This window comes from Megachile rotundata, chromosome 12 (genome assembly GCF_050947335.1).
Source record: "Megachile rotundata isolate GNS110a chromosome 12, iyMegRotu1, whole genome shotgun sequence".
NCBI classification, from domain to species: Eukaryota; Metazoa; Arthropoda; class Insecta; order Hymenoptera; family Megachilidae; genus Megachile; species Megachile rotundata.
The window spans coordinates 7,583,979-7,656,067 of NC_134994.1; the positions used below are offsets into that span (position 1 = coordinate 7,583,979).

The 72,089-nt window shown below is 38.0% G+C and overlaps 3 protein-coding genes across 3 annotated transcripts; 1 reads left to right on the forward strand and 2 right to left on the reverse strand.

Moving 5' to 3' along the window:
• Window positions 1-15,566: 15,566 nt before the first annotated feature.
• On the reverse strand, window positions 15,567-22,707 carry LOC100880106 (trophoblast glycoprotein). Its single transcript, XM_012279771.2, has 4 exons — window positions 21,573-22,707; window positions 20,190-20,546; window positions 19,507-20,108; window positions 15,567-17,666 (listed from the first exon to the last, which is right to left on the reverse strand). Exons 1-4 carry the CDS (start codon window positions 21,630-21,632, stop codon window positions 17,372-17,374), a joined length of 1,314 nt encoding a protein of 437 aa, XP_012135161.2. The 5' UTR covers window positions 21,633-22,707; the 3' UTR covers window positions 15,567-17,371.
• A 2,371-nt stretch (window positions 22,708-25,078) lies between these two features.
• Window positions 25,079-29,301, reverse strand: LOC100878623 (FERRY endosomal RAB5 effector complex subunit 3). The gene is made up of 9 exons (XM_003700811.3): window positions 28,865-29,301; window positions 27,558-28,114; window positions 26,885-27,106; window positions 26,611-26,814; window positions 26,037-26,289; window positions 25,854-25,974; window positions 25,667-25,785; window positions 25,461-25,586; window positions 25,079-25,332 (listed from the first exon to the last, which is right to left on the reverse strand). Exons 2-9 carry the CDS (start codon window positions 28,061-28,063, stop codon window positions 25,219-25,221), a joined length of 1,665 nt encoding a protein of 554 aa, XP_003700859.1. The 5' UTR covers window positions 28,064-28,114; window positions 28,865-29,301; the 3' UTR covers window positions 25,079-25,218.
• Window positions 29,302-29,623: 322 nt separating this feature from the next.
• Window positions 29,624-31,334, forward strand: Aos1 (SUMO1 activating enzyme subunit 1). The gene is made up of 6 exons (XM_003700812.3): window positions 29,624-29,837; window positions 30,002-30,173; window positions 30,234-30,490; window positions 30,565-30,746; window positions 30,819-30,951; window positions 31,032-31,334. Exons 1-6 carry the CDS (start codon window positions 29,740-29,742, stop codon window positions 31,192-31,194), a joined length of 1,005 nt encoding a protein of 334 aa, XP_003700860.2. The 5' UTR covers window positions 29,624-29,739; the 3' UTR covers window positions 31,195-31,334.
• The last annotated feature ends 40,755 nt before the right edge of the window (window positions 31,335-72,089 follow it).

Genomic DNA, 72,089 nt, shown 5'->3' on the forward strand with positions numbered 1-72,089 from the left:
ACGTTTTACTGCCACATGTACATTAACATTTTAAATCGCCGTATTACTTTATTTTACTCAAGCGTATTACTTTTGTAACACGTACTACTTTTGTATTACTGCTCGTTATATTACAATAACCCGTTATAACCTCGTATTACAATAAAAGTCCCCAAAGAAGATAATCCCGACAACATACCAAAGATCAATCTGAAAATTACAGCCAACACAAACGCACAATACCATTCAGGACAAAAGCAGTCCTAAAGGTCTAACTCCGTGGTTTATCAGGAGCGATCAGCTAACAGAGACGGAAGTAAGGTAGCGTTTGTACAGGAGGAAAAGTTGTCAGAGTCGAGAAGTCGATTTTTGGGTTAGGTCGAGGGTTGCAAGTGGCGCCCGGGATGTTTCTCCTCGCGGTATGTTTACAGAGGAAGCTCGGAAGCCGAGGATGAAATTTGAGGTTTTGAGACACGAGGGGTCCGGTCGGCGAAGGAAAAGCTGGCTCGGATCGTTGGACCCCGGAGCTGTTCTGACGGGACTCATCTGCGCGATGGCGCCACGGCCATTTGTTTGTTTTACTTTTCTGGGCTGGCTACCTTCTAACCCGGCCCTCCATCGACTCTAACCGTGGGTTAATGAGGTCGTTAACGAGGCTCCCACTAATTCCGCTATCTTCTCCGGGGATGCTGTGCCGCGCCTTCTTCTGCCAGATAATATCGTGGCTTGTTGCGGTCGAAGGAGGAGCATCGTATAATCGAGCTGGCAAGATGCGTTAGCGGATCGACGTTTACGTACGATCCTTTCACGATATCGACCTTTGAACCCTCTTCTTCCATTCTACGATCCTTAATTCATCTCTCTGGATCTTTTTTGGTTTTCGTGGTGGATCGCGACATTTTGACGGGGGAAACGGTGCGTATGCGAACTTTGATAATTTTTTGTGATTTTATCTTTCGTGCAATTATGTTATGTAATAGATATGATGTAAGATTGATGGATTTCGTTAAACATACGTCAGGAGACCTCACGATGGTTGAAACACCGATTTCGATCAAACTTTATAGAATTATATATTGAAAGTATCTTGCAAAACCATAACATACAAAATAATTGCAAAACCATAACATTAAAATAACGAAGAAATTTACATATATGTTTCTGTAATAAAATATGTGAATTTGCCTCAAACTTTTGTATAATGTTTAACTGTAGTTTCACTGTAATAAGTAACAGTATTATTCGTTGAGTAACATTCAATATTTGTTACAATGATCAAGATAAATACTTCACACACATGCTTCCATAGTCCTACATATGCAATATGTGACTTATACATACATACATGTATAACGTAACATACCAGAAACTAGATTAAGAGTGAAATTTAGTTTAACCTTGCTTATGTTACAGTTATAACAACCATTTGCAAAAATGCCATAGAGATTAACATCAAGAGAGCTCGTCCTTTTCACTTATACGATAACGTGTTTTGATAAACATCCCCGTCAGGCTCCATCGTCGAACTTTTAAACAGCGCACGTCGTATCCTGATGCAAAATGGATCTATTAAAAAATTGTTCTCCGCGGAATTCTGTTTGCGCGTTCATCCCTAACATCGCCACGCTTTTCCACGCCGCCGCAGAAAAAATCTGATCGTTCGCGTTATATCCGAAACGCGGTATACTCGTCTCGACAGGCTTTTTCAACGCGTCTTTTTCAAGATATTCCTCGAGAGAGGTTGCCCGGTGCGTCGATTAAACGTTCCATGCTTTTTTTCATCCTCCCTTCGATCGTTCGTCTCTTTTATATTTTTCTTTGCCCTCTATCTCCCTCTTCCTTCCGCCTCGATTCGTTATTTCATATTCTTTGTGCCTACCTTTGCCACACGTTTCGTTCTTTCTTTCGATTTTTACCCCCTTATCGCGGTCCTCCCGATTCCTCTTCACCACCCTTCTTTTTTCTCTTTATCTCTTCCTGTCTTTCGATTTTTATTCCCACACACTTCCATTATCTTTTTGCCATCGACGCATCCCATTGGCGTAACCGAGCGCGGGACAGGGGGCTTGGCCACCCCTAAAATTCTTCTTGCCCGTCCCTAGTCTATTCAATGTAAGGATGCGTGTGGCGATATGTTTAACTGTGCGATGTATGGTGATATGTACGATGATTTGTGTAGAACGTGGGTTAATTTGACTTGAGAGACGCAAAGTGTGGTAATATGTAATACAACGTTTGGTAATTTAACGCATGATTATACAGCGGGTGGTTACGCAATGCGTAGTTACAGCGGGTGATTACACAACACGTGGTTATTCAGCGGATGATTCCACAACACGTGGTTACAGCGCTTGATCGCACAATGTGTAGTAGTACAGCGCATGGTAATTCCACGCGTGGTAATTCAACACTCGGTAATTCAATACGTGGTAATTCGACACTCGGTAATTCAATACGTGGTAATTCAAAGCGTAGGAATTCAGCACATGGCAAAACACAACGCATGGTACTTCCACGTGTGGTAATTCAACGCTTGGTAATTCAATCTGTGGTAATTCCACGCGTGATAATTCAATGCATCGTATAATACAGCGCGTGATAATACCACGCGTGGTAATTCAACGCATCGTACAATACAGTGCGTGATAATACCACGCGTGGTAATTCAACGCATCGTACAATACAGTGCGTGATAATTCCACGCGTGGTAATTCAATGCATCGTACAATATCGTGCGTGATAATTCTACGCGTGGTAATTCAACGCATCGTACAACACAGCGCGTGATAAGTCCACGCGTGGTAATTTGACGCATCGTACAATACAGCGCGTGATAATTCCACGCGTGGTAATTCAACGCATCCTACAATACAGCGCGTGATAATTCCACGCGTGTTAATTCAATGCATCGTACAACACAGCGCGTGATAATTCCACGCGTGGTAATTCAACGCATCGTACAACACAGCGCGTGATAAGTCCACGCGTGGTAATTTAACGCATCGTACAATACAGCGCGTGATAATTCCACGCGTGGTAATTCAATGCATCATACAATATCGTGTGTGATAATTCCACGCATGGTAATTTAACGCATCGTACAACACAGCGCGTGATAATACCACGCGTGGTAATTCAACGCATCGTACAACACAGCGCGTGGTAATTCAACACGTCGAAATTCAGCATGAGGTTATACAGCGCTCAGTAGCACAACGCGTAGCAGTACAAGCACGGTATAATGCAACGCATGGTAATTCCACGCGCGGTAAATCCACGTGAGATAATTCCACGCGCGGTAATTTCACACGTGATACTTCGACGCGTGTAAATTTCACATGTGATACATCAACGCATGGTGATTCGACTAGTAATTTAAAATATGACGATTCTATCTGCTGTGATTGAGTGATTCTATGCTTTGTGATGCAATACACAGTGACTCAATGCACCATAATCTAACTTATGACAATATAACATAACTATACAGTATGTGATGAGTTCATATCATGAACATATAAAAGTATAACTCGTTGCAAACTAACGTGCGGCAATAACAACGAATCATCGCTCAAAATTTACTAATTAAATAAAATAGCTTTCTAACTCGTATTTCGTGCAATATAATGCATGGCAATATGATTCTAACCTCCTCAAATAAAACTCCCATTAACTTCAACAATCCTCTCCCGTCCACCTCCCTTTTTCCATCACCATTTTTCTCTCTCTCCTGCATCCTCGTCCTCTCATTATAACGCTTTTTCGTGCCTCTCGTCGCGGACTCATTACTATTTTTCGCACGGTTCGCTACGCGTGCCGTTGCTCGAGCGACCGATAAATTTTGCCGCGATATTGCGTTCGGCATTATCGCAATCATGAGCGGACAAGTACCTTCCTCGCCGCCCTGTCCCGTTGCCGGCCCTCTCGCTTTATGGCGCGAGCGTGTGCGTGCGTGCAACGTTGTGCAGCACCGAATTTACATCGCGCTTTTAACATCGTCCTCTACCAGGCATAATTTCCCTGATGGTAGGCAAAGCTGACCGTGCGGAACGAGCACGCGGCTCATTACGTTTTATCCCATGCACTGACACTCGAATTTTCCGGCGAAATATGTGCAAAGAACGCGGCCATAATTCGCCGACGTGACGCTGATTTTACATTCGCCGGGAAAATTGACGGCGCCGATGATTATCGCCGGCCAATCTCCCGTCCCTTGATTCCGCTTGTTGTCCCTGCTCCATATTTCCCATACTCTCTCTCTCTTTGTGCTCTTGTTTTTTTTTTCGTTCTTGTTTGCTGTTTCATCTCGACGACAATCCTTTCGCTTCCGGGAATATTAATGAGATCGACGCGGGCTTGCGACGGATTTTGTTGCCCGGGATTATCGACGTACTTCCGTTCGGCTCGCTAGGGTAATTAATGCAACCATCGTATCGACATATTGGAACGTTTTTGTAACGTGGTAAAAGAAACATTCTAAAATTCTATAATTCTATCATTTCTGCTGGATAATCAAATGCGTGCACAGCATTTTTAAACTTGTTATTCGATGATCAAGTGATGTTGAGTTTATGGAGAGTGCAGGGTGCTGCCATAAGAATATTACTATTTCAAATTGGAAATTTAGAAATTGGAATACATTGAAAGGAGGGTTCAACATTTTTTCAAATTTAAGCTTGAGAGTTTGAGGTTTTGGAATTTTTGTATTTGAAGAAATTGTTAAATTGTTAATTGGAAGTTAAATAATTATGAGCTCTGAAAGTTGGAGAATTTAGGTTCTGCAATGTTTGGGATTTTATGTACGCTACTTTGATAAGTTTTCGGTTTGCAATTTTGTTAATTTATTATTATTTTATATTAATTTATTATTTTCATTTTAAAAATTCTGATACACAAACCTTAAACGAGTGAAATAAGACAGTATTTTTTATAAAAACTCAAAAATATCTTGTTTGCAAACAGCAACACAAGTGTCCAAATTTGCTATTTCAGTCCTCCTAATTCCGTAACCCTCTCGTCTACAGTTTCCAAGTATATATTTTCGTGCGTTCGCTTTTTTACCCCGTGACAGAAGCAAAACAAGAAAAAAAAGCGGCACGGAACGAGCGAGAAGTAAAAAGAATACACGTTCGCGACTAAATGCACTCGTGAGAAGGTCTATTCCTGATGCCGTTCAAGAGTGGCACTCGTCACGTTCGGTGAGATGTCAGTTCGGCGAGTGCAACGGCGCCACGGCCGAGAACCCGACGAAGAAGCGCAGGAAGTGGCCGGGAACTCGATCTCGCCCCCGGGCAAATACGTTTCCTCGGGCTGTTTGTTATGTTACATCTTTGCTCGACGAACGGGTGGCCTTTTAAAACGTCTCGTTGTCGCTCCGTGAACGCGACGCTGCTACGACCAACGGGAACGACGTTGCTTTTCATGGAAACGCGAAAAGGGCTGTCTAATCTTTGAGAAATCCGCGAGCTTTTCCGCGCGGATTCGTCTTTCTTTATTCCAAAAAAAAAAACCGTTTAACGAGCTGAAATTAAATGTTACTTCGTTACTATTCACATTTTTACAGTGACAGTAAAACCATTTTGTCTCGGCGTGCACAAAATGGCTGCGCTCTTCTGGAAAATGTTTTGCTCTTTTCTGAGAAGGAGGAAATTTCGACTCTCTTAATTGTATTGCTTGACAACTATATTTATTAAAAATTGTCATAGGAAATAATAGTTATTGTTAATATACATTTTGTATTTTATTTCTGAGGAATAGAATTATGGGAAAATAAATGAATGTAGTCTCGACAGAGTCTTATATTATAAATGTGTTTGATTGATTTATTTAAACATTTGCAGTAATGTATGCATATATGTATGTAATAATAAGTTAAAAAAAGTACAATAATCTATTTGTCAGTTGGAACTTGTTGCAAGTAAAACAATTCCAGACAAAATATTAATCATATGAAACGACAAATTCATAACCTCAATTTACGTCACTCTCATGTCATTTTCTGATCTGCTAACAAAAATCAATTACTGTTTTTAAATTAATTTGCCAGTCCACTTATCTTGCTAATAAAAATCCTTGGCATAAATGTCTTTTATTTCTCAATATAAAATCCCTAAGCGATTATTCTTATTTCAACGATTCTTATTATAACAATCGTATTTAACAAAGATCATGAAGACAATTGTTCCCAACGCTCTAAAATCCTCCTAAAATCCCATAAAATTAAACACTACCAGATGTCGAGAAACTTCGAAATATCGAAGCCACAAAGTGAACGTAGACGGATTTCAAGTTTACAACCGCCGTTTACCAATAAAGTTATCGATCTGAAGTGGGTCTCAGGGTACCCCAAAACTGCACGCGACGAAGCTCAATGCGGCTTTTCCAGCAGGTTCTAGAAGCAATATATACCGAGTTTCGACAGGTCCGGGATCCAGTACTTTGTTGGGCCCGAACGACAATAAAGTCGAATGACGTACTTACTTTTCGGCTGCATTGCTCGAAGGCGAACGACCACATCTGGAAGTAATTACGAAGGATAGGGCCTTGTGCTCAGGTGTACGAGCCTTTCAGGTTCTTTCGGCAAAAGGTGGATGTAGAAAGTGCAGCTCGCGGAACGAACGTGACGATTCCTGAGGTACCGGGATTAGCGACCGATGCTTTTCGGTTAGTCGGTTGCTTGCGGAAGAGCCAGAAGTCGTGATACCATCTCGAAATGGTGTACCGTGACCATTTGTAACTGTATACCTACAGTAAGCCGTATTATTCGCCCCCGGAGAGATTGCGTGGCTGTTTTACATCGACTTCGACTATGTCTTCGATCACCTAATATTTGGACTGTGCTCTTTAACTGATCTTCTTTTAAATAAGTCAAATTAGCTCCTGAAGTTTGGTTCAGATTGTCAAATTAATCGCTGGAGTTTGATTAAGATTAATTACTTTAATTTGGACTTTTCATGGCACTTTGGGAATTATAAATTTTCAGGTTCCAGAATTTCTGGGTTTCTCACGTTTCTAAGTTCACAAGCTTTTGAATTTGTAAGTTCATAAGTTTCTACGCTTCTAAGTTCATAAATTTCTAAATTATTAAATCTCTTCCTTCACAAATTTTTAACTTTCTAGATTTCTAAATTCACACATTTCTATACCTTTAATTTTCCATGAATGTTTCAAGGTTACAACTTCCTTAGTTCCCAAATGTTCTCAAATCTAAATTTCCAAATCCTCAAGCTTGGAAATCATCAAGTTTGCAATTTTCCAAATTCCTAAATCCTCAGTCCCGCATTCAAAACTACGAAGTCCCCGATAAATCCCTGAATTCGCCATTTTCCCCAAAAGAATCTCCCGCATTCGTACACGCGAATAGTGCACGAGTCAACACACAGTTGGCGCCAGTATCTCATAAAACGCAAGATATCCAAGCCGTGTCGATAAATTTGTCTCTGGAATTCGTTTTGATTCACAACGCTAACAAAAAGTAGTAGGTGCCATCTTGAGATTTCACGATGGACGTTGAAAGAGGAGAAAAAGTTGACGGGCATATTTATCAGGTCTCGCCAATTCGAATTCGATTCGCGTTGCGATATTATTCCGCGGCCGGAACGTGCCTCGGCCTGAATTGCGAGGGCTTCAGGGAGCCTCTCATCCCGAAGAAGTGCCCGCTGGGTATTTAAGAAGCATATTCCGTCCATTTGGCATTGTGCGCCGTCGAATGGACACTTTCGAGACTAGGTGAGATCGAAGGATCGAGGTATTGATCGTAAGCCGCTTGGCAACGCGGGGATTTTACCATTGTACTTCGCCAACACCTCTATTCGTACGCCTCGTGAGTTCACACCTTGGCATAATCGGAGTATCCCCAAAAAACGGAATGCGTTCGACCATTATAGCTCTTCCGACATTTACACTAAGCGGATATCGTGCTTGTTGAAACTGGACAATTCGGGGACTTCCATAGCAATTCATGGATTGCTAAAAATTGTATTATTAGTATTAGGCTGAAACTCATATTTATATTTTGTTGTGAAATTACATTTATTTTAGACTCTGTATCTGTACGTCAATTTAGCATAATCTTGTAGATATATAATTAACAGCTAATAGATTGTAACAGGTTAATTACTGCAAATGGGATTTAATATTGTACATTTTGAAGTTGAGCTCCTAATAAATTTACAATAGAATATATATACATAATATATTTTCTAACAGTTAATTTCAACTGGTTTGACATCAAGTTTTGATTGTAATTTAAAGCAGATTGTTTTAAATTGTTCAAGCTTTAAAACAAAGCTTGATTAGTTCAGAAATACAGTAGTAGAAAATGCATTTAATGTTGTCACAATTAATGCTACAAAAAATAATAATGAAACTTACGAGTTTTGTTAAAAAAAATTATATGATGCAAAATTGTAATTTTTTGAGAAAATATGACATGGAACTATAATTACAAGAAAGAAGTGTTTTAGATAATTTTAATAAACATTCAATTTTTCAGCTATGAATGTGTGACAGAGTACGACAATTTCATAATTTATGACCACAAGTTAAATTTATAATAAAACGCAAGGATTAATTCAAAACCATGATGACCAAAAATACTTCAGACCACATGATCACACAAGACTTAACAGCAAACTTAACAACCTAACAACGTAAACATAACTGAAAATAAAAAATAGAATATAAATTAGAATAAAAATTAATTCCTCCCCTGATCGACTTTAAAAGTCCTTCAGTAATTTAAAATAAGAAACCAGCAAACTTCCAACCAGATTTCTACATCACCAAAAACATAAGGATAAATCTACAGGTAAAAATTATTATCGATCACGTAGTAATCCTAGGATACTTATCGAGGGATGCAGCAGCCATCGGATCGATTGTTCCCGGTTGAAAAGTCGTGCGAGGGAAAACCGCCATTTGTAACAGCAAGAAATAACCGCGGAACCCCTGATTTGCCGTTTAAATCCGTGCCAGTCCCGACTGCTATGGCAGGGGCTGGTAAAACGTGGCACGTAAAAAAAAAAGTCTGTTTTCTTTGCTGTCGTGAGACGCGCGAGCGCGTGAACGCGTAACGTACGATGTGACGAGCGTGTGCACGCGTACACGTACGAGAACCACTCTTTACGGGGGACTCCATAATGTAAGTTCATCGCGGCCGCGCTGATGCGTGTGTAATCCCGTGGTGCTTACCGATACCATCGTGGGTTTTATTTTCATTATTCATTTGTTCCGTCCTTTCCCCATGGATAGGCGGGAAGCTTACACGCGTAACCCCGTGTTTCTATGTGGCTTTAATCAGATAAGACCCTGGAACGCCAAAAATCGCCGCACACTAACCGGCATGGGGTTACTCTTTCCCCTCCTTGTCAGAGGAGACCCGCTTCCGACCCATATTTCCTTGTTTCGTCGCCTCGATTGATTGTGGCGTTCAGGATTTCGTGTTGACACTTCGTACGGAGGATGTTTAGAGTTTTAAAATTTTGATGATGGCGGGTGATGGTCTGAGATGGGGAAAATCTTGGTTTAGACATCGGTAAACTTGAGAACTTAGGAATTTTATATATTTAGGAAGATGAGACATTGGGAAATGTGGAATTTGGAAACTTGAGAGTTTTGGAAATTAGAGAATTTTGAAAGTACAACATTTCTTAATTAAGGACTTTGCGAATATGGGAATTTGAAAACTTGAGAATTTAAGAATTTGAGAGCTTAAAAATCTGATAATTTAGCTGTTTGAAAGTTTGAGAATCTGATTTTCTGAAAGTATAGAAATTTGTAGATTCAAGAATTTAACCAAGAATCTAATCAAGTACTAATAAAGAGAACCTATATTCTAATAAAAGTCGTGACAGCTAATTTTTTTCGAGTTTCTATCCAGTCAGACAATGGTCAAACAGCAGCCTCCGGAATATCGGAGGAAACGAGTGAACAATTGAAGGTGCGTTAATTAGCAGGTCAGCTCAGTTAATTCAAGAGCATCAGCTTAACGAATCGTAATGGAAAGTGTGATATTTCGAAAATACGTTTCATCGAGTGTTGAATAAGCTGGAGCTTCCATCGCATTCGATTAATGAGCCACGTGATTCTTTCGAACAGAATTAAAAACAGAGGTCTTCAATCCTTGTTCTGTTGTAGAACGATTCTTTGCAATTGTAATTATGATGAGAAGGTTAACATGACCTAAACTTATGACCAGCAACTTTTGTTGATGTAGTCTTACTGTAGAAAGAGGTTGATCTAACCTTATGGTCAGAAGCTTAAGTTGATTCAACTTTATGATGAGAAGTTTGAGTTGATCTAAGAGGCTCAAGTTAATCTAGCCTTACTATAAGAGCTTAAGTTAACCAAACTCACTATGAGAATTTAAGTTGATCTAATCTCATTGTGGAAAGCTTAAGTTGGCATAACCTCGCCACGTGAAGTTTAAGTAGACTTAGCCATATTATAGCAAGGTTAAGTTGATCTAATCTCACTATGGGAAGCTTAAGTTGACCTAACTTCATTATGAGAAGCTTAAGTTGACCTAACCTTATCATGAGAGCTTTAAGTTGACCTAGCTTCATTATAGGATGCTTAAGTTGATCTAACCTCATTATGGAAAGCTTAAATTGACCTAACTACATTATGAGAAGCTTAAGTTGACCTAACCTTATCATGAGAGCTTTAAGTTGACCTCGCTTCATTATAGGAAGCTTAAGTTGATCTAACCTCATTATGGAAAACTTAAGTTGACCTAACTACATTATGAGAAGCTTAAGTTGACCTAACCTTATCATGAGAGCTTTAAGTTGACCTAGCTTCATTATAGGAAGCTTAAGTTGATCTAACCTCATTATGGAAAACTTAAGTTGACCTAACTACATTATGAGAAGCTTAAGTTGACCTAACCTTATCATGAGAGCTTTAAGTTGACCTAGCTTCATTATAGGAAGCTTAAGTTGATCTAACCTCATTATGGAAAGCTTAAGTTGACCTAACTACATTATGAGAAGCTTAAGTTGACCTAACCTTATCATGAGAGCTTTAAGTTGGCCTAACCTTACTATAGAAAGCATAAGTTGACCTAACCTTACGAAACTAAAGTAGATCTACTTATGATATAAAATTACATTAATTTTGTGTTTCATGACACAAACTAAAGAACAAGTTATTGTTAATTTTCTCTGCGTTGGTCCTTCAAGCCCTCATAGGTCGATTATAAATTTCCAAGGACATAATCCACCTCGATTAAAATCTGTTCGTTTTATCTGGCAGTATCATCTATCCCGAACGCAGCTTCTTCTTATTTCCCGTCGAAAATATCGGCAGGGCTATCGAGGCGTCTTAAGGGAGGATCTCGCGTTTGCTTGGCCGGAAACACGATATTCCCGATATAGCCGGGGAGTCCAGGGCTCTGCCCACGTGTTTCACGTTGACCGTTAAAATTCGCTTGTCCGCGTTCTCGCGACGTCTGCCTCGTTGCTGGTAGGCGGTGTATTATTTTTCCGTTGGCTCGGCAAATTGGCTCGCACGGGTCCTCTCGAATTACGGACACTCGATATCCGCGACGTAAAACTTCCAGCATCCTATCCCCGTGCAAAGCTCTCGACCCGGGAATATCCAAAAAGGAGTTCCACAATGTTCCATTGAGCGCGGATCGGTATAATCGAGCAGGGCCCCCGATCTCGTCTTGCCTTTCGCTTCTATCATGCGGTGAACCACCCGCACCTCGATTCTTCTTCGATTTTCACGCGAAAACCCTCGTGAAAAGATCGATGCTACCGGCATACACTTTATCTCAAATTAAAAATAGATACACAAAGGATAAATTAATTCTTTATTTTTATATTTCACTCTTTGACGCACATAATTTTTTTCTTTATTTTTAAAGAAACATCAAGTTGTAGAGAATTTTTTTTTAATATGAACAAATGGAAAGGACGTTAGTATCAATTATTTAATGTAAAAACAACTTTCAGTTTTTAGGATCATATTACTTACTGAAGTACTACAACATAATAATACGCCAATTTTTAATTACAATTATTTCAACGAATTTGACTATATTAATATTATAGAAACACTGCATATATTATCTATCTATATTTTCTTCCATCTTCAAATTTTTCCAACATTTTTAAATAATTTTGTACGTAATGCTTAAACGAAAGCATTTGTCTTTATTTATTACTTTGCTATCTTTTATCATATTTCAAAGCAGTAAAAAATATTTATGGCGCCATAAATCTTTCACAAGTGTCACAGATACTTTTAATTCTCCCGATAATATTCTTGTCACATAATTTACAAATTATCCAATTAATGTCATACGAAGATACATAAGAACATTCATAGTAATATCCAGATAGTTGGAATTCTTTTGTTCTTCTGTCATTCACTATTCTATTAATATTTCACGATATTCACGCCTGTGTCATATTTACAATATTTGCCCGGATAATCGAACGTTCCGATAACTCGCGTTCAGATAATCAAGGTCTCACCGTGTAAAGTTCAAACGTACATTGTAGTATTGTTTACGTTAATTTGTCGAGGTTGTTCCAACGAGTTAGAGAACGAATAAAAAAAAAATAGGAATAATCGAAACTCGGAGAGAAAAATATTCGATGTACGCTGGAAATATCATCGTTCGGAGTCAGATAAACTTTTGGAATATCCATTTATAGATTAAAATGGATCGGCCAGTGTCAGAATTTGGAACGAAGGCAGATTGTTAATATCGGAATATCGGTTTTATTCGATCATTCGCTTTTTAAATGTACATTTCTGCTTGCTGGTTTTTAACTTTCATATATAACGTTTCATTCCTTGCTGTTATTTTTTAACTTTCATATGTAACATTTCATTTCTTGCTGTTCATTTTGAACTTTCATATGTGACATTTCATGTTTTACATACTTTACTTTCTAGGACATTTATTTACTGTTCACAAGATGTTGAAAATTTCATGCTATGCGTTGGGTCATAAGTATGTTAATGCGCAGTGCAAGTGCGCATAATTACAGGTGCGCAGTATAGGTGCGCATAGCTACATGTGCGCAGTAGAGGTGCGCAGTGATACGTATTTATACATTGCTATGTACAGTGATAAGTTTCACAAAGATTTCACATTTTGAAACTTTTAATCTTGATACATAAACTTTAAAAAATTACGAAGAACGTTTATAAAGTTTGAAATGTTAGAAAATAATAAACTTGATGAAAATTATCGTGTAATATTGAAACACAAATATTCGTCCAATACATCAATTGCAAGAATTTTCCACTGTAAGCCCACAACATGTACTCTACTGTGGCAGTAATTATCGGCACACGTTTTCACACTCCACTATCGCCTCGATAAAATTCATAAAATTCATAAATTCATAAAACTCCAATTTATCGTAAACACCCAAAAAAGTATCTCCTTAATTAAAAAAAAATTTCAATTACATTACATCCATTACGTTTTTTCACAATAAAATCGAACAATACGTATCGCATAATTATAGTTGTACGATTAAACACGATGTGTGGTAAAATTCATTCAACAACAATTGTACCTATCGCGCAGTAAAGATTAAGTAGGGGTTAAAAGCGACGAACAACAACAGAAAACTGGATAACAGGGAGTCGATATTGATATTAAAATTTGTTATTATTTTGCGTGGATTATCGTGCGATTACGTTCGAAAGTGTTCGAGTTGGTGACACACGCCGTGATTTTACTCGTTGACCATAGTTTCGTTGCTGCAACGTGTTCTTCCATATGGAAGGCTCTCTCCTCTCGTAACCCAATAGGCTTCCCGTAGGAAGATCATACTTCGGTACAAAGGCTGATCGCTACATCGCACGCGATCACGGTGCACGTCATGGAAACTGACGATCTTCATAGCACCATTTGCTCGTCCTCTGCCTCGCCAATATCGCACTCCCTTTTTCGAACAAAGTACACGTCTTCGAGCATACTTTGCTTTCGTATCGCCGGGGTGAACTCTCGCGTGGCACCGAATCTAAGCTTCGAGAATCTATGCTTTGAGAAATAGCGGTTTTATACTACTTTTATGACGGTTAGGTTAGTTAGGTTAGTTTAGTTATTTTAATTTAATATGGGAAATTTGTGAAGGAAATTTTGGGGGATTAGCAAATTTGACAATTCTTGCAAAGTTAGAACTTGAAAATTTAGAAGTTGGGAGTGTAGAAGATAGGGGGTTGAAAATTTGAAAATGTGGAAATTTTGAACTGTGAGAAGTTGAAGAGTTGGAAATTTGAGGTTTTGGAAATTTTGAACTGGGAGAATTTTAATAGTTGGAAATTTGGGGATTTGGAAATTTTAAACTGGGAGAATTTTAATATTTGGAAATTTGGGGATTTGGAAATTCTAAGCTATGAGAATTTTAATATTTGGAAATTTAGGGATTTGGAAATTCTAAGCTATGAGAATTTTAATATTTGGAAATTTGGGGATTTGGAAATTCTAAGCTATGAGAATTTTAATATTTGGAAATTTAGGGATTTGGAAATTCTAAGCTATGAGAATTTTAATATTTGGAAATTTAGGGATTTGGAAATTTTGAACTGTGAGAATTTTAACAGTTGGAAATTTTGAACTGTGGGAATCTTAATAATTGGAAATTTGGGGATTTGGAAATTTTGAACTGTGAGAATTTTGATAGTTGGAAATTTGGGGATTTGGAAATTCTGAACTGTAAGAATTTTAATGCTTGGAAATTTGGGGATTTGGAAATTTTGAACTGTGAGAATTTTAACAGTTGGAAATTTTGAACTGTGGGAATCTTAATAATTGGAAATTTGGGAATTTGGAAATTTTGAACTGTGAGAATTTTAATACTTCAAAATTTGGGAATTTGGAAATTTTGAACTGTGAGAATTTTAATACTTCAAAATTTAAGGATTTGGAAATTTTGAACTGTGAGAATTTTAACAGTTGGAAATTTTAAACTGTGGGAATCTTAATTGGAAATTTGGGGATTTGGAAATTTTGAATTTTGAGAAGTTAAATACTTAAAAATTTGAGCATTTAGAAATTTTAGAATAAGAGAATTGGACAACTTGAAAATTTGAAAAATTGATAATTCAAAAACTTAAGAATTGAAAAATTAAAAAATTTGAAATTGTGATAATTTAGGAATTTGCGAATTGGGGATTAAAAAACAGAACATAAGAATACAAGAATTTAAAAAATCCAAAATTTGACAATTTATAAATTTTAAAATATAGTCACGAATTTACAAACCTATAAACTTTACAACTAATTTATAATCCTGAAAATGTACAAATCTAGTAGTACAAAAAAGACTTACCGTACAAAGAAACTCCCCACAACTAATTAAACCCCCTCACTACAAAAAGAAATCCTTGAAACCTTCTTCAGAAGCCCACAGTATAAAACTTCAATTAATTTCCCATAGAACTAAAAAGGTGCGCATATTCATCGATGCGTAGATTGAAATTTCAAGACATCGTTTCAGAGGAAATGAGCCATCGGTTGCTTTGTATCCATTTCCTTTTGTGCCCGCACCGAATGAAGGTAGTAAAGGGTTTCGAAAAAGCAATACTTGCCAACAAAAAGAAAGAACAGAAAAGAAAAAAAAGAGACGTTTTATTCGATTCACAGAGGTCCCACATTGTTATTGCGTACACCAGATGATGCTCGAGTACTCGAAGCTATGGTGTTTCGAGTTTAAGGGATGCACTAGAGGTAACTAAACGTTGCCTCCGTGTTTACAACGCGTTTTTCTGTGTTTCGACACGTGGCGATTCAATAAAGGCTATTGATGTTCTCTCGCTGTACAATGCCGCTTAAATGCGTTTACATCGCAGACTGTTTCGGAGTTAGAAGACATCGGGCGTTAGACAATAATAAAGTAATATATTAATCGTTGGAGATTGAATGTATAGGACGGTTCGAAATTAGAGGCGTAATGTAGGATGATTCGAAGTTAATCAACGGAGCTCATTTTTTCTCGTATCGTTGACTTTTCGCGCGAGATATCGATATCTGGAGAGTTCAAGGCGTCAACGACACGCGCCCCATACTTTGACGCCTTGAAAGAGATATCTTGTCGCGAATTTGATTATTTCTTACGAAAGCATCCCTACGGAGAGTATTCTCCCTTGCTGGTTCGGAAATTTGGTTTCGATTGGGGAATTTGGAAATATGGGGTTTTAGGAATTTGGAGGTTTCAGAATTTGGTTTTTGAAATTTTGGGATTTTAGAGATTTGGGAATTCAAGAATTGGGGTTTTTGAGATTTTGGGGTTGTAGGGATTCGGGAATTAAAGATTTGGGGTCTTTGAAATTTTGAGATTTTAGGAATTTGAGAATTCAAGATTTGGGGCCTTTGAAATTTTAGGGTTTGAAGGATTTGGGAATTCAAGAATTGGAGTTTTTGAAATTTTGGGATTTTAGGGATTTGGGAATTTGAGAATTTGGAGTCTTTGAAATTTTGGGATTTGAGGGATTTGGGAATTCAAGATTTGGGGTCTTTGAAATTTTGGGATTTTAGGGATTTGGGAATTTGAGAATTTGGAGTCTTTGAAATTTTGGGATTTGAGGGATTTGGGAATTCAAGATTTGGGGTCTTTGAAATTTTGGGATTTTAGGGATTTGGGAATTTGAGAATTTGGAGTCTTTGAAATTTTGGGATTTGAGGGATTTGGGAATTTGAGAATTTGGAGTCTTTGAAATTTTGGGATTTGAGGGATTTGGGAATTCAAGATTTGGGGTCTTTGAAATTTTGGGATTTGAAGAATTTGGGAATTTGAGAATTTGGGTCCTTCAAATTTTGGGGTTTTGGGGGATTTGAAAACTTGAGAATTGGGGTCTCTGAAATTTGAGGATTTCAGGTATTTGGAAATTTGAAATATAGAGTTTTTAAATTTGGAGATTTGAGAATTTGCCAATTTATAGATTTGGAAATTTACTATTTGAAAAATTAGGAACTGGTAGATATGGAATTTTGTGTAATTTAAAAATGTAGTATTTCGGGAATTTGATCCGAAGCCTAAAAATTTGTAAAATTCGTTGTTTTGGAAATTTAGAAATTCACAAGCTTAAAAATGTAGGAATTCTATTTCCTTGGCAGTTTAGAAAATCAAAACCTTGAATGAATCCTGAAAACTTGAAAATCTCAAGAGTCAACGATACAGGCTCCATCTCACCTCGAATAATATTAATTCTACCAACATCTTACAACAAACTTCAACAAACCTTGCAACAAATCTTACAACAAAAGATGCAATCGTTATTTGATTCATCCCCAATTTTGAAGCGTCCTATACAATGTACCTACGACTTGGCGCGAAATTCGAATCTGATCGAACGTCCCGTTCGACTTACTCTAATTGTAATACGTTTCTAGTACTCTAATTCTGCGAAGCGCCTCCGCTTATTCGTCGTTGCGCTCAATCGCATCGTTGACCGCCAGAATTCTCACCATATCGTTGTTAGACTCGTCCACATTCTTATAAGTGACCGTGTCCCTGTTTTTTCTTCGGATGTCCCAACGGCCGAGCGGTCGTCTCAGCAGGAAGAAACCCATCGCCAGGATGATAGCCACGAGAAGTATCAAAATGCAAGTCCAAAGAACTGGTTGGAACAGCGACGCCTCGTCGTCGCACTCCAGCTCGTAATCTGGTATCTCGCTCAGTCTCTTGTCGAAATGTCTGTCTGGTGTATGGCATCTGGAAACGCGAGATTAAGAAATTAATAAGCGAGTCTTTGTTCCAGCTCCTAATTAGGGAGCTTACTTTGTGTAAAGGTGTTATTAAAATCGAGAGCGGAGAACATTCTGATATCACATTAATGGTGAGTTTTAGGTGAAAAAGTTTATCGGAGATCGACTTAATTATTGAGGTAACCTTGGTGGACTTTGTAATTCGGAGATGTAATTCGAGGCGATCTAATGTGTAGACGTGCAGCGCCATCTGGTGGGACGCCGTATTGTACTGCGATATAACACGTGTCTGAACGAAATTTTGAGAAAGAAATTATTGGACGTTTCGAAGTTCATAATATTTATTAATAATATTAAAAAGTATTGTCAATGTTTATTGGAAAACTACAGTTACTTGTATAAGTTAAATATTTGTTAATAAAAAATGTGAATTATAATTATTTATTTTATATGTTGGAGAACATGAAATGTATACGAAGGTTAAAAATACTTTTTTTGTTGATATCGTGGTTTTTATCAATTCATTTGGTGATTACATTAATTGCCTCCTCAATATATTTCCAACGTATTGGTTGTATAGAAATATGAAATTGATCTTTTACAACTATGATATATTGACGACAACCTTTGATGAACAAGTGTGTATATCGACCGAGGTCTCCGTAGCACCTGGTTATACAACGCATGATGATTGAACACGTGGTAATTCAGCACATGGTAATACAACGTGTAATATAATCTGTGATAATAGAATACATAGTAATGGAACACGTTGTGACATAATTCATAGGAATGCATTTCACAATAAAAGTTGTGGATGATAATTAAATGCGTTGAAACTAAACGCGTGATAATTGAACGCTGTGTGACTGAACGCGTGATAAGTGAACGCGTGGTAATTGAATGCTTTGTGACTGAATGCGCGATAGTTGAACGCTTTGTGACTGAACGTGTGGTAATTGAACACTTTGCGATCGATCATGTAATAATTGAACGTTCTGTGATTGTACGAGTGGTAGTTGAACGCTTTGTGACTGAATACGTGGTAATTCAATACTTTGTGACTGAACGCGTGATAGTTGAACGTCTTATAATTGAACGCTCTGTAAATAAACGCGTGGTAACTGAACACGTGGTACTACAATATTGTACAGACTTTTGGTAATAAAACACGTGGCAGTGTAACATGTGGTTTAACACGAAATATTCATCAGGTGTATACGTGGTTATACAATGACACGATAGACTGTTAATATATAGAAAGTGTGACAATACAACATACAACCATACAATGTATAATAACACAGCGTATCATACTTCACCGTATCATATACTTTCAATACTTGCTAATACAACAAAATACAATGAACTCAACACATGGTAATAGAACGCGTGGCGACTTAACGTGTAACGTTCATGCATGTCGATTCCAATGCATTATAAGAAAGTGTCACAACATGAAAACCCATGCAACGACCATATATCAAGAGCGTACTAAACTAGAATTCAAACAATTTCCAAAGGTTTAACTTCAACTAGTTCAGGCAAGTGGAGACATCTGTGAGCCCTTCATTCAAGCTTTCTTAAATGACCGACTGCTTTCTACTAATAGTATGCGCTCGATTAATGCACGAGAAGCTTTAACCACCTGTCTAAAAATATATTGAACAAACTCTTATGACACATCCAATATTTTCATAAATCCTTTTTTTATTGATTAAATGTGACATGCTAAGAGACTGTGAGATGGCACTCATATGTTAATAATATATACGAACGATAGTATCATGCATTAAGCGCACATGCATTAAACCAGCGTCCACCATAATCACTCGTGCTTCACTTACTTGATCTCCCGGCTAAGTGACCTGGTGACATTCGACACATTTATCCACAGCATCCTACAGTCGCAGTTCCAGGGATTATTTGCCAGACTCAAAGTCGGTGTTTTCTTTATTATCGATATCAGACTGTAGTCCAGAGTCGTCAAAGAGCTGTCGTTGACAGAAAGGCGTTGCAGTCGTGGCAACAGGTACGCGTTGTACGGAAACAGTTTCAGGTGTATCAGTTTCTTTGAACCGTCTAAGGAAAGCACTTCCAGACTGGTCAAATTTTCGAGATCATTTAAAGACAGTTCCCTGAGTTCTTGCATGTTGTTTAATCTCAGTTCACGTAACTGGGGTAAATAGACACCCCTTAAACTCGACACGTACGTGCTGGATAAGTCGAGCACTTTCAAGCTAACCGGTAACAACGGAACCGTACTCATGGGATTCTGCGATAAATCTAGGACGGATAAGTTGTTTAACGTTTTGAACATGTCCGAAGTGAAGTGGGATATCGACACGTTGCTCAGGTTTAAATATTGCAGCGACGTTAGGTTCCAGAACGCGTTCTCGTGAATCCCATCGTAGATCGGATTGTTTGCTAACGTGAGATACTCTAAAACCTGCAAAAGACCAAAATTCATTTAAACTCCAAGTTTCTTAATTTTTCTTTTCGTGTTTCATAGGACTCAAACGGTAATTACTCTGAAATATTGGAACATAGTCTCGTTAACGACCGATAACCTATTCCACGAGACATCCAGCTTTTTGAGCTTCGGGATTCGGTCGTTGAAGGCATTGTCGTCTATGTACTCCAGCTTGTTGTGACTGACATTCAACACTTGCAAATTGTACTCGTCCTTGCAGAGGAAGAAGAATTTCTGCAGATGATTCTGCGATAGATCTAGTACATGCAGACTTTCGAGGTTTGTGGAACAATCTAGGAAACTGTCGAACTCGTTCCCTCGGAGGATCAGCTCATGGATGTCTGCTAGGCTGACCTGTTGCTGTAACTTCACGAAGAATTCTTCTTTCTTCATTCCGCGGTTTGAGAGGTCCAGCTGAAACGCAGAGGTGAGTCCATAGGAACATTTATTTATTTTATAAAATTGGGATTAGAATTAGAAATTAATTACTACGGAATAAGGATGAAATTAAGTATAAACTGAGGTGAATAATGGATAGATCAAGATTGGTACATAGGGGGAGAAAATACGAATTCTTCGCGCGCTTCGAGGGACGCCATACTGTAGCGTAGGAAATGAGGAAATTCTCGAAATTCGATTTGAAACAGGGGCTTTGGAATTTGAAGAGTTGGGAAGTTAAGAATATTAGAACTTGAGAATTTCAGAAGTTTGAGAATCTGAAAAATTTAATAGTTTGAAGGATTTAGTATTTCAATGCAATAGACTTTGGAAATTTAGAGATTTGGAGATTTAAGGATTTAGGGATTTAGGGATTTAGGGATTTAGGGTTTCAGGGATTTAGGGATTTAGGGATTTAGGGATTTAGGGATTTAGGGATTTAGGGATTTAGGGATTTAGGGATTTAGGGATTTAGGGTTTCAGGGATTTAGGGATTTAGGGATTTGGGGATATTGGTATTTAAGGATGTTGGAATTTAGGGATATTGGTATTTAGGGATGTTAGAATTTAGGGATATTAGTATTTAGGGATGTTGGGATTTAGGAAGATTGGTATTTAGAAATATTGGGATTTTGAGATTTTGGGATTTTGGTATATATAGATTTAGAGATTTGTAGATTTTGAGATTGATTGTAAGTGTTTGGAAATTTGGAGATTCAGAGACTTGGAGATTTGGGACTTAAAGGTTTGCAACTTTGGTAATTTAGTAAGTTGATGATTTGGAGATTTGAGGATTTCAAGAACTTTCAAATTTGGAAATATGGTGATTCAAAAACAAAGTTTCAGACATTTGTAAATTTGAAAAATAACAATTTCAAAAATATATTACGAAAACAATAAACTTGATGATTTACGTATTCCTATGTTTGAAAGTTTGTAAATTAAAAAAAAAATATCACAAAAATTCCCCAAAATTTTCGGACAATATTTCTCATAACCCACCGTCTTCGCCGCGATGGAGGCAACGATAAAAACGAATATCGCGATCGTTGATGACCACATTGTCCAGGTAGCTTATTATCAGTCACAGTAATAAACGCGACACAATGTCGATGAGAGCGTCTAGTTTGAACTATGCTTCTCACACAACGATCCAATGGAATGGCACCGAAATCATTCGCAGCATACTCTGCTTACGATTACAATGCCGAATTAAGAGGGGAGCAGGAGCCTCAGCATTCTTGTGCAGTTACTCGATCGTTTCTGATCTTCTCTTTTTATTCTTCTCAACCCTGATGATTTTTCGTTCACTCGATGCTCTATCCTTGACACTTCCGTTGGAGCTAATTGTAATCTCTTCAGGACAACTAAACTTTGCTCACGATTTACTATACAATCAGAAATTTAAAGTATGATACTTTGAACACTATTTTATTCTTGGATCTTCCGTGAGGTCACACTTGTACAATTTTCTTTTTTAATTTATTTTCTTCCTCAAATTAATTTTCTTCCTGAAGATTTATTTTATTTTTAAAATTGATTATTTTATTATTTAAATTTCTTTGTACAGTCCTTTGTTAGAAACGGTCCAGGATCGTGCACTTATTAGACACCTGCGTACGGTGACTCGCGTAGCACACCAACTGGACGCGAAATGGCGAAAAAATTGAACAAAATGGTTCGCGAGGCGGGCACCGAGTTAATCCATTCCCGGCCAGTTCAGAACCCGCGAGGCTAACGCACCACTTTTTCGATAAACCGAGATTACGTATCCGCACGTATATTCTACTTTCTGTTTACTTTTTTCCCCCGGTGAGCCACGTTTTAATCGCCACGTATTTTTTCAATTAATTTATGTTCGCACCGAGATATCGCTAGACGTCTCGTGAAACTCGACGGGCGTTATTAACGAAACGAGAATAAAAAAATGTCGGATAAGTCCGACAATCACTGCTGGCACCTTGCACCACGCTCGAGTGCGATGCACGACAAATTATTATGCAGTCGACGGAAACGTTTAAATGTATCTGTTGAACTTCCACGATTGGAAAATAAAAAACAGCTGGTCGCGATAAACGAGACTTGAAGCATCTAGCTGTAGTCTCCGCCCACGATGCATGATTGCAACTTTATGCACCGACCCTTAGCGGGCGGACTGTGGCCATTCTTGGTTAATGTTAATTGATCAGTGATTAGTCAGGGTTTGATTGAGTATAGTCGTAAAATATAGTTTATTGAATAGAATCAAAATTGAATATGGATATAGTTAAGATGTAGTTTACTAAATATATAATTAGAATATAGACGTTCAATTTAAACTGTTGTAAAAAATTTTAGATTAAATGAGTGTTGTTTCATTTGGCATTAATGGAATAGTCATTAATTTTTATAAAAAAAAATGACTATTCCATTAATACCAAATGATTAATTTTTATACAAAAAATTAATGTAATATGAGAAACACTAAGGGTGTATTTTGGGAGAAATTATTGAGGGTTGAATAGGAAGAGTACTGATGTTACTGAGTTACTGATGTTTTCGATTTTTTAATTTAAGAGTTTGGAGATTAGACAATTTGAGGATTTGGAAATTTAGAAATTTTTGACATTGACAACTTGGAAATTTAGAAATCGGAAAGCACCACATTTAGAAATTTAGAAAGTCAAAAATGCGGTTGATAGCTTATAGAAGTAGTAACATAGAAATTTTGGAAAATGAGGGATTTGGAAATTTTGAAATTCGGTCATATAGAAATTTGAAAATTTGGTAACTTGGTAATTTGGAAATTTGGAAATTTGGAAATTTAGAAATTTAGAAATTCGATCATATAGAAATTTGAAAATTTGGAAATTCGGTCATATAGATATTTGAAAGTTTGTAATTTGGTAATTTGGAAATTTGGAAATTTGGAAATTTAGAAATTTAGAAATTCGATCATATAGAAATTTGAAAATTTGGAAATTCGGTCATATAGATATTTGAAAGTTTGTAATTTGGTAATTTGGAAATTTGGAAATTTGGAAATTTAGAAATTTGGTTATTTGGAAATTTGGAAATTTGAAAATGTGGTAATTTGGAAATTTGGAAATCTGGAAATTTGGAAATTTGGAAATTTAGAAATTTGGAAATTTGGAAATTTGGAAATTTAGAAATTTAGAAATTTGAAAATTTGTAATTTGGAAATATGGTAATTTGGAAATTTGGAAATTTGGTTATTTGGAAATTTGGAAATTTGAAAATGTGGTAATTTGGAAATTTAGAAATTTAGAAATTTGAAAATTTGTAATTTGAAAATTTATCAATTTAGAAACTTCCCAATTTAAAAATTTATCAATCTAGAAACTCGCCAATTTGAAAATTTATCAATGTAAAAACTCACCAATTTAAAAATTTAAGAACTAAAAATGAAAAAATACGAAAACTTGGAAAATTACAAAAATAATTAAGGGTCTTAAAAATATGGATATGTCAAATTTCTATATCTGACAGGCGCCTCAAATTAATATCGCTCGTAGTTTACGTAAAAATTCTTATCGGCGTGAAGAATCGATTGCTCGCAGAAAAATATTTATTACTCGCAAATCACAACAAATCACTCTCTACCACATGGAAAATTACTTCAACTTGTGATAAATTTAAATGTCTGTAATAAATTTAAATAATTTAAGTGTCTGTCAGACATTTAAATATCATCTCCTATTTTCAAATTTTCTCGACTTCAATTTCGAATTATCAGCTTTCTGATCTTCTTAACTCTTAAGCTTATAGTAAACATTTATCACAATGCAGTCCTCTTTCACGGATTTTTCGAATGAAAACCAGAGCTTACAATTAGGTGGTGAATTCCTATCTCTATCATTCGTTTCTTTGATTCTCGCCAGTTCTTAAAATAACGACGGGTTAATTAACTCTGGCGCAAAAACGATAATAGGTCAATTGCACGCGTTGCAGGCGGAGTAAAGGAAAGTTGAAATTCTTTGAAAATAATAATTGTTCAATGAAAGAGAATTAAACAATGGAACTATAAGCACGATCACTGACTTATGAGCATAATCGGTTCATTATATTGAGGCTACTGATAATCTATGTAGAAAGGTCAATGCAAGCGATAAATTGTGCTATATGATTTGATATACACATAATATAAAGTGTAGATCTTGACCTTTCTTTTGTAATATAATATAAGAAGAGAAAAGAGTAAGAAAAGATTCTTAACACAGTAGTTGTTGTGTCTTTAACAAGTACAAAAGTTACCCCGTGCATATTTAATATAATTTATCTATAGTAGAACATTAGTGACACAGATAAATCTAATAGTTTGCAATTCGTGATTGATGTTAATTGTGTAAACTAGTGATGGGCAGATTTAGTGCCCAAACACTTCACAAACACCGGTATGTGTGACAGTGTACAACTGTCTGTGTACGCTCTTGCAGTCTTTTGCTCATCACTGGTACACTATCAGTTATTAAAAAATAAATCGTATGACAGTAACGTAAACAACGTAGTTCAATAATCAGACGTTTATTAACAGAATGGTATCGCGTTCGCGCCCGCGGCGAACGATTGCGGTCGGAGATACGTGATACATAGTAACATTATTTTAATATTTTTAACGCGTTTACGATAACAGTGGCAAGATGATCGTTCACTTTTTCGGAGTCTGAGGTGTGCTGGTAGCTTTGAATACTAATGGATTTGATACTCGGAATATGCTTGGTAACATCGTGGCTAGTGTGCCAAATACTTCTTCAGACATTCCCTGCAAGAATTAAATACAAAGAAATAATTTAATAGATATAAATACTCAGTAATAAAAATGTATGAGATGAAGAAACAGGTATAATCATTTTTACAGTATCTTTAATGTAATTTAATTTAAGCAATTACCTTTGGTACAAGGAATTGCAGATTCTTCAATTCTGCGCCACCCCATGAAGCCATTTCTATCATGAAACCTTTCACGCATTTGAAAACTAGCTCTGCTCTCTTTGTACACCAAGCCACAGTCATTTCCTAAAGCATACATACAGAGGATTAATTATAGAATACAGTAGTAAATAAATAAAATTTGATTTTTATTAGTAGAATCGTACCTCCGTCATTTCGTGAACGAGCAACACAGGAATGGTCAGCGTGGTTACATCGTTGCAACAAGCAGTTTTCAAAATATTTCGTAATCCTAAAATAACTGGGTGTCTCGAATTGATATCGCCTGTAATTTACACAAAAATAATCAGTGTGAAGAATCGATCGCTCGCAAAAAATTTACTCATTACTCACCAGATCGCAACGAATCGTTCACTACCATATGGAAAATTACGTGGACTTGTGCTAAATTTGAATGCCTTGTAATATAAACGTCGCCCGTTTGCAAACTCTTGCTGGTGGTCGACTTTTTCGACTGTAAAATAACAAATGTTAGCTACAATTTTAACATTAATATTTTAATTAATCTCTTCGTACTTGTGACTCGTTTCCTTCTTTGTGATGCGCTTGCCTCCAAGCAACCGCGTCCTTCACATCTTCACGAATTTTTTCCAATTGTTCATCAATTGGCGGAAAATGAAACTCCGTCGTTAATTGACATATCGAACATAATTCTTTCGTTATTCCCGAATAAGTTCCTAAATGATTGTCGTTCAATAATACTAAACCACATAAATCATTAGAGTATAATCCTAGAGCTGTCTGTAGCCTTTGAGGCGTGGGATCCATTCTATTTGCAACAAAAAATTAAACATTCTTATTTGATTCTACGCAAAATACGGTAGAGCTCTATTTATGCTAATGAAAGTTTACTGAAGCTGCTACTGAATTATAGAAAATTTGTACAGGATATCATTGATACAATTTTTAAAAAATAGGTCCAGGCTAATATAAAATTCTACCACCGAATAAAATTATATAAATTGAAAAATAAAATAAAATTTTGTTCTCAGATTATCATCACCTAGTTATCTATAATCACCTTATCTTTAAACATATATAGATAAATGAAGCTCTACCGTAGTTGGCGATATACATCTAATCAACCCACCCAGATTCGCTCTTCTTTGTTCTACAAAAATCCAACACATCTCCAGTCAATATACGTATATTGTGCATCTGTTTCATTTGAGAGCCTAAATGGATGGTAAAACTTTCTTCCAAGATAGGATAATCAGCCGTGTTTTTCTCCTCGCTATGAACAAAATTGTCTAAGGCTGGACGCAACGGTGGCATCGAAAGCATCGGAGAACCCCTAATAGTCACATGATATATAATTATCATATTCGTGGTACTGATGTTTGTTTCATTAAAAATAAACGTACACTGGCGTTGGCGGCATGTTGGTTTGTTGTTCTTCTAGTAATCTCATGATCCAGTTACGATACTGTCTTTTTTGTTCCAATTTCAAAGCGTCAACTCTTGATCCCCAGTGACCTTGCAATAAACTTTGTTCCTCAAAATGACGTCCTGCCATCTCGTTTATGGATTTTTCGGTAGAACCGGCCTCGAGAGCTTCGACGGCGACCCGCATTTCCTCAGTTTGTCTGGAATTCAATTAATTATCTTCTTTGTTTCTCGTGTGTTCTTAAAATATCGACGGGTTAATTGATTTCATTCCAAAAAAGGAGGAAAGTGTAAAGTCCTTTAGAAATTGTAATTGCTTAATGAACAGGGATTAAACGGTTGAACCATAAACATGATCACAGTAATCAGCATTATATTCAGGTTACTGATAATCTGTGTAGAAAGGTCAATGCAAATGATAATTTGTGTTACATGTATTGACTCTACATCCCAAATGTTCTGTAGACCTTTCTTTTGTGGTACAATATAAGGAAAACAAAGTATGAGGAAAAATTTTTGAAGCAGGTTTATTACGTCTTAAGCATGCACAAAAATCATGACACAACAAATAGCTTAGGTATAGATTAGTAAGTTTAACTGGAGATGCACGATATATTATTATAATATAATTAGGAATTAATATGTACTTACTTTTGTGTAAGTTGTTCATAATGTGTATCTCTCATTTGAATGACTTCAGTAACATCTCTTCCAAATTTATGCTCTGCCTGAAGAATAGGTTCTAATGATGGGGAATGCACTAATCTGTGATACGCAGCAGCAAATAATTCCTCGTCAGTTGTGCCAATAGGATCAGCATACTCTACTGTCTTTTGTTTATAAACTTTTTCCCAACCTTTTATTATCTCTTCAATGTCTAGGGTCTCTGATTTTGCATTCTCAAGAGCCTTTTCTGCTTTTTCATCATAAAATTCTATGGTTAATATTTTAATGGTACTTTCCAATTGTGCTAATAAATCTGATTCCACATAACATGGCAGTTTAAATGATGACATTATACGATGCATGAGTTCTTTGATAGAACCATAGTATGGTATTTTTAACGGTATTTCCAGAACATATTCTTCATTTGTGGTGCATGTTGGAAATTTATATACAAATGTTTTTTCCACATATTCTTCTTCAGGCATATTCATATCTTTTGCAGTAGATTTTCATTATATTTGGTAATTCATATATCTATTTTTCTATAAGAATTATTATTATTTATACATATTTACATGGTATTATTTTATTTTAATACAGTAGTTAATGATACATGTAAAGTGTTAAGTGTATTACAAATATATGACAAGTACAAGTGATATGGATTGGACATATATTATAATATTGAGTTAATGTGTAGACTTGGTTATTATGATAGCCAAGAAGGTCAGCATTATTTCTTTTTAATCAATATATTTTTTTCATAGGTCAACTTTCACAACACACAGATCATAATGTCATTGATAAGCTGCAGAAACACCTCTGATTGCACTTTTTATCTGTGTACTTTTAAAAATAATTATTTCCATGTATTAATTGTAATGGCTTTAGATTTGTATTTAATATAAACTTTGCTATCGCGTACAAATTCATTTCTCATAAAACGTGACAAAACATAACAACATCTTTAAACTATAATTACACATTTTTTAAATACAATTTATTACAACAATACATAATGAATGTTCGTGTTTCATGATTGTATATCAGTGGCTCATTCCACAAATATTTATCTGTTGCTTCATACTATATAAACTTGTTTTCTATAAAAATACAAAAAGTGGATATATAATATTTGTGCATTAAGCCACTGATGTATACTTGGAAACACATTTGTTACAGTTTATAATACATTCAAGGGAGATAACATGAACAATGTGGTTTTGTTTGTGATTAATTATTGTGGAGAATGTTATTATTGTACAGTAAACCATAAATCAAATAACACTTACTATCCCACAGTTCTGTGCAACGCAAATACTTTTAAAAATCTCAATAGTTTGTGGAAACATCACATTAACTTAACATGATTGTTACATTTGTTCATTGCCTACTTAACCTAAATCTTGGAAATTGCACTTGCAAGATTTTTGTACTTTCGTTGTTGACAAGCAGTGCCTTGTCAAGCCATGTGTTGACATTTGGACAGGTGTCTTCTAATTTGTTTCAAATGAAACATTTCAAACAAACATACAATTCACACACATAATAATTGTCAAGAACTTTCAACGCCCCCAGTCATTTAATCCACAGTTTCGCCAACATAATCATATTCTATCAGCTACATTATTATTTGATTACTTTGTTAAATGCCTAACATATAGAAGTAATAAAACAGTCTTTCATATTAATCATTTGTGTTCAATATTATATTTTGTTTATTGCCCATTTGTCTTCATTTGTTATGTATATTCGAATTTGTATATTGTTGATTGGCTACACTGTATTATTGAATGGATTAGAGACCTCACACGGTAAAACTGGGAAACTGAATGGGGAATCCTTGTCTCTCCCGCGAGGAGAGACGAGGATGCCAGCAATTTCGTTGTTTAAAGATTTCGAGATGAAGAAGTAATATTTCCTCTTGCTTTCTTTTCCCAAATATTCTTTATATACTAATGTAATGTAGTCAACCCCACAAGTTTGCAATTTAGCTTTCAAAACTTATAAAAAAGACAAGGATTCCCAATCCTGTTCCAGAGTTTCTCAATTTTACCGTATGAGGTCCTCAGTTCGTTTCACTGTATCATTCACTAATAGTGTCGGTAAAATTCAGAATAAATTTTGGCGGTAGTAGTTTTCTCAAGTATTAAATAAAGTATTGAGAATGGTTGAAGATAATAATAAAAGTATGGAACTAACAGATCACGAAGCTGAGTTATATGATAGACAAATCCGGCTATGGGGTTTAGAATCACAGAAGCGGCAAGTATAGTGTATCTTAACCTATAATATTAGCGGTATTCGAATGACAATCTGTATCTATGCAGAAATGAAAGAAAGTAATATAAATAATCTGCACAAGTAGTACAATATGAATATTGGATTTATCAAGGCTGAAACTAATGCGTATGTTCATATATTTGCAGCTTGAGGGAAGCTAGGGTTTTATTGATAGGCCTAAATGGTTTTGGAGCTGAAATAGCGAAAGATATTATTCTAGCTGGTGTTAAAGCTGTCACATTTTTAGACCACAGAAATGTAACTGCAGAGGATCGTTCTTCTCAGTTTTTAGCACCTAAGGAATTAATTGGAAAAAATGTAAGTACAAAAATTAAGTAGAATATGTTCAGCAGATTTTTACACAAATTATGTTCACAGAGAGCTGAAGCGTCACTGCAGAGAGCGAAAAATTTAAATTCAATGGTGATAATTGAAGCAGATACATCAAACATTGATGATAAACCAGATACCTTCTTTAGCAACTTTGATGTTGTCTGCGCTACCCAATGTACCATCACTCAATTGAAAAGGATTAATGATCTATGCAGAAAGTATAAAGTAAAATTCTTTGCTGGGGATGTGTGGGGAACCTTGGGCTATACTTTTGCGGATTTAATAGTACATGAATATGCAGAGTAAGTGGAATCTTTGGATATGTTTTGAAGAATAATAGTAATAATATGTATAAGATGGAATCTTTGCTTTGTAGAGACGTGGTGCAAACTAAAAAGATACAGCTCTCAGAAACCGGTGAACCTATGGAAAAAGAGAAATTTGAGAACATAACTGTGACAGAGAAGCATAAAGATACATTTGTACCATTTGAATCAATTTTAGATGTTCCAAAGTCTTCCCTTCCAAAAGAGTCAGAGATATATTATATGATGTTAAGTAAGTGTATAGACAAATACTTTAAAACCAACAAACATGAAAAATGTTGAGTCTGTATATTTCTATTTTCAGTAATGCTTAATTATCGCGAGAAGTATAACAAAGATCCATTACCTAGTGAAAGAGGTTCTGAGGAGTTCAAGGCAGAAGCTGCCAAAATTATTAAAAAATATGATCTGGAAGATAAAATAAATAACTTAGTAGAGTATGTATTAGACTATTAAATTTTATAAATTAATTAAATTTTGAATTCACTACTAAATTAAACTATGTAATTAATTTTAGGGGTGACATATACGCTCAGATTAGTCCAGTTTGCGCGATAGTCGGAGGTATTATGGGACAAGAAATAATTAAAACAGTTTCACAGAAAGGCGCACCACACAATAATCTGTTCATCTTTAACCCCGACACATTGTGTGGGAAAATCTTGAGACTGGGTCAGTAATGATCATCTTGTATCATGCTGTGTGACGGTATGCTTGAATATCTCTGTGTACATGTGATTGTCATAATTGTCAACTTTCATAATTTCTTATTCCACCTGTTTTGCTACAAAAATACAATAAATGTATGCCAAAAATAAAATACTGATTTTATTCTTTTAATTTTATTCAATGTTAAATACACATACATATGTGTTTACACATTTGCCTCAGGAAAGAATGTTTCTTGAGACTTTCCTGACATTCACCAGACACTTCACATTCTACATTCCTCTTCAAAACCGAAATAATTATATCGCTCGAGTTTTGAAGTTGTATCTTCAATTTGTAACATTACTTGATGTTTGCATATACACACAGACACATATGCTACATTTGCTATACTTTCGAAGCATAACATACATATAAATGTTGAATGTGCATACTGTTGGTAAATGTCTCTCATCACAGGCTCGTGTACAGTGGCGAGCATGGTGGACCTTCCTAGGGAAAATGGCGATCTAGGAAAATTTTATTATGCTAGTCTGAGGAGTTTTTAAATTCAGAATTTTAGAAAATTGGGATTTGAGGATTTGGGACTTAGAGAGTTGGAGACTTGAGAGTTTGGTGATTTAGAGAATTGGGGATTTGGGGATTTGGAAAGTTGAGAGTTTGGTGGTTTGGAGAATTGAGGATTTTGGGTCTAGGGATTTGAAGACTTGAGAATTTGGTGGTTTGGAGAATTGGGGATTTGGAGTCTAGGGATTTGGAGACTTGAGAGTTTGGTGGTTTGGAGAATTGGGGATTTGGAGTCTAGGGATTTGGGGACTTGAGAGTTTAGTGATTTAGAGAATTGGGGATTTAGGGATTTGGAGACTTGAGACTTTGGTGATTTAGAGAATTAGGGACTTGGAAAACTAGGGAATTTGAGAATTTAAGGTTCAGAGATTCCAAGATTTAGGAATTGGGAGGTTTAGTGATCTGGAGATTCAGAAATTTGGCAATTTAGAGATTTGGAGGTTAAGAGATTCAGAAATTTAGAAATTTAGTGTATCAGAAAATTACGGGTTTAGGAATTTGACAACATGGAAATTTGGGAATTGGAGAATTTCAAATTTGGAAATTTTATAACTTAAAATACTAGATAATTGGAAATTTGTGAATGTAATAATTTTTCCAATTTGCACATAGGAATTTGGTCTTCCCCCTACACTCACCCAAAGAAAACCTACATTGCCCTCGATTGTACATACGTCCTAAGATATTTCCGTTCATACAATCTGGAAGGGGTCTTTCGCATACATGGAAATATGACTCACTTTCCCAGTTTCCGCCGGGGCAATTTGAGAGCCGCTTTGCAGATTTTTTTCGTGCTCTCTCGCGCGGAAAACGTGGCGGGAAACGTAAAATGGAAATTGAAAAATTGGAAAAGGGGAAGCAGCCAGTTGGAGCACGGCTCGTTATGCTTTATCGGCTCACCGTTATTACCTTCGTTGCCCCGTTGACAATCTCTCTTTATGTTTTACATTATTTAAAACTTCGTACCCTTTCGCACGATTTCCTCCATCAAATCCGTTCATTTTTCACGGTTAAATTTTAATCAATCGTGGAACACGATAATCCCAAACGATTCAATCTCTACTTGCGCAACTTCTTTCTGTTTACTTTTTAATCATTCACGCTTCTGTCTCTTTCTACCTTCTATATCTCTTCTATCCATCAAATCGTCTCTGGTTTGATGACTGTGATAACGAGTTTAACCGTGACGTCATGGGTAGATCCGATAAGTGTGACAAATCGTGTGCATGGCAAACAAGAATTTATTATCACGTTATTTTATTGAAATGACGCGATTCTGTACGGGGAAGTAAAGAAGTAATGATTATATTTTCTATTGTGAAGAAACTAAACATTCATGCATGCAGACATGTGGTCAATATGGCGACCTAGATTCATATTCTCATAAACTACTCTTCAAATGCACCTCTCTATGTCTCTAAATTCACTAATTTGTAAATATTCATGCTTTCTAATCTAAAAACTTGAAGACTAGACTTGTGAAGAACCTAAACATTTATGTATACAGACATGTAGTCAATATGGCGACCTAGATTCATTTCCTCTCAAGCTACTCTTCGAATGCACCTCTCTATATCTCTAAATTCACAAATTTTTAAATATTTATGCTTCCTAATCTAAAAACTTGAAGACTAGACTTGTGAAGAACCTAAACATTTATGTATACAGACATGTAGCCAATATGGCGACCTAGATTCATATTTTCCTAAGCTACTCTTCAAATGCACCTCTCTATATCTCTAAATTCACTAATTGTTAAATATTCATGCTTCCTAATCTATAAACATGAAGACTAGACTTGTGAAGAACCTAAACATTCATGCATGCAGACATGTGGTCAATATGGCAACCTAGATTCATATTCTCATAAGCTACTCTTCAAATGCACCTCTCTATGTCTCTAAATTCGCTAATTTGTAAATATTCATGCTTCCTAATCTAAAAACATGAAGACTAGACTTGTGAAGAACCTAAACATTTATGTATATAGACATGTAGCCAATATGGCGACCTAGATTCATATTCTCATAAGGTACTCTTCAAATACATCTCTTTAAATCTATAAATTCACTAATTTGTAAATATTCATGCTTCCTAATCTAAAAACTTGAAGACTAGACTTCTGAAGAATCTAAACATTTACGTATAAAGACATGTAGCCAATATGGCGACCTAGATTTATTTTCTCACAAACTACTCTTCAAATATACCTCTCTATATCTCTAAATTCACTAACTTTTAAATATTCACGCTTCCTAACAAAAACTTGAAGACCAGAAAATGTTACCTTCTTTACAAATAAGAAATACAAAATCAACCCCAAACGTGTAACCACCCCCAAATTATCAAATGGAAGTATCAAAGCATTCATTTTCAATCTACATTTTTAATTCTGCATCTAAACTCTTTCCAGTTCACCCAAAGTAACATGCAAACTCTCTTACACGATCCATAATAATTATTTATTTAACATCCCATACACTCACGAGGAATCCCTATGTCGCTTTTTATCTGGTCGCATCGATATCCGTTCATATGTAGGCGTTCAATTGATTCGATTTTCGTCGAAGAATTATGATGTATCGTCTTTCCCCGTGGACACGGTGTCGTTACATATTCCGGCGATTATCGTGCAGGCTGTATGTAAATGGGAGAAGGGCTCGCGTGTAAACCGCTCTCTTTTCACTGCAGGTACAGCAACGCATGACGTGTTTCTTAACGACACAGCCACGTGCTTTCACGGCTGTCGAATTATCTTCGACGAATGCTTCGTTCTTGTTCGTCGTCGAAAAACCATTAGCCCGGTACAATCTCGTCGGTCGTTGGCTAATTTGACATTTTGTTAGTATACCGACGAGCTGATTCGAGGGAGGCTCGTTTCGTTACGCGACTGATCCGCGAGCGTGACCGATCGTTGACTGATGATTTTGTAAATTTAATAGGGATTGATGCGTTGGAGTCGAATTAATTTTTGGGGAAAATGGTGGGGGTTTCTTTGGAGCTTTTGTGGTGGTTGGAAGATTCTGGAGTTTGGGAATTTAGGGGTTGGGGATTTTGGGATTTGGGAATTAGGGAATTTGAGGATTTGGCGATTTGGGATTTTTGGGGAATTTGGGGATTTCGGGGAATTTGGGGATTTGGGAAATTTAGGGATTTTGGGAATTTTGGAATTGGGGAATTCGGGAATTTGGAGAATTTGGAGAATTTGGGGAATTTGGAGAATTTGGAGAATTTGGAGAATTTGGAGAATTTGGAGTATTTGGGTAATTTAGAGAGTTGGAACCTTGAGAATTTGGGGAATTTGGAGAATTGGAACTTTGAGAATTTGTGGAATTTAGAGAATTGGAACCTTGAGAATTTGGGGAATTTGGAGAATTGGAACTTTGAGAATTTGGGGAATTTTGAGAATTGGAACCTTGAGAATTTGGGGAATTTGGAGAATTGGAATCTTGAGAATTCGGGGAACTTGGAGAATTGGAACCTTGAGAATTTGGGAAATTTGGAGAATTGGAACCTTGAGAATTTAGGGAATTTGGAGAATTGGAACCTTGAGAATTTAGGGAATTTTGAGAATTGGAACTTTGAGAATTTGGGGATTTTAGAGAATTAGAACCTTGAGAATTTGGGGAATTTAGAAATGTGAGAACTTAGGACTTGGGGAATTTGGGAAATTGGGAGGGTGAAGAATTTAGGAATTTTGGAAATTTTGTATTTAGGAATTTATGAATGTAAGAATTTAGGTGTTTGGGAATTTATAAAGCTGGAGGATTTAGAATTTTAATATTTAGAAAATTAGAGAGTCTTTAAATCTAGGTGTTGTAAAATTTAAGAATGTAAGAATTTCGAAATTTAGGGATTTGGGGATTTTAAAACTTAGAAAAGTGGAGATTTGAAAACTATTAAATAAAAATTCTAAAATTTAATAATTTCAAAATTCTGAAATGAGAATTTGGGAATTTAGGAACTAGGAAAGTTGGAAATTGGGAATTTATTAAATTGGGGTTTGCAAATCTAGAGATTTGAAAAATTGGAGATATAGTAAACTAAAGATTGAAAATTTACAAGTATTAAAATTCTTGCAACTTTCAAATCTAATAATTTAGAAAGAATATCTAGGAATTCGAGAATTGCACATTTCTCCCCCTAGGAATTTCTCAAATTTAAAAATAAAACAATTGTAAATCAAATTTAAATCTCCATTTGTCCCTCCAAGATTTCTTCAAAAAAATAAATCCATCATACAATATTAAATCTTCAACCCCAATTGTCCCCACAAGGGGTGATCAAAAAATTTGTCCCAAATAACATATCTCCCCCTGAAAAATATCTACAAGATAACCCAGATGAATCAAGTCGATATTGTAGATCGTTTCCTGCATGTTCTGGCACAAATTCGTGTAACTGTTATCAGCTGGCATGGTTTTATCGCGATATCAGTGTTCGTGTACGAGCGTCGTGTAAATGCGAACAGTAGCTTTAAAATATGAAGGAGTTCCAGAACAATTCAACGGGGTTTTCGCGATATTATCTTGCGGCAAATGGGTTAGAAGACGTACAGGTACTTCCCGTGAGTCAGGTAAGGAATTTACCGAGACTACTGTCACGGTTTCTGCGTGTATATACACGCTGGTTGTGAATCGATACGACACGTACGCCTCTAGGAATGTTAAATGACCACAGAGCAAACATAGAGGAACGCGTGTTTCATTTCCAACGATATGCTCGTTGAAACGTTCCTCCGAATTGCTCGTTAAAATGAAATTATCGTCATGCGAATGGAACTGAACGATTCCGTCTCTCGCCGACGCGATTCCGGCTTTTACCCTCCAATTTTTCGTAATTCTGTTTGCTAGGAAATTAGTGCTTCGACGTGCTTGCGTTTCGATTTTCGTTAACCCTCCGGTAACGATGTCTGGGTCATTCAAGTTTCTTCATTCATATTTTTATGAAAACGTTATTAAATATTTTCTTCTTTAAGGGTTTGAGATTATAATTGTATTTTAAGAATGGGGTAGTCAGAGTTTTTCTTACAAAATAATAATACTGTAAATAAAAATACGAAGGTAATAATAAAAATTTGTAAGCAAAGTACATAAGGGTTGCACACAAGGTTATAATTTTACGATAAAACAGAATAGTCACAATATTTTTTAAATAAAATATTTATGAATATCACAACGAATAAAAATACAAAGAGAAGGTCCTACAACCACAGAATCGTAAATGGACAATAAAAACTTACACCAAGGTACAGGAAAGATATTCATTAATAATAGTACATAGTTTTAGTCAATGGTTAATTTTATAATAAAACAGAATAGTCACATTTTAAATAAAATATCTACGAATATCTACAACGAATAAAAATATAAAGAAAAAGTCGTACAACCACAGAATCATAAATTGTCAATAAAAAATTGTACCAAGGTACATGAAAGATATTTTTTAATAACAGTACATAGTTTTAGTCAAGATTATAATTTTACAATGAAACATAATAGTCACACTACTTTTTTAAATAAAATATCTATGATTATTTACAACGAATAAGAATATAACAGTACATAGTTTTAGTCAAGGGTTAATTTTACAATAAAACAAAATAATCACAATATTTTTTAAATAAAATATCTACGAATATCTACAACGAATAACATAATAAAAAAGTGCTACAATAGAATCATAAATGGACAATAAAAATTACACCAAAATACATGAAAGATATTTATTAACAGTACATAGTTTTAGTTGAAGTTTAATTGCGTTGTGGTTCTACTTAAACTTGCAACATCCTAAAATGTTAATAATGAGTCACAAAGGGTTAATAGGTTCATTGAACCACACCATAAGCACTTTATTCCTAAAATACGAAAGTTTTGTTGCCGAGGAGCCTGCACGATGTTATTAATTAACTTCAGCCTCTTCGCGAGCAGGTAATTTAGTTTGTCTCGCGCAGCGATCGCGAGTCTCTTTAATCGAAATTCAATTTCGCGTATCGCGAGTGATTTTCAGAGAAGCATGACGTTATTAGCCGCGAGTGTGTTCGCTCATCATGTAGATTAATAATTCGTTTCAACTTTGTCATTAATTTCCATTTCGATCGGTTTGAAAGGCCCGGCTATGAAGGATTCCAAAGATTACTATAGCTTCTGTTATAAAACAAAGTTAAATTTACAAATTTACAAGTTTAGTAATTTTTAAAATTGTTAAATTCTCAAGTACTTAAATTTTTAAATCTCTGATGTTATTGTGGTCAAACTTGATGTATGGTGTTGATGTCACTTGGTAAATTTGATAGGTTTGGAGGACTTGAATCTCAGACAAAAAAGCTAGTTAGGTACTGAGGTTTGGACGTAGAAACTTGAGAATTTTCGAGTACAGCAATTTTAATTTTGAAGTACTTAAATTTTTAAATCTCTGATGTTAATTTGGTCAAACTTGATGTATGGTGTTGATGTTACTTGGTAAATTTGATAGGTTTGGAGGACTTGAATCTCAGACAAAAAAGCTAGTTAGGTACTGAGGTTTGGACGTAGAAACTTGAGAATTTTCGAGTACAGCAATTTTAATTTTGAAGTACTTAAATTTTTAAATCTCTGATGTTATTTTGGTCAAACTTGATGTATGGTGTTGATGTCACTTGGTAAATTTGATAGGTTTGGAGGACTTGAATCTCAGACAAAAAAGCTAGTTAGGTACTGAGGTTTGGACGTAGAAACTTGAGAATTTTCGAGTACAGCAATTTTAATTTTGAAGTACTTAAATTTTTAAATCTCTGATGTTAATTTGGTCAAACTTGATGTATGGTGTTGATGTTACTTGGTAAATTTGATAGGTTTGGAGGACTTGAATCTCAGACAAAAAAGCTAGTTAGGTACTGAGGTTTGGACGTAGAAACTTGAGAATTTTCGAGTACAGCAATTTTAATTTTGAAGTACTTAAATTTTTAAATCTCTGATGTTAATTTGGTCAAACTTGATGTATGGTGTTGATGTCACTTGGTAAATTTGATAGGTTTGGAGGACTTGAATCTCAGACAAAAAAGCTAGTTAGGAACTGAGGTTTGGACGTAGAAACTTGAGAATTTTCGAGTACAGTAATTTTTTCTGAAGACCTCAAAGTAGAGGAAAGTCTGCTTAAAACTTGATAATTTCGAAGGTACTTATTTTAGAAAAATGGTAACATGAAGAAAAGAGATCCCATCGTTCGAGTGAATCAAACTCGAGTGTGTAAACTAAGCGATCCTTCTCTCCGTACATCGCCATTTTCCCTAGAGAAGTATTCGGTGCTGTATCGATAATTTTCGACGGTGTCCAATCCACATTTTGAAAGTGGCCCACCTGGGTCCATAGTTACGCCAATGATCGCGTTAAGCGTGATTCCTCCGCAAGAAAGCTGAAAGATTGGCATCGCAACGGTCGAAGAAGAGGACGTCAGAGGTAATTTTTCTGTCATAAATTTCGTCGATTCAATCTCGCGTCCCGAGGCGTGAACTATGCCCGAACATTTGTCGTGCGGACAAGAACTGGTTTGCCAGGCATTCTCGTTTCGAGAGTCCTTCGCAGGCGCGAGAAAGCGAGGGAAATAAAGGAGGCAAGAAAAAAAAAAAAGAAAGAGGAAGAAAACTGAAGAGAAGAAGTCGCGAAGGGTGCGCCCTTCACGCGTCGCGGCTGTACGCTGATTTATGGTGCGACGAAAATTATTGCCGCTGTTAAAATACCTCGAGGCGTATTTATTGACAGACACGCGTTACCTACGCGAGGCTGTTCGTGAAACGAGGCGGCCCTTGAGACGACAAGACTGTACTTAAGTCGACTCTAAACGCTGGCTGTAAAGCCCCCGGCATAAACGAATCGCGAGGGCACAGTTTTTGACAGCGACGGGACGCGTTTCTTCCAAATATGCAACTTTAATGGCCCGCCATTCAGGCTTCCGGCGTTCTGCTCGTGTTCCCAGACGATTTTCACTTCGACTAAATAAATCGTTCTCCTGGATAATCCTTTTCATTAAAACCACTTTATACTCTTAATTTTGCATTCATCGTTTTTGGTTTGACGCTTTGACGTTATGAATTCATGGAAGATCCTATCAGTGATTCTTATTTTAGATATATTTTTATGATATTAATACTTCAAATAAATTTTTAGAATGTTATTTCATATTTTAAATAGTTGTTTTTTATATTATCTTTGTAATATGATGTTATAGCGATTTTTCTATTTGACAAGCTTTCGTGTATCTAGCATCACTTATAATATACACTGTGTAATGTAAAATGACTTTTTGAATCTAACGATAGGTCTATGTAATGATGCACATGTCGTCCATGTCATGGATCTTGAACTTTTAATCAAGTATTAACAAAGTGCTAACAAAGTGCTAACAAAGTATTAACAAAGTACTAACAAAGTACTAACAAAGTATTAACAAAGTGCTAACAAAGTGCTAACATTTCACAACCGAAATCTTTCGAATTCAACAGGAACTAAGATTATTCTATAAAAAGTACAAAAGCATCCGATATAAAAGTACAGAACGAATATTATAAAAATGTGTAGCTCGAGAATTGCATCTGTTGCCGCAACACTTTTCAAAATTACCGAGAGCATTAAAGCAACGAAAATCTTGTGGTAGACCGAGTTAAACGACGTGGTGGCGGTCGACTAAAATTAACCTTTCCGGCAACAACCCCTACGTTTCTTCGTGCAAACATGCAGCAAGAGTTCGTGTTCGCCGGCGTTAAATCGCCCGTGCCCGTAATATTCGAGCAAGGATCCGCAGCGCAAACTGCCGTGGCAAAAATTGCGTACGTGAGGCAACTGCTTACAGCTTCGTTCGCCAACTAGCCGCTTCCTATTTATACCGACCGGTACAATGTTTTCTCCTTATCAGTGTCTTATTGTCCCCGTCGCGACTCGCTTTATTAACTTCTTACCGAGGGTTGCGGATCGCAATGCGGTTTCTTCGTTCAACTCCGAGGTCGCTAACGATAAGCGAGAACGTTTTTTTATTTACTGGGTTGCCGAGTGCTTGCTTACTTTCGATGAAATGTTCTTTTGTTTTGGATGGTTGAAGAAGGGAAGGTGGTTGAAGAATATGGGGTGAATTGATAGTACGAAATTGGGGTGGAAATAATTAGGTTTGGAACTTTGGAGGTTTGGAACAGTAGTTTTGGGAGTTTGAGAAGTTTTGGGATTTAGGAATTTGGGGGGTTGAGAGTTCTGGGAGGTTGAAGTGGGAACTTGAGAATTTTGGAAATTTAAGAATTTCGGGATTTGAGAATTTAGGAATGAAGAAAGTTGGACAATGTACGAAGTCAGTGATCTGAGAGTTTGGTAACTTCAGAATTTTTGGGAATGTAGAAATTTGGAGAATAGGGAATTTGCAAAGTTTGCAAATTTTGAAGTATAAGAGTTTGGTGTTTTGAGAATTTGGAAAATTGAGAATTTGGGAGGTTAGGTATTTGATTTGTATGTTTGAAAATTTTTGACACTTAGCAATTTGAGAATTATGGAAATGTTGGGAATTTAGAGTCTGAAACACTAAGGCATGTAGAAACTTAGCAATTTAACAATTTAATAATTTAACAATTTGGCAATTTAGCAATTTAGCAATGTAGAAATTTAAGAATTCAGTAATTTGAAAATTTAAGACTTCAGAAATTTCAGAACTTAAAAATCTGAAAATTTGGAAACTAATGTTTTCATCCCTCAACCAAAAATGCACTCTGAAGAACTCCACCTTACAAAAATCCCGTCATTCAAAGTAACATAAAATCCTTTCATGGACCATTTCCCAGCCCTAGAGACATAACATTCACCAAGTAGTTCGCGAGCCGCATGAATTACCGTACCTGTGCATTAACAAAATAACGTAATAAACTCTCTCCCCGTGGAGACGTAGCTTCTACTTTTCGTAGTCCGCTCATTCTCTCCTGTGTCAGTCTGGCTTCTTCTTCTGGTTCTTCTTTTTCTAGGTGGCCGCTCGTAAAATCCGATACATTGTGCGGCCAGCCGTGTCGTACTCGTCGTGTCCACAACGACCAAGACACGTGATCAACGAGACGAAAGGATTGACTCTGTGTATTGGAACGTTCACGATCGACCCCCAAGTAGTCTCGTTTCTAACGTTCTTCCTGAACCATCGATTCATGGGGTAAGTCGTTCTATTTCTTATTTTTATGGTGGGGGACTCTTCGAGGTCTTTGAGGACAAATTTTTGTGGTAGTTTGGGGATTTTGGGATTTGGAGGTTGAGGAGTAGGGGGTGTAAATTTGGAAATATTGAATGTTGACTAATTGGGGGATTGGGAATTTTGGAATTGGTAGATTGGGAATTTTAGAAAGGGTAGGTTAGGAATTTGGGGATTTTGGAATTTAGGGATTGGGGGTGGAAATTTGGAAATATGGCAAGTTGGGAATTTTGGAATTGATAGAATGGGAAATTGGGGATTTGGGGATTTGGGAATTTAGGGATTGGGGGTGGAAATTTGAAAATATGGCAAGTTGGGAATTTGGGAATTTGGAAATTTGGGAATTTGGGAATTTGGGAATTTTGGAATTGGTGGAATAGGAAATTGTGGATTTGGGGATTAGGAATTTTAGTATGGGTGGATTAGGAATTTGGGGATTTAGGAATTTAGGGATTGGGGGGTGGAAATTTGGAAATATGCCAAGTTGGGAATTTTGGAATTGGTAGAATGGGAAATTGGGGATTTGGGGATTAGGAATTTTGGAATTGGTAAATTAGGAATTTGGAAATTTGGGGATTTGGAGACTAGGAATTTTGGTATGGGCAGATTAGGAATTAGGGAATTTAGGGATTTGGGAGTGGAAATTTGGAAACATGACAAGTTGGGAATTCGGGGATTTGAAGATTTTGAGATTTGGAGGTTTAGATATTTGGGGGTTTGGGGACTTAGGAGTTTAGGAATTTAGTATTAGTAAGTTAGGAATGTGGGAATTTGGAAATTTGGGGGTGAGTAAGTTAGGATTTTGTGAATTTGTGAATGTGTCAATTTGTCAATTTGTCAATTTGTCAATTTATCAACTTATCAACTTATCAATTTGTCAATTTGTCAGTTTATCAATTTATCAACTTATCAATCTATCAATCCATCAATCCATCAATCCATCAATCCATCAATCTAGAAATGTAGCAATCTCAAAATATAAAAATCCTAGAACACAAGTACATAAAAATTCAAAAACTTCCTACCTCAGACATTCCCACTCCCCACGATCAGCCATTATCACAGCGCAGACAGTTTTCAGGGTTAAACGAATAATTAATGCAAATACATTTTCGAGCTCGCTATTATTTCACCTCCCCTTTTCATGGTTCTCCCTCAGTCTGGACTGTCTGGAGGATTTTCCTGTTACGGTGTTTCACGCTGGTCCATGGGTGTCCTTCTCTCTCGTCTCGCCTTTGCAAGAGACATTACGCGAGATCTTAATGCTCTTCGTTATCAATTAAGACACGGTCGTTGCAATTAATTCCGTGGCCGGTCTGGGAAACGAGAAGCGGAAACGGCATCGTCTTGCGAAAGCAAACTGGGGACGATAGAGCTCCACGACGAATATCTCGGCGATATGCATGCGAATAAAGCAGCTCTCTAGAGCATCGTCACTTAACGATTCTGATTAGAGAGCACTTCGGGCTTGTTTCATTTCACAATGCAGGGTTCTAGACGTTTTGATTATGTTCTTGGGAATTTGTTATAGTCTCTATGTCTTGTTATGCTTAATTATTCTTATTTTTAATTTGCTGCAATTATTTGGTACAATAATTTCGCGGCTCTTTTATTTAGTGGAATTTTTATTGTTCAATTGTGTCAGTGACATTTAATGTGGATGAAAGCACTGTTCAAGGGTAGACCGAGGTCTAATTCAAATTCATGATTTTTATTTATAGATCAATTTTATTATTTTCAGTTCTTGATATTTTTATTGATATTTCAGTTGTTAAAATGTTATTTTATTGTTAGTTCAATTATATTAATATATATAGTTAATGTAGATGAAGGCTGCACTGTTCAGGTATAGACTTATTCTAATTCAAACTCTCCATCACAATGTATAACTCAATGTATTCCCAATTCCACATTCTACAATTCCCACATTTCCCAATTCTACATTCTCCAATTCCACATTCCCCAATTCCCACATTTCCCAATTCCCACATTTCCCAATTCCACATTCCCCAATTCCACATTCCCCAATTCCCACATTTCCCAATTCCCACATTTCCCAATTCCCACATTTCCCAATTCCACATTTCCCAATTCCACATTCCCCAATTCCCACATTCCCCAATTCCCACATTTCCCAATTCCCACATTTCCCAATTCCCACATTTCCCAATTCCCACATTCCCCAATTCCCAAATCCCCAATTCCCAAATCCCCAATTCCCAAATCCCCAATTCCCAAATCCCCAATTCCACATTCCCCAATTCCCACAATCCCTAATTCCCAAATCCCCAAAGTCACACATTCACCAATTCCCATATTCTCCAATTCCATATTTCCCAATTCCCACATTCCCTAATTCCCACATTTCCCAATTCCCACATTTCCCAATTCCACATTTCCCAATTCCACATTCCCCAATTCCCACATTCCCCAATTCCCACATTCCCCAATTCCCACATTCCCCAATTCCCACATTCCCCAATTCCCACATTCCCCAATTCCCAAATCCCCAAGTCCCCACATTCCAAATCCCTAAACTCACGTCCCTAAATCCCTAATCTATCATTTTGCCATCCATTGCTTTCATAAATTCCCTCGCCGCAATTTATTCGTGAATTTTTGTATTAGGTCTCTCATCAAGTCCCTTCACCTATGAATAAATTTGTAATTTATGACAATGTATCTTTTAAAATTGTCATACTAATGTATGGTATGATTTTGAACTACTATTATAATTTCTGGTAAAATTGTAGTAGGTCTTCTCTAGCACCAAAAAGACATCAGACTATTTAATTCAAAACTGCAAGAACCATACTCCACACAGTTGAGCATCGGTGTAATTCCAGTTGTCTCTCCACAGGCGATACAAGCTTCCAAACTAATTGCTCTTGGATTGACATCAACGCCATCAAGTGTACAAAATTACCAAAAACCTAAAACCACCGTTAATCAGTCTTCCGTTATTAAAAATAGATCGCGTTACTCCATAACCGGGAGTAATTACAACTCCCAATTTGTCCGGCACCCACGAGGCAGGACATTACTCATCCACGTCGATGATTTCGCACGCGACAAGATTAATGCAACACACGGACCAGGTATTATTAATCCGAAACTTTCGAATCGAAACGTAAACCGAAACATTTGGAAGAGAACACAGAAACGAAGATCGAGAGGGGAAAAAAAGTAGAGTACAGAGGGTGAAGAGTTTTCTGAAAGGACGAGAAGGGTTGCGGGCCGAAATTGAATTAATATGCATAGGTCCGGTTAGAACGACGGTGATGGAGCGACGAAATCTATCTTCGATGCGCGTTCTGGTGGCCGGAGAACAAACCTGTAATTTGTCAGAGTGGTGCTCTCTAAGCCCTGGCATTATAATTTACGCCTATGCAGAGAGCAAACTAGAAGAGATGGAGGGCCTGGGTGTGAAGCTAGTTGTTGCTTCTGCAATCGATAGGGTTAGGGATAGGTGTTTGTGACCAACTAGTTGTGTTTTGGATGCTGATCTATGAATTCTTTATGGGGTAAATCGGGGGATTAAGGTGTGTGATGGGTGAGGGATGTGTAGTTGGGTATTTGAGGTGGGTCTAGTTTTGGATTAGGGTAAATTGATTGAGTATTGAGAGAATTTATTATTTAGATTATGTTTAGGTCTTTGGATTCTAGGAATTTAAAATGACCAGGTGTCTCATTTCTTGATTTCTAATTTCTTTACTTTCTGAGTTATTAAATTCCTAATTTTTAAAAAATTCTAATTTAATCAAGATTTGTGAAGTTTGGAGTCTTCCAAATTTTTAAATTCCTAAATTCTTATATTACTAGAGTCCATTATTTCTGAATCCACAAATGTCCACATTCCTAAAATTTCCACATTCCCCAATTCCCACATTTCCTAATTCCCACATTCCTCAATTCCCACATTCCCCAATTCCCACATTCCTCAATTCCCGCATTCCCCAATTCACACATTCCCCCAATTCTCACATTCCCCAATTCCCACATTTCCTAATTCCCACATTATCCAATTCCCACATTCCCCAATTCCCACATTCCCCAATTTCCACATAGCCCAATTCCACATTTCCCAATGCCCACATTTCCCAAATTCCTCGGTCCTAATTCCCAAATTCCCAATTCCACGTTCCTCAATTCCACGTTCCCCAATTCCCACATTCCCCAATTCCACATTCCCTAATTCCCACATTCCCCAATTCCCACATTTCCCAAATTTCACTTTGACCAATTCCTATATTCCCTAATTCCCACATTCCCCAATTCCATATTCACCAATTCCACGTTCCCCAAGTCCCACATTCCTCAATTCCCACATTCCCCAATTCACACATTCCCCCAATTCTCACATTCCCCAATTCCCACATTTCCTAATTCCCACATTACCCAATTCCCACATTCCCCAATTCCCATATCCCCCAATTCCCACATTCCCCAATTTCCACATAGCCCAATTCCACATTTCCCAATGCCCACATTTCCCAAATTCCTCGGTCCTAATTCCCAAATTCCCAATTCCACGTTCCTCAATTCCACGTTCCCCAATTCCCACATTCCCCAATTCCACATTCCCTAATTCCCACATTCCCCAATTCCCACATTTCCCAAATCCCACTTTGACCAATTCCTATATTCCCTAATTCCCACATTCCCCAATTCCACATTCACCAATTCCACGTTCCCCAAGTCCCACATTCCCCAATTCTCACATTCTCCAATTCCCAAATCTCCAATTCCAAATTCCCTAATTCTCAAATCCCCAATTCCCAAATCCTCAATTCCTAAATACCCAAGTCCCCAATTTCCAAATCCCTAAATTCCTAAATCCCTAAAATCCAAATCCCTTCCTGCCAAATACCTATACCCCAAATCTCAAAATCCTTAGATCCCCAAATCCCCAACTCCCCAAATCCCAAATTCGATAAACAACCCAAACTCTAATTCCTTCCTCGATCTTCCATATCAAGTATTGCGTGTGTACATGAGAATTAAACGTTCCCGCTCGTTGAGCGAACATTATTTGTCCAAGCCGAGCACGGGAAAAAAGGCAAACAACGTCGGGTGTCGATAGTACGGTACGAAATTGTGCCTCGAACAAGGGGGTTGCATTAGAGCCCTCGTAAGGTTGGCCGGTCGGCCAGGAAGCTCGACATATTTCTCCCTCTCGATTATCGGCTAACCAAGGGAAAAAAGAAGCGAAGGATAAAACGGCAAACCGCGATCCAGAAAGCATTTCTCGACGTAACCTAAAATAATGCCCGACAGAATCGAACAAAAGCATGAAATATGGACTGCGCCGACGTCACGAGTCCCTCTTGCCATCCGGTAACTTATGATACGCTTCCTACGCGCACATACGACCACGAGAACATTGTAACACGCTCGACACCGCTTGGCCATTGTAATTTAACGGATTCTCCTCTCGTTTTCTGACTTCTTTCCTACGGTAGAGTTTAAGGAGAAACCTAAGCTGCCGGCAACGACGAGAAGAAACATGACAAATACCGCGGTCGAGGAAGGGGTGATTTAACGACTCGTCGCAACCGAAGTGCTCTACGGACTTCTGGAAACGGAAAAAACGGGAATCATGGCGTAACGAGGTTAACAATGAAACCTGCAGAGTGGAAGTCACTTGGAGTGGTTGCAAGTTGGAGAGAACTGGAAAGGAACAGACGTTCATTTGATACCGATGATATTTTTAAACGAAACTCTACGAGCAGACTTTTAGGAATAAATTAAAAGACTCGAGGCAAAATGATTATATACCATATTTAAATCAACTAGCTTATATTTCTTGTATTATACTAACAAGTTAGTAATCGAATATAACCAGAAAGCTTAATAATTCTCATGTGATTTGACAATATTGCAACATCCACCCATCATGAGACAACTTCTATAATTTCTGGTTTAACTGAATAAAAGTACGAACACTCGAGAGTGTACTCTCGTATTATTGCAACCGCAATAAATTTCTTTTCAAAAAGATTTATCTCTCTCAATTATTCGACCATGCCGAGACGACTCGGTAACCAAGATGGCGTCGTATTAACAGCCCAAGCGCCCTGGCACCAGACTTCCTAGAGAGCGTGTGGCATTCTAAAGTATTTTTGGCGATATAAGGGGTTTCCTACAACGTGTGACTCCCCCAAATCTGCCGGAGCCACTGCGATTCGTAATAAGAGCAAAAAAGGACGGAAAGAAGAGAAAAGGGAAGAGACATACGCGGTGGCGTCTCGACCGGGACGACCGGGATATTGCATTGTGTTTTCTTTCGGGACAAATGATTTACCGTGTTTCCCCTTATATTGCCGCGAGCTACTACATCCCCGCAAAAACACGTAAGGGGTTGTACGAGTCACCGTGAGTCGCGACGACTCGTTGAGCGGGGAGGAAAATGGAGGGCGGAGGGAAAGCGAACCGTACGATATGGGAGGTATTACATATTTATGGGCTTCTGGTACGGGCACGGAAGCAAATTTCAGGCAAATCTTGGCCGGAAATAACGTTAGAACCATTGGGACGTAAGGCCGCGTCGTTTTCGTCGACGACGAATATCGGGCGAAGCGGAATATTATTTTTCCTTCGAGGCGGCCAAGACCAGCTCGACGAGCGTACTATTTTTGCGCCACCGCCACCGACGATTTTCGACCGGGTTTATTGCGTGTTAAAGTCGGATATTTGAACCGTTACGTTGCTTTCCTCGTGCATTCTGATAATCGCGGGTCCCCCCTCGCTGCTTATTTTTGCGGAGCACGTGGTTCGTTACGTTCTCTATTGGCTCATTTCTTCGGCGGAATTTTATTTAAGCTCGACAAACTCTGCTCCTTTTATCTATAATTTTTCCTATAATGTCGTTCAATATCTTTTCTCGTTAATCCATGGTAGTGTTGAACTTTCAACTGGTGATGTATCTTTCATTTATACATTATGTTCTTGAACACCTTTCGTCCTTGAACATCTCTGGTTTCATTAATCATTGATGTTGTTGAACATCTTTTTTTTTATTGATCTATAATGTCATTGAACATATTTTCTCTTCACTACTTCATTATGTCGTTGAACACCTTTTCTCTTCATTAATTCATTATATCGTTGAACACCGTTGTCTTCATTAATCATTGATATCGTTGAACATCTTTTTTTGTGTTCATCTATAATGTCATTGAACATATTTTCTCTTCATTTATTCATTATGATTGACGACATTTTTTTTTATTGATCTATAATGTCATTGAACATATTTTCTCTTCACTACTTCATTATATCGTCAAACACCTTTCCCCTTCATTCATTCATAATGTAGTTGAACATCTTTGTCTTCATTGATCCACGATGTTGAACACCTTTTTCTTTCATTAAAGTACATTTTTTGTCGCTGAACATTTTTTCTGTTCATACCATATTGTTTACTAAAGACATGCTAGTTTAATTCCTCAATTTAAGCTCATAATTTGTCACAAGATAAGCACATATATTACTATAAGTACTATATGCACTAATGATACCAAAATCATATTGCTATAAAGTTAGTTAATAATATAGATTAGTAATTACTATATTACGTTTTTGCAATGCCAATTACCATACCGAGTTTGCAACAAACTTAGTATTCCAGTTGTTGCTATCTCGAAACCGGTGGTTATACAAAGAACCCGTTAAATTAGTAGCCGGGGGTAGCTTTCGAGAAGTTTGCAAATTAATCCACGAGAAAGTTAACTCATAGAAAATTCTGTCGTCGGATCTACGGGTGAGTTTAGTTAGCTCATAGAGAATTCTACGGGGCAACTTGCAGGAAATAACAAGCCAGCGGTATAGCAATCATGCAAATTGCTATCGGTGATACGACATTATTCATTTCCCATCGAGAGGGCCTAACCGTGTGCTGGTACAGGAAGGGAACGTTGAAAGCGTGGCAATTACCGTTTCTTTGTTCCACGCGTTCAAGAAATAATAGCGAGGACTCGGTGCAGCCATCTACGCATTATCGTTAATAGCGTCATTAAACGTGAGATATCGGTGTGCATCTTCGTAAAACCGGAAGAGGTTAACCTCGATTCGATGTCGGCCACCGGAACGTAATGTCTGCCGACTTCCGATTTGTTTCGGTTATATTTTATGCGATAGAGAGGGCCGTGGGTCAGCAAAACGACCCCAGGGGTGGATCGTGCTGGCCGGCGAATTATTGAATATTGAGCAGAACCGCTTCTTCATGATCGTCGTCGAGGGAACGAGAAACAATGGCGGCTCGTGATCGCGGCTATAATTTTCGAAAACCACCCCTTACGGTACGGTGCTTCATCGAAAACGCATAAACCTGTTCCCACCCCTCACAAGAGGAATTTTTATTAAACCAACCGGCAACGATAGGGGTTGTTCCTGAGAACTTGCCTGCAAGCAAAGTGCCTGTAATTACATGATCATTCGCTGCATGATTTTTTTCGACTTTCAAGGGCTTACGTTCTTTGAACCCTTACAGGTTAATATGAAAATAGTTATAGTCATATTATTTCAAATATTAGTAGTGTGATAAATCACCACCATTGACTAATCAATAAGTTTGTTAAAATGATTAAATCCTTCTGTCCCGCCCACGAGCCCCTGGCGCAGGAAAATACCGAGATTCTCCCACAATAATCTTTCTCCACGAACATACAGTCTCCGTCATATAAAATGAAATTGTGCTGACTTTCATCCATTTCAAGCATCTCCATCGATCCGAAAGAGTCACGTTTTTGCGCTAAATCCCCAGGCAATATCTAGCTTCTTAATTCGTTGAAGCGACCTCAACGAAGATAGACGATCCTCTTTCTCCCGCATTTCGGTCCTCGGAATTAGATTCGCGAGGCTGAAAAAGGCTGCAAAGCACTCAGGAACGTTTGCCGCGTGCAAGCCTTCTCTCCAGGTTTCCTTCCGTGTCGTTTCAGCCAAGCGACCGAGTAATTTTCGATTGCCAAGGCGAAGCGACGGATGAATAAGTAAGAAGATATCGAGCCTGGAGCAGTTTGCGTTCACTTTGTAGTTCGGCCGACTATCTCCGTCTGGCGGATACGTGGCTGCCACGGTCGAAAGGGGTTCTGGCTTTCCACGGGATGCTCGGGTTTTCGATGCTACGGGAATGGGTGGACCGGGTGGCTGGATACACTGGCACGGGATTTCGCGAGCAATTACGTGATTAAGACGCCTCCGGCTATGCTTGGGGTCTACTAAGTACGTACTTAGGTCTGATCCGTTACCGTGCTAACTGGCTGCCTCTTCTCTTCGTACGGTTCTGTTTCTCCCTTTTCATCCTCCTCTTCGTCCCTCTGCACGCGTTCGTTCCGTCAAGTTGAACGGCTCTTCTTCTCGCGGAAAGCTACGAGCGTTCAGTTAACTCGCTCTGGTTCTGTCGACAACGCCTGTCTCAGTTTACCGGAAATTAACTAAATAATTCAACCACTGCCGAGGCTGAGGATAGGCTCATACGTGTCTCCACATACTCTCCGCATTTTCAAATTCTACACTTCTTTCAATTTTTCGGATTTAAAAAATCTCCTCAAAGAGCTTTCATCTAAAGATGTCAAAATTTTGACCTAAGTGTAGTATGTTCCCTTAATTTAACCCTATCAAAGCTACCTAACAAACACAATGATGAGATTGTCCCAAAGTTCCATCCTCGAAAAGCAGTAACGAGCATGTCGCAGTGCACAAAGGGTACAAGCGACAACGTCGAGGACATCGAGCAAGTTATCCCAGGGATCCGTAATTCGAGTTAGGATCAAAACACGAAGCGGATCGAAGGATCTCGCGGATCACGTGCGCGGTTGAATGTCGGCTCGTCGTTGGCCATATGTCGCGTGGGTCGCGTGCCTTCACGAGTGGCCATTCGTGGCTGTGTAATTACGTGCTCGAGGAATAATGAACGACTAATATTGTCGTCCTACCTTCAATCCCCGAGTCTCCTTTCTTCGTCAGTCACGACTTATCGACCTTTCGTTTTTGTTGCCTTTTCAGCACCGTTGTGCCCGCACGGGTCCTTTGATTGCGAGTACCTAACCCGTGCACACGTACTACTTTTTCTTCGCTTCTTTTCTTCCTTTCAGTTGTTTCTCTTTTTTTTTGTTTATTATTTCCTCTGCCCATTGTCTCGAAAACAATTTTGTCGTCGACGGCGAACAATGATTAATTCCTCTCCCGGGTTGCATTCGTTGCACCCTGCCCCCCGGGAAACGGAGATAAGGATCTCCGTCGGACAGGTGAGGCGTGGGAAGCGGAGGCTGGTTACCGAGGGTTCAAATCTCGACGTCCCTCAAACATTCTGACAGCCTCCTACAAATAATTAAACTCTTTGTCGTGTCGACTCGACGGCGTAACCGAGCTTCACCCTTTTCTATTCGACCGAACCCTCTCGACTCTATGGATTCTTTTCGACACTGGATGCGTAACACCGAACTTCAACGTACGCCATCTAGCTGATGTGGCTTTTGTTGCCCTCTGATCCCTGATCGACGGTGATGAAATCATTTTCGGGACGAAATTGACTGTTTTCACGAGGGGTGTATGATACCCTTCATATTTGCCGTTGCTATTTTATGTTAAGACTTGATACACACGAATTTTTTTCTGATAAAAAGAAAACAAATAATAGCAGAAGAATTATATTTGTAAACTGTTAATTTTTGGTTACACATCAGCATAATGTCGCATTACATGACTCTATGCGGTGAGTACAAAATGGCGTCGCATAGAGCCATTACATTATTACGACCTTGCGTCAATGCTCCCCATAAACAAACACTCCAAACAGCACATGATTATATTATAATAATCTAATGTGCTCGACCTATTTCAACCCCACGTTGTTTCCATATACCTCAAATAAACCTAATGGATTAACATCGAATTGTCAATTACAAGCATCGAAATGAGACTTGTCTGACAAACTTGTCCAAAAGCAGCACTGTCTGGCTATGTTTTTATGAAAGCTGAAAGTACGGGAAAACGTGAAATTAGAATTAGGGACGGGGAGGAGGGTTGATGCCAGCATCGTAGTTTAAGAATAATACCCGGTCGTCGACGCGGTTTAATGTCCGGGATGCAAAGCAGGCGGCGAAACGATAAAGTCGAGGAGGTCCTCGGATAAGGCGAAGACGCGAACCACGGAAAATGAGAAAGGGTTGGGTTCCGGGTTTGTTTTCAGTTTAACAGCCCCCGACGCGGAATAAATTCCTTGGAAGGAAACCCTTTGGAGCCCGAAGCGTCACACGACGCGGCGACACAGAGAGAGAGAATCGTCCTCGGTGTCTTCATTACTTTAATGGAGTGCGAGTGTCGGCTTGGTGTCCCGGAACGGGGGTGTGGGAGGACCAGGAAAGGGAGGCTAAGAACCGTCGACTTCGAAGGATGCTATGAAATCGGGTGATAATAACCCCGCCGGCGAAACACCAGAAGGAACAGGAAGGGAACCAGCCAAGTGCTAATAGTCGAACAGCGACATTCGCAGAACGCTTCGAGCTGTTGCTTTTCTTCGTCGAGACTTAATCCGCGTCCTTGGCACAGGCTACCCGATAATGTAAGCTGATGAAATGAAACAACCCTGAGATGACGCTGGGACTATTTCAGCTTCCCTCGATAAACACGGCAACTGTTTATTGTAGAGTGCAGTGTTAGATATTGTATTTTTAGTACTTTAAGTTTGTCCAAACATTGTCGTATTTGATCTTACTTATAAAATATACCTTGCTGATGTTTGAATATAGATGTAGTATATCTCTGAGTACAAATGAGGTATACTTATATGGTATATGATCAAGAATAGATGATCAAAATGGCTGCTTTGTAAGGTTCATGTAAATTGTCATTAATATTAAATAAGCAGAATAAACTACAATTTTATTGATCTCATTATGTGATCTTATTGTGGAAAATGAATGACTGAATTCACAAATTTGTTACATGCTTTGCACATCAAATTTATGTACATCTTGAAGTACCATCATAAAAGTCAAAGTTCAGAATTTTATTTTCAAATTTCCTTTACAGCACATATAATTTTACTAACATTTTATATTTTTGCAAAGACATATTTCTGCAACTGAACTGTAAATTATGATCCTTCAGTGGCAACATATCAAACTAGAGGAGCCGTCAGCAATCGTTTCACCCGAACAGAAATGGAAAACCGGAAAAAGCGGAAGAAGAAGAGGAAGATCGATGGAAAGGAATTCAAACGACGTCGATGTTATATAGAAACGGAAATACATGAGCTTCCGGTCAATAGTTCGCACTCTGTCCGGAATACCAACGGGAATATCTGTCGGTGACATATTGCTGGCATCGTGGTTACGCCAGAAAGTAGAGTGAACCGTTTCACCCTCTTTCTCAGACGTTCGTGTTTCTCTTATACCCGTCTGCCATTTCACTGACAACCTCTTCTGCGAAAATCGTCTCCATTCGGATTCAAATGAGGCCTCGTTCACACCATGCCACGCGTCATATAACCCTTAGGCACTTGAAGTGGTTCGACGAAATCGTTGGATAGGGGGTGCAATTGCGATTCGTTGATATTCGACGCTTTCTTGTTATCTCTCGTTTCTGCTGAACTGCTTTGTATTAAACACTCGCTTCAGGTAAAAGATTCGATTACTACCCCTTTCTTTGTCAATTTTATTTTGGCTCTTTTCGGTTCTGAGAGGGTGTTAACAAGATTCCAAATATTTTGATTTATTTTGGTTAACATTCTTAGACTACCAGATCTCCACATTTCCTGAATCTAGATTCTCAAATTTTGGAGTCTTCTAGGGTTCTCAGATATCTATTTCCCAAATTTTTAGGTTAGGTTAGTTATTGCCTAAATCTAGATTCTCAAATCTTAGAATCTTCTAGGGTTCTCAAATATCTATTTTACCATATTTTTAGGTTAGGATAAGTTAGGTTAATTATTGCCTAAATTTAGATTCTCAAATCTTAGAATCTTCTAGGGTTCTCAAATATCTATTTTACCATATTTTTAGGTTAGGATAAGTTAGGTTAATTATTGCCTAAATTTAGATTCTCAAATCTTAGAATCTTCTAGGGTTCTCAAATATCTATTTTACCAAATTTTTAGGTTAGGTTAGGTTAGCTTAATTATTGCCTAAATCTAGACTCTCAAATTTTAGAGTCATCTAGGGTTCTCAAATATCTATTTCCCATATTTTTAGGTTAGGCTAAGTTAGGTTAATTATTGCCTTTCCCCAGAGGCCGTAGGATGCCTGAGAAATTTGGATTCTTAGAAGTTTAAAGTCTTCTAAGGTTCTCACATATCTATTTCTCAATGTTTTGGTTAGGTTAGGTTAGGTCAATTATTGCCTAAATCTAGGTTCTCAAATCTTAGAGTCTTAGAATATAAGGTTCTCAAATATCTATTTTCCAAAATTTGTAAGTTAGCTTCAATTCCAAACTCTTTGAAATACAAGTTCATAGTCCACCAACTCAGATCCTCAAATTCTTAGGACAATTTCTCTGGATCCGTAAATAATTTCTTTCACTAACCAAAACTCGAAGCTCCATAACCTAGAACCTGAACAATTATAACTTTCTCGACTCCACAAATTGTAACCGAAATAAAAGGTAGTGTCACTCGAGTAGCATGCAGTTAAAAAAGGTAGCACGTGAAACCTAGTACTCGTATCGGTCATCCCCAGTGGAAACCTGCCCGTAAATATCTGCTGATCCCCGTCGCCGTGAAATCATGTCGTTTTAATCCGTTCTTTACGACGCAGCATCGCGCGAGAAACGAGCGAATCGGCGCGAAAGCATCGCGAGCGTAACAAGTGCATCGCGAGAAGAGGACGGGCATAAAAGCGAAGCTGTAGCAACCGAAACGAGCCAGGGCAATAATTAACGAAGGGTATTTTATTAAACGGAACGCGAGTCGCCGGATCGAGGCGTTTCGTCGCCGAGTAACGAAGACGAACGAACGACGCCAACGTCTGATTTCCGGGTTAATTAAGAGCATCGTAAAATGTTTCCAAGCCTGCCGCGTTACTCGTCCGGCCAATTATTGTCGTTTTCCTTTTTTTGCGCTCTCTCGTCTTTTCGTAACGACGCCGTTGTCCTGCCTCGCTAATAAATATCTAACGCGGACTCCTTTCACGAGGATATAAAACGCGTGGACACGGGCGGATAAGAGCTCGATGGACTCGCTGAGCTGTTTTTGATTTTATTTTCGTGCTCGATCGGGTACAGGTGTGACTATCGATTATTGCCGATATGGCGGTTATTAAGGGTATCTTTATTGGTGTTTAAGGATGTGTATAGATAACGTTGAGATGTTACATTAAATAGAAAGACACTGGACTGCGATAGAAAATGAGAAATAATGAAACTTAAACTTAATGAAACTTGTAAATTATTTATTGTAAACATAAATGTAGTAGTATTTCGTAATTTCTTATCGGTATCCACACATATGTTTCACAAAAAAATACACACACACAAATAAACACACTGGTGTTTTGATAATTAAGCTATCGATATGCAATATATGTAGATTGTCAGTTTATTGTATGTAGACATAAACTTGAAGTAACTTAGCTGTTGTCAGCTAAAAAGTATGGAATTTGAGAAATGAAATTACAAACTAAAAAATTAGGAAACAATAAATTTCAAAGAATTACCAAGCTTCAAAAAGTCCTCCATTCAGACATTTCACTCTTACAATTCATCGCAATTCGACATCCGTGGTATCCGCTTAAAACGCGGATATTACCACAGACTCAATTACCACCGAATCACGTGAAACTGGAGAACTGGATCGGGCGTAATAATGTCAGAATCGAATGCCAACGTAATCTCCATAGTTGACTATGCCCGGCGTACAATGTGTACACTTGTAGAAACACGTGTGTGCACAATGTAAGAGAACGGGGACCACAAAGCAGCAATTTCCTCAACACGGACGAGAATAATCGTCCAAAGTGACCACGATCGATCGTGCGTGGCCAGTGGACGATGATTGCGTGCAGAGTCCAAGATCTGTGTACTGATTCGTTCCTGTTTTCTGTTCTATTAATTGCAACGATTTGCAATCGTGTATTGAAATCAGGTGAAAAAACAATTCTTTAAAATATTCAGTATGATCGTTTTTGAGATGCTATTTGGTTATTGTAACTTTGAAATGTGTTGCGTTAATGTAGGACACTTTAGAATTCTCTTAATTTTGATATAGACTCTAACAGGGAGATCCAAGTCAATCAAGTTTGAAATTCAAAGTCCCTCTTCTACTTTGATATTCCAAGTCCTTCTTCTAGTTTGAAGTTCCAAGTTCCTCTTCTAGTTTGAAGTTTCAAGTCCTTCTTCAAGTTCTAAGGTCCAAGTTTCAAGTCCTTCATCAGGTTTCAAGATCCATATCCCTCCACTAGCTTCAAATTCTAAATCCTTCTTCAAGTCCTAAGTTCCAAACCTTTCATCAAGTCTCAAGTTTCATATCTCTCCATCTAGCACCAAGTTCCAAATTTTAAGTTTGAAGTCCTTCATCAGGTGTCAATAACCATATCCTTCTATTGGACCATAAGTTCTAAGCTCATCTTCAAGTCCTAAGTTCCAAATTTCAAAACCTTAATCAGATATCAAGATCCATAATCCTCCATTATACACCAAGTTCTAAGTTTATCTTCAACCCCAAGTTCCAAGTATCAAGACCTTCATTAAGATCTCAAGATCCATATTCTTTCATTAGCTCCAAATTCTATGTCCATCTTCAAGTCCTAAGTGCCAAACCTTTCACTAAGTCTCAAGTTTCATATCTCTCCATTTAGCACCAAGTTACAAATTTTAAGTTTGAAGATCTTCATCAGGTGTCAGGAACCATATTCCACCATTAAACCACAAGTTTTAAGTTCATCTTCAAGTCCTAAGTTTCAAGTTTCAAGACCTTCATCAGGTATCAAGATCCATAACCCTGCATGATACTCCAAGTTCTAAGGTCATCTTCAAGTCCTAAGTTCCAAGTATCAAGACCTTTATCAACATCTCAAGATCCATATACCTCCACTAGACCCTAAGTTCTGAGATCATCTTCAAGTCCCAAGTTCCAAATTTCTCATCAAGTCCCAAGTTCCAAATCCATCATCAAGTCCCAAGTCCCAAATTCATCATCAAGTCTCAAGTTGCTTAACCTTCCATCTAGCACCAAGTTGCAAGTCCCTCATCAAGTCTAAAAACAAGTCCCACCTCCTGTCCCCTTTAGTTTCAAGTAAAGAAGAATTAGTCTGTCAGTGTATTTCTGATTGCTTGCCGATTCAAGTTGCTCGAGCTCATGAACACAAAAGTGAAGCGATGAACCGTAATGCTACATTTCGTTCAACTGACTGCCGTTCGGATCGGCGTTGATCGATCCGACGGATGACGTGTTTCCAGCTCCTCCAGCCGGAAGCACCATCCATTAGAGCAGGCGTGTTTAATCAGAACTCTAAAGTTTCTCGCCGCCACTCTCCGGTCAGCGTAATTGGTCGTTCGTCGGGCGAGTATTTGCGTGCCGCTTTTGACTAAACTCGTGGAAATAAAGAAGAGAAAAAGGAAGAGAGGCAGATAGAAAGACGGAGGTAAGTAAGACGAAGGGGCAAGGATTGTATCGCCCTCGCTGGTGAAAAAAAATGAAGAGAGAGAGAAAGACTCAAGGGGTTGCGCACAGAGTAAACATGTCAAGCACAGTGCCGCCCATTAATTAGAACCCTCCCCTGCTCTCCCTCTTATCCTCTGGCCTCTTCACCGAGGAAAGAAAGAGGCCGAGGGACGACTCGATTCAGTCGCAGAGGGAAACAGAAGAGAGCCATATACCAATCTTGTTGCCAACTTTGCCAGTGTTTCGCAAAGACCAAATCTATCAGCCATTCGACACTCAATGACTTCTGTTTTACAGAGTATTTTAGACTGTTCGATTAATCACGCCGTTTCTTTTCATCGCTTTACACTTGGGAAACCTTGAAAGGTTCGCTATTAAATTAGGGGTGGTACACGCGATTGTGTACCTTCACATTTATTTGGATACTTTTTAGTTTGATCGATAGGCACTTAAGTCACATAGACGTCCATATTTTATTTCACACTGATATTTTTTAGTATAGAGACGTGTAAATGTAGAATATTTACTGTGGAACAAAGTTTGAGCGTTCAGGAGGATATATCTTACTGAATGGTTAGTGAGCGATTGATGAGAGAGCGGACCGCTAGTGGGCGGTCAATTAGTGAGCGGCCAGGCAGTGGACGGTCAGTTAGTGAACGTGTAACTAGCGACCTACTATAAAACTATTTTACTAATTCTACTATAAAGCTACACCGTTATATTACTATCTTACTGTCTCACAATCTTATTAATATTTTCCGCTCACTATCTCAATGTTCCATCTAATCCTATATTTTTCACTATTTTATTCCCCCATTTAAATGATCATGTTTTTGAAGTTGTAGCATATAATTGCAGTTATATCGAGTCCATCAGATACCCGTTAACCGATAGATTCCTATAAACCTCCGTTTGTTCTATTTCGAAACGCGTTACGCACAGGTGTTTAACCTGGAACATTACATAAACACGCAGTTACCTCTGGATCGGTTTCTCGAAGTAAAATGCACTTGTAATCAGCAGCAACGACGCTGAAATTATCCATCACGTCTTGCGTAAATGTTTCAACTTCCATCATCCTCTTGCACGATTAAATCATCGAATAAATCAGCATAATATACAGAAGACCGTACTTAACCACATTCTGTACACGCGTTTCCCACAGGCAACAGTAAATTGCGCTGATCGCGCAATTTTACAGACATCGGCATTCGATCGCTCTTTTTCACCGGATATATCTTTCTTGTTCATGATTAGCAATCATTCGTATCGCGTTACTTTTCTCGTTCACCTCGTGTCTCGCCCGAGACCACGTTGTACGCATGCAAATACACGCGGAACACGTGTATCGACTGAAGGCTACGGTCGAAGGCAAATAACCAACGGCTCAAAGTGCAGATAATTGATTACGTCGAAACGGAGCTGTAGATCCTAATGTTTAATCGCGAGTGCCACTCGTGGTATTTGATCGTCGATATAGCAGGTTATGTTGACATTAAGACGCGCTAGACTTTATCCTGATGGGGTGAATTTTCGTGTCTAGTACATAGTCTTGTTCAGATATTTTAAGCAAACTTCTAAGTTTATCAAATTTAAAAAAAATGATAATAAATCTTGTGATGAGGTTCCATATTTGGATGTCTGAGAATTTTAATGAAATGATCTTAAGTCTCTGTAAGTACCATTTAATTATGTCCATCAAAGAACGATTTTAGGGTGAAAATCCTAAAGGGTTCGATTCGTAATTACGCCTTTAACTGCGAAATAATAGATTTGATTACATCCATTCCCGAAATTGATTTTTAATTATCCCAAGAGAACGATTCATCATCTTAACCCGGTCGATTAATGATCCAAGATCCTGTTCCATATTTATTCCGACCCTTGGCGGGTTGCGCGACCCGGGTTGCCTCGTGGAGCAATAAATAAATTTCGTCACGCGATGCCCACAACTCTTCGTCGGCCAGGAGGACTCACTCCAGCTATTTCGCGGATCGGCACCGACCGGGCCACCCTCTTCGTGTACGACCCACCCCTAATCCACCCTTGCACCCACACGCTGTTGCGGAGCGTCCGACTGTAAATCAATTCGGCGCATCGGAGGTATTTCAGTTAAATGACACATGAGTGCCCCGTGGAAGGGTCTACTGTTTTTTCTCTTCTTTTCTGCGCCATGTCCCTCTTCTCGCCTTTATCTCTTTTTTATTCACTGTCTCTTCTTCTTCCCTGTTGGTCATACAACGGCAGCACGATTCTATACGGTTCGGGTATAGAATTGAATGCGACCCATTGTTCGGCGCAGTCTGACCGTACGATATTGCGAGAGGAAGAGGTCGAAGAGGGAACGACACGGAGGGAGGAAGATAGGGAGGATCGAATAGGGTGAAGAGGAATAAGTGAGGAGGGCGCCAAGTCTCCCGAATGAAACGAGTGGAACGGGGGCGAGTTATGTACCGCGTCCACCCTTGGCCAATGGGCGCGTTAAATTATGCCCTGTCTCGACTGGGACGCTGCATCCAGACTCCCAAATACCCGGTTCCTTGTGTACTGCTGCAATGGAGGCTTACTTGGATAAGAAGGAATCGAGGAACTCAGTTTTTAAATCGCAACATTTTCATGTTTTCAGATTTACCTCCATTAACCCCTTGTCGTGCAATCTATTTGTCAGATATGTCAGTCAAAACTAACTATTCATAACTATAATATTAAAACAAATAAAGAAAATTAAAATGTTGTGAGTATTTTATATGGAATATATTGACCTTACAAATTATAGTTGGACCTAAATTTCAAGTTGAAGAGTATTAAACATTTAAACAAGGTTTGTCACATTTGAGTTGTAAGTGCGTCAAAGTGACGCACTCACAGAGTGAAGCTAGTTAAAGTACGGCAAGAGGTTAAATTTCTCCAGTAAGTCTCTACTAAATTTGCAATTACTCAAAGTCTAAAATTATCAAATACTAATATGAATTTTTACATTGCCTAGTCCGCAAGTTCCTAAATTTTTTCATTCCAGATCTAAATTCCCTTGATATTACAGATTTTCAAAGTCCCAAATCTTCAAAGTCTCGAGCTTTCAAAGTTTCAAATCCTCGAAGACCCAAATCTTCAAAGTAGTAAATAGGTCTTAAGCCTTTAAAGTTCCGAGTCTACAAAGTCCTAAATCTCACAGTCATAGATTCCTGAAGTCCCAAGTCCTCAAAGGTTCATCCCCAGAGGTTACTCTGATTCTTAAATTCTCAAACCTCTATTTCCTACATTTACTTCTTAAGTATCTAAATTTCTAAATATCTCCAAATCTCCAATTCTCCAAATTGCATATCTCAAATTTCATATCGTCAAATCTTCGTCCCCCAAATCCTACTGCACATTCTAAATCTTAAGCTCCAACGCTAAAGATCTCAAGTGCCAAGAGGTACGAAGTGACCAGTCGAATATTAAGCATGCAAATCACGAGATAATTATCTCCCAGTGCATTGACGCTTTTCGAAATATAAATGGCAAGCGAAAACGAGATGTTCAGCAGCCAGGGGCAACATAATTACCGTGTGGTATAATAAATTATCCAACGCGTGACTCTGTTTCGGTCTGTCCTCGGGCATGTGCGAACAGTTATAATTGACCGATATTATCTCTACATTCGTCGGTAGACATGTTATTATGACAATTATGATTCACAACCATTTAAATCGAACGACAAACAAAAAACCGCTCTCCATAAATCCTTTCTGAAAGTTACATTACAAGTTATACTACAACGTAATCGATGTAATAATCGATCGATCAACGAATAATTTGTATTTTCACGATCTTCCAAACGATTCCCTCCTACGGGAATTCGTGTAACGAGACAGGAACAGGAAGAGGAGCGAGTTTTATAGCCGAAGATCCGCGTTAAAAGCGAAAAGACAGCATCGTGGAGCGGTTAGTCCGAAAGGGGAGGGTTGCGAAATAAGGGAACAGCGGGATTCAGGAATCGCGTAATGAGACTCTCAAAATATAGCTAACGACGATTGTCGAGGGTCAGTCTACCGTGCTTTAACCGTAACTGTCTATTTTTATTATTTTCCCTTCGTCCTCTTTCCACCCTTGTAGGGGGCAGCTCCGGCTGCTATTCCTTTATCCTCGACCGCCTCGACGCGTCGCGGCGTCGGGGAATAGCCCGACGATAAATTTAAGACGCTTACTGCTTTTCGATGCCGGAGAAACGAAGTCCTTCGGGACCGTCGTCGATGAACCCCTCCAAATAAGTCTCTTCGATTTCGCGCCCCGAAATGTGACGTTACATTTCGTTTCTTTTCTTCCATAAGCATGTGGAAATTTAGTGTCATATGGGAGATCCGTTTTTCACCTTTCATCGGAACAATAAGTAGGCTATTGATTTTTTAAAAACAATTAGTGTATTATTTTACTGATGTATAAAGACAAATGTTTGACAAATTGAATAGATATGAAATTTTAATAGGGTGAGATTCAAAGATGCTTTCATAAAAAAATACATCCAACGGAGCCATCTAATCCAAACCTACTGAACTGAACCTAACATGACCTATAATAACATAACCTAACTCGATGATTCAAACTGTCATAGCTCAGATAAAAAGTACTGTATAAAGATTGTAGTGAATTGTTCTTTGCATAGAATTCTTCCACAAAAATGAAATGATTTTAATAAATTTAACTAACCTTCATAAGAACATCATTGTACCTAGTCAGATTTACTTTGCATCCAGAAATAACCACCCTATGTAGATGATTTCATATCATAACATAACCTAACTCGATGACTCAAACTATCATAGCTCAGATAAAAAGTACCATATAAAGATTTTAGTGAAATGACCTCTGTCCAGAATTCTTCCAAATGAAATAAGTTTAATAAATTTTTAACTAACATGAGATCACTTGTGCAAGTCCTAGTCAGATTTTATTTTCATCAAGAAATAACCACCCCATATAGATGATTTCGTATCATAACCCAATCTAACCTGAGGATTCAAACTGTCCTAGCTCAGATAAAAAGTAACACAAAGATTTTCGTGAAATGTCTTCTGCACAGAACTCTTCCAAATGAAATAAGTTTAATAAATTTTTAACTAATATGAGATTACTTGTGCAAGTCCTAGTCAGATTTTCTTTTCATCCAGAAATAACCACCCCATACAGATGATTTCGTATCATAACCTAACCTAACCTGATGATTCAAACTGTCCTAGCTCAGATAAAAAGTAACATAAAGATTTTCGTGTAATGTCCTCTGCATAAAACTCTTCCAAATGCAATAAGTTTAACAAATTTTTAACTAACAGCTTGTGCAAGTCCTAGCCCGATTTTCTTTGCATCCAGAAATAACGCATGTAGATGATTTCGTATGCAGCGTATCAGTTCAGAAGGAAATTGATCAAACGATACAGTATAAGTTTCCGTTGTTTTCAATAATGCGAACAGCGAGAGTACGCTTTGTTCCCAGATCTTGCGTTCAGACGACAACGATCGTTACAATGGGAACACGATGCTTTTCAGAGGGGGTGGATTTCTCTCGGTTCTTTCAGGCTGCAATCTCGTCGTATCTGTGCAATTTCGTCGGGATGAGACAGGGAGACAATGAGAGGAAACGGACAACGGGGACGAATCGTTATAGTTAGAAATTCCGTCTAATAAAACGCGCGTTTCCCGGCGTCGATATCCTGTCTCATCGTGACGCGGAAATAACAAACAGATGTCAAAAAAAAAGGAACGAGGGAAAACGGGGGCTGCGTTATCGGGCGAAACGATGCCAACAAGTTTGTCCCGAATACTACATTTTCGATATCAATCACGTACGAACAACGTGTACGAGAGAGGACCATCGGCGAATTTTATTTGAAGCGAACCGTTTGCGCGAACTACGGAGCCTGGCCATTTTTTAAAAAGCGTCGACCACCGCTTTTTTCCTCTATTTTTTTTTCTCAACCTCCTACCCGTTCATTTTTCCTAGCTCGCTAACACTCGGATACAATCCGATTCGTCGACGCACCGACGGAGAAACGGCATCAAAAACGTATCGTTTCACGCGAGAACATTTTTCATACCGTTTGCTGGGGGATATTCAGGGAAAACATGCGAATGTATATTGAATTATTTTGGAGTTAGTTTTCCTTGTGCATTCTTGACAAATATTATGTGGTAACAGTGACAGAAAATGGAAAGAACAAAAATTACTTTTATTGGATTCGAACTGGCGACCATAAGATTCATAGTCAGATACCTTATTGCTAGATTTGGTGCAGCATCTTGGAGACAATAGTTAAGTAACTTAATAATTATTTCCGTATAAAATTTAATATTAAAATATTTCATAAACCAAGGCTCATCCTGAAGAAACTCACGAGGATTTTGTGACATCACACATGTGTGGTAGCTTAAATATAGTGTCATTCTAAAATCGACTTCCACACTCGCTCTTAAACCTCTTACACTCAACCTTGCATAACATGCATAACATACTGGTATCTAAAACATCAGATTCTCTTTCTCAGCTTCACCAAAGCGAAATATCTTCAAAACTGTTCTATCAGCCAAAGTTTTCTATCAACACCCCTAGAGGATCGGTCACCAATGCAGTTCGTATCCAGCATCGCACAGCACCTTTCAGCGCCGGTATAATCTGCGTGTAAACGCCGTTAGATAGGGTGGCAGGCATAAAGGTAGACTACATTGTAAATTCTGTATAGAGCGCGGGGCGATAGATTGCAAAAAACGAAATGAAAGGTGGAGAGTGCAGAGATAACCGGTAGCAAAGGGAAACAAGGGAGCGTACACAATAGAAAGCGATCGACAGAGAGAAAGAAAGCTCGGAGGGCGAAAGAGAGAAGGGTAGAATCGAATCCAGGGTGGCAGTTTCGTACGTAAAACAAGCGAAATGGTTTTGACATGAAGTGCAGGCCACCGACGGAGGCGGGAGGGGTAGCTGGGGCACCATTCCATAATCCATTGTGTCCAGTGCCAATTAAACGGTGCTGCCATGCGTATGGTCAGGAACTAACCGGCCGTTCTCAACACGGTCACGGACCTCCGCTCACGCACGCTCACGCATGCGAGCGTGTGCGAGCGTAAGAGGAGCGCAGATAGCTGCAGGAGGAGGCGAAACCAGAGGTAGAGGACCACCGCTGATTGGGGAGCATCTGGACCTCTGGACGTACCGGCAATTACCGGACCGGGTTACCTATAACTGTACACCCCGTACGTACACGCACACACCCTGCATCGTCTGTGAATGGTGCACAGGCTGTTTCATAAAATGCTCCGATATATTGTTTACTCTCAGGGTTGATGGACCTCGTGCTACAATTTTCCTGCTAAATGACTTCGACGAGGCGGTGCGTTTTTCAGAGGGTTGTATCTTGCTACCATAGGTTTACAGGTACTACCTTGTTAGTATAGGTTTTTAATATCAGGCAGCAATGAAACAAAATCGTGTCAGTGAATTAAACTCATCTTCTAGATTATATTAGGGATTAATTACCGGAGAGACTAATCACTCGATGGAACAACCTGTACCTGACGTTAGCAGACGCAGGTAATTCGGTGGCCGTGAAAGCGGGCTCATGCGGTGCGTTATAATCACGATGGGTCGTCAGTCGTGCGCACCGGATCAGTTGAAGTCCGTTGATTGGTCTGTGCCACTTGATCCAAGTTAGACCATCTAGATTCCCCACGATCGGCTTTTCTCCGTGATATCTCCCCGGGTATCGTGGTTTCTCTTATTTCACCGCCGTGCAATTCCTTTCTATTTCACCGCCGTCAGAGATCTGATTGTCTCCGGTTTGTTTGCCCCGATCGAATTGGAAGCTCCTCGTAATATCGTTCCTTGGATCCGAATTAAAATTCGTTCTGTTTCCGCTTTCGCTCGAACGTTAAATTCCCGTTCGGACGGGTATCCGCGCTTGGAATAAAAGGAACGAGTTCGCTTGGATGTTTGTTCTCGGGCGGTTCGAGACGAGCGTTAAAAAGCGCTCGGGAGATTGCGGGAAAATTGGGAATTTTCGATCGGAGGGTGAACAAAGGTGGAACATAGTTGTATAGCGATGGGAATTTATTTTCTGCACCGGTTGTTCTATAACGTATAGCGGAGAGGACGTGGAAAGACAATAAACGAGGACCATACGAGGATCATACATTTTGAAATTTGAAATTTTTACACAATTATGACAAAATATAGACTTACTCTTTTATATGACGTTCAAAAATACATAGTAATACAACTATATTATACAATTATAACACTTTACCCAAAAACTGAAATTCATCATGAATTTTCAAAATAATAATATAAATGTAAGAACAAAAATAAGTAATATAAGTAATAAGTAACATAATAAATAAAAATAAGTAACATAAATATAAGAACTTGACACATGTGATCGTTAGAAAAATATACATTTTATCAGCAGAATGACATGTATGATCTTTCACTTTTGTTATAAATGGGAAAAACGGTATAATCGGGGGCAAACAGTAAGGGACAATTACGGAAAGTAGTGACAGTAAACGTTGGAACGATGGCATCGAACGGTCGGTAGGCATTCGTCATCGTTCCCCGTCGAAAATGCATCGGGAGATGCGTGGAGTAGATAGCGCAGGTTCGAGCTCGTGTTCTTCGAGGGCTCGTTTTCGCGCTGACACACGATTGCTCCATTCATCGTGGCGAACGTATTACGGTAAGGTTCGCGAGCACAGCGGGTCGCACGATGCAGATATAATCGCGATATCTGTGTTTGTTAATGTAAATCCGACTCGCTACTGGCATTTATAACGCGAGTCGACCGATTGCAACGCGACTCGTTGTCTACCACGCGCTACTTCGATACTTTCCTTCTAATTGTTTACGATCGTGTTCGATGCTGGTAAGTAGACGTCCCGATGCTTTTAGGGTGCTGATGCTTCTTTTTTGTTTATCTTACTACGATAAGCGAATCGTTGTGGGAAAGCGAACGCAATCGCGTCGACTTACGTGCGGTTGAGGTATCGTTATGGGATTCGGGAATACGCGAAGGTTACTCGATACAATCCTTTAATCGGCTCACTCGAGAACCTAATGTCGATCGTATTTCATCGACGGGTCGCATGCACGTACGCGAAATTAAATTCGCTGGATTTATCGGCCGCGATCGATTGCGATATTAAATTTTTATGCGATTTGAATCTTAATGAAGTGAGGTTATGTGGAGTATGGTGTACTGCGGGGAGAAGGATGTGGAGGTGTAGGGATATTAGGGCGTAAGGATATTGGGATATGGGGGTGTAGGGATATAGGGATATAGGGATATAGAGTTGTAACGATATAGGGGAATAGGGGTATAGAAGTGTAGGGGTATAGGGGTGTATTCGTATAGGAATATAGGAGTATAGGGGTGTAGGGGTATAGGAATATAGGGGTATAGGGGTGTATTGGTATAGGGATGTAGGAGTATAGAGGTATATGTGTATGAGGGTATAGGGGTATAAGGATATAGGGGCATAGAAGTATACATATGGTAGAGTATAGGGTTATAAGGATATAGGGGCATAGGAGTATACATATGGAGTATACATAGGAGTATACACATACAGAGTATAGGGTTATAAGGATATAGGGGCATAGGAGTATACATATGGTGGAGTATAGAATTATAGAGATATTGGGGTATAATGATATAGAAATGTAGGGGTATAGGTATGTGGAGATATAGGAATGTAAGGATATCAGGAGGTAGGGGTATAGGGATGTGAAAATATAGGGATGTGAGGGTATAGGGATACATACAGTGATATAGAAATATGTATAGAAGTACAGGGCTATAGGGATGTAGGGGTATGGAGATATAGAAGCATCTAAAGGTATACCGATATGAGGGATGCAAAGGTGACTATAGTAAGCGGCATTCAAGGATATACAGATATAGAGTTATAAACATGTAAAAATACAAGTTATAAAAATATGTATAGGGGTGTAGTTACATGGAAACATGATAATATAAAAATAAGTGCAAATTGCAATTGAACTTGAATTGCAAATTGCAGCATATTAAAAATTCCAGTAAAACAGCTGAAGTACAAGTGCGTCACCGACTCTTCAAACTAGAGTAAGGGATTAAAGGTCTAACAACATTACCAGGAATATAGGAATACTAATATCATCATAAGCTTTCAATTATCTTATTCAAATGTTAGACATCTGAAGTCTAATCTAAGACAGCTATTTCAAAACGTCGATAATGACTGCTCAGTGATATAATAAACTACAAGATCAGTCTAACAGCAATACCGACGAAGGAAGATTAACCAGGATTAATCGAGCGTTGAAATCGACGGAAGGTAGAGAAGCGAGTACAACTATCGCGACCAAAAGCGACCCTTCCACGTGGACACGTGTTCGACCACGTGTGTCCCGATCCACGGTCGTTACTTGTACCTTCTCGCGTTCATCGTTCTTTTTCTTCAACCCTACTGAGTCACTCGCTCGTAGCTCGCCTCTTTTTACTCTCCGGCTACGAGCTCGCCTCTTTTTCCAGCTTGCGTGCATCTCGTACATATGTATGCATTGTTGTATGCGTGAACACGTTCTGCTGGTCGTTTTGCTACCCGCGAGAAAGGGGCTTTTATTATTTTATTAGGAAACGGGTTTGTCCGTGCTCCGCGGAGCACGTTAGATTGGAAATTCGTATTGCATGGCGGTGTCGAGAAACTTCTTGTATCGACTCTTTTATTTCGTTGAATTTCATGTTTTATCGTTAGCGGTACTACACGGACGAACTATTAAGTTGTCACGTATCAAATATCATTACAGTGCTTTTTTGAACAGAGAATATCCGACAGGTATTTCAGGAAAGTCGCGAAATGACACCGGTTTATCAATTTGATTGAACTCTGAAGGTAACTGTAACAGGTTCATCAAGGATCATTATCTTTAAGCATGCTCTTTGTTGGAATAATAAATAAACATGTGCTCGAGGTACTAATGTGATGTACAGCTATGTATGCGTACACCTGCATAATACATGTACCTACATATGTCTTATGCAAGATGTGTATAATAATTATAATTTAATATTAATTATAATTTAATTATAATTTAATAAGACTATGTCTTATGTATGTCTTACACATGATTATATGTTATACACTCATACTTATATACATATATATGTAATCATACATAGATACATGCAGACATACATACATACATACATATATACATATATACATACATACACACATACATACATACCTACATACATGCATGCATGCATACATACATACATACATACATACATACATACATACATGCCTGCACACGTACATACATACATACATACATACATACATACCTACATACATACATACATACATACATACATACATACACACACACACATACGTATATACATATATGTAGGCATACATGCATACGTGCACATATGATCACATACACAATGCTTCAAAATATATGTGCAATCCAGAAATCGATGATTCTTCATGAGATAATAAATATAAAAAGTACTAAGTTACTAAACAACCATTTTACTCAAGAATTTTGTACCAAGAATAAAATGAAATGTAAACACAGTAATTTGAAGCAGAACAACTTCTAATCTTCCAAAGAAAATTATTTGTTTTTGACAGTGTATTTAATAAAAACCTATAGCAAAGAAGGTTCACAAAATAATCATAGTCCAGACAAGTGTACTGTATAAGATCCTCTTAAGTTGTCAATCTGTGAGCAACGTACATGTTAAGCTTCAACAGGCTTGTATCGTCGGATTACGAGTGGCAAGTTCGCGTGATTTTCAAAGAATATTTTCAAAATCGCGTTGAAACGAGTTATTTACTTGACGGAACCGGGTATCGACACGCGATCGCGGCAATTGAGCCAGATATCAGCAAATAGATACGAACGACACCCGATCGACGCAATAAGACGATCGACCACTTCGCTATTTACGAGCACACGGGGGCCGCATAAATTCATTTATCCAGAAGTTATCGATAATGGTCGATAGCAATCGAGAGATTTACGACGTCCAGACCCTTCGCTTTTGCCATTCTCTCTTCGGATAGTTCCGTATACGTAATAGTACATATATCCCGTTATCCCTCTAATTCTTACTTTCCTCCCCTTTTTTCCTCTCGTATTATTATCTTCTGGCTGACCGCAGTATCAAGATGGACGATAATTCCTCACGCTTGGCGAAGAAAACGATTAACGGCTCCTGTAATTGTTTCCGTGCCTTCATTCTAACATAACCTCACTCTCGCAAACTGAATTGGTGGAAACTTTTATCGGTTTTTCCTCATTTTTGGGGGCTTTCATTGGGTTAGTGAATTTGAGGTTTTTAAATGTTGGAGTTTTTGAATTCTTTTAATTTTTTATGTGTACGTTTTTGATCATATGAAAATTAGGACATTGCTCCATTTATGTGAGCTAAAATTTCGTAGGTTCTTAAGGTCAAATCTTGTGTAGTTAAATAATTATATTCACCAAACTCTAAATTCCTAAATTTCCAAATACCTAACTTCCCATATTCTTACATTGCCAAATCCCTGAATCTCCATATCTCTAAATTTCCAAATCTCTAAACTGTTAAATCCCTAAATCTTCAAATCTCTAAATTTCCATATCTCTAAATTGTCAAATCCCTAAATCTCCAAATCTTTAAATTTCCCAATACCTAAATCTCTAAATCTCTAAATTATTAAATCCCTAAATCTCCAAATCTCTAAATGTCACAATATCTAAATTTCCAAATCTCTAAATTGCCAAATCCCTAAATCTCCAAATCTCTAAATTTCCCAATACTTAAATTTCCATGTCTCTGCATTGCCAAATCCCTAAATCTCTGAATCTCCAAATTTCCAAATCTCTAAATTACCAAATCTCAAAATAGCCAACTCCTTAAATCTCCAATTCTTTAAATTTCCATATTCCCACATAACCAAATCCATATATCCCTAAATTTCCACATCTCTAAATTTCCCAAATTTCAAAAATCCTCAAATCCCCAAATCCCCAAATCCCCAAATTCCACCACCTCATCTCCCTAAACTCCCAAATTTCCAAATCTCACAAACTCCACATCCCCACCCCACTAATTCAAACTTGCATAAATCCAGATTAACGAACATAACCAGAGCCCATTTCGAATTAGGATTACACTGTCAAGATTTCCTCGTTAAATACATTTTAACGAGCCTAATGGAACTTTAATCCCCGCGTCGAAGAAAACTTCACGAGGCTCGTAACGTCGGGGTTGCCCTAAGTCTAAGAACGCGCGGCAAAGTTTCGCGGAAACTTCCCTCTGGTAACTAGCGGTTAACCAATGGACGGCTGTCTACTAGTTACACCGTGCAGTCGGTTAAAGCCAGCCGAGCTTCGGCGACAACTTAAATCGTTAGATCGGATTATCCGTTTTCTTCTCTTTTCCTCTTGGTTCATGGCATCGCGAGCTAACATCGTCAATTTATCAGAGTTTGCCTCGACAATCGACGTTGCTCAAACAATTATAACTCGTGTAATTGCAAACTTTGAACGTC

Bases quoted from the DNA above. Each gene is read 5' to 3' on its own strand.
- LOC100880106 (XM_012279771.2), bottom strand. From the start codon at position 21,632: ATGTGGTCATCAACGATCGCGATATTCGTTTTTATCGTTGCCTCCATC. The intron at 20,547-21,572 runs GTGGGTTATGAG...TCTGCGTTTCAG, and splicing joins CCTCCATCGCGGCGAAGACG to CTGGACCTCTCAAACCGCGG. The intron at 20,109-20,189 runs GTAATTACCGTT...GGTCTTTTGCAG, and splicing joins CTATGTTCCAATATTTCAGA to GTTTTAGAGTATCTCACGTT.
- LOC100878623 (XM_003700811.3), bottom strand. From the start codon at position 28,063: ATGAATATGCCTGAAGAAGAATATGTGGAAAAAACATTTGTATATAAA. The intron at 27,107-27,557 runs GTAAGTACATAT...ATTGAATTCCAG, and splicing joins TATGAACAACTTACACAAAA to ACAAACTGAGGAAATGCGGG. The intron at 26,815-26,884 runs GTACGTTTATTT...TGTGACTATTAG, and splicing joins AACATGCCGCCAACGCCAGT to GGGTTCTCCGATGCTTTCGA.
- Aos1 (XM_003700812.3), top strand. From the start codon at position 29,740: ATGGTTGAAGATAATAATAAAAGTATGGAACTAACAGATCACGAAGCT. The intron at 29,838-30,001 runs GCAAGTATAGTG...ATATATTTGCAG, and splicing joins GGTTTAGAATCACAGAAGCG to CTTGAGGGAAGCTAGGGTTT. The intron at 30,174-30,233 runs GTAAGTACAAAA...TTATGTTCACAG, and splicing joins AGGAATTAATTGGAAAAAAT to AGAGCTGAAGCGTCACTGCA.